The sequence below is a fragment of the Acipenser ruthenus genome, chromosome 3 (assembly GCF_902713425.1).
Source record: "Acipenser ruthenus chromosome 3, fAciRut3.2 maternal haplotype, whole genome shotgun sequence".
Lineage (NCBI taxonomy): Eukaryota > Metazoa > Chordata > Actinopteri > Acipenseriformes > Acipenseridae > Acipenser > Acipenser ruthenus.
In genome coordinates this window covers 43,068,498-43,140,014 of record NC_081191.1, presented here as the reverse complement: position 1 = coordinate 43,140,014, position 71,517 = coordinate 43,068,498, and the positions used below count along the sequence as shown (strand labels likewise).

Genomic DNA, 71,517 nt, shown 5'->3' with positions numbered 1-71,517 from the left:
AAAGATCTTCACCAGAATCGCAAGACCCCTCTGGTGGAGGAATTTTATTTTATGCAGCAGTTTACACACAAATGACCAGGGATCCTAGGAACCTGTTTGCTGCGGAATAATGTGGGAAAAACACGTATTTTCTATGCTGTCGGAGAATTTTTAGTTTTAGACTTGGGGCGAGGCAAAAAACACGCAAGGCTTTTTTTGTTTGCTTGACAACCAAATCAATACACTTATATATAATCATCAACACGGGCAATTTTGCTTTAAATTTACGTATACATACTTGTTCAATAAAACTGCTTCTGGTGTACAGAGGTCAAGGTTGAACGAGGCGTGCTGTTACATGCAACTGCAGTTTACTTCAGTATCCAGTGTGCTGTTACTGCTGAACAAGCTGTTTAAGATGTCGAAAACGATAAAAAAAAAAAAAAAAAAAAAAATTCACCCCTAAAGATCGGGTCACTGAGTTTGGCTACAGCGATCCAGATGACAAAGAGTAACTCGGAGATAAACTAATATGAATACTATATTTTTTGGTTTTTCTTATTACTACACAGAAGTATTTGTAATGTTTAAAGTAAAATGGTAATGTTTACATTGATTGATGGCACTGGTGAGCTTGTAACTTCCTTAGAATTTAAAAGTGTGCCAATAAATACTTCCGATAAGTGTTATTCAATAGCACTGTTTGTGTATTATATAATGTGACGGGGGGGACACTCAATTTTAGCCTTTTATTTTAATTGCGGAATAACGCTAATTTTCTTTTTTTTATCTGTGAATTTCTTTTTTTTTTTGCGGAAAACTAGGATCCCTGCTAATGACATACAACAGCTAACACCGACGCATATTCAGTTCGAGACATTTCAATATAGCAATAGTGGCGGGAGACATTAACTATTAAGATGCTTTGACTATATACTGTAAAAAAAAAATAACAGAAAGTCAATATTTGAATTTTAAAACAAAAAGTAATATTTGAGAGAAAGGTAGGCCAATATGATGACAATGCAGGACAGCTCAAGAATGTGAAGGTAGCTGTCCAAGAGTAAGCTATTTAACCACTCCTCTGCAGGGCTTTTTCAATAGATTTTTTTTTTTTTTCAAGCTACCTACGGGCCAGTGTATTCTTTCATGAGGTGTCAGTATGCATTATAAAATTACCAGTAGTCTCCACGTATAGGAACACCTCCTAAGAGAACACTTTGCCTAAGGAAACACCCTTGTGGTGAAACAGATTCTTCCTATTGTAAATGCTCTGACTAAAGGAACAGGAACTTTGCTTAAAAGATCACCTTCTTGGCACCGATAGCGACTGTAACCTGATAACTCATCATCAAACTTAAATTACAATGGTTTATTCAGTCTTTTCAAAGTCATTGCAAGAGTGTCTTGAGGCACACCGATTGGTTTATTAAATCTTTCCAGAACCGCCATCACATCATTCAATTGTTTTGTATTCTGATTTCCATGAGTGTGCCTGTGACAGAGATCGAATGGTGCTTGGTGTTAGATCTCCCTCTCGACCTGTGAGGGCACTGTGTAAAGGGAACAGAGTACCCTTAACTAAATGGCACAACAATTTATTCCATAGGGTAGGGGGAAGTTGGTCATTTAGGAAAGGGGCGCAGCTACGGTATCCAAACTCAATGACCCAGACAGTAAACGGTGTGGCATGTGAGGATTGGAGGAGCGGATGTGCTCGTTATCCTAGTGGTCATGAGTGAGGATATAAATAGGGGTCATAGCTGACGTGATCTGTTCCTTGGTAAATGGTTAGTGATGAAAACCTACAAAGAGTCTGTGTGCTGTATCGTGAACCGTGAGTTTTGTCTTGTGTTTGTTAGTGTTTTAACTGTCGTCTGTTTTTTAAATAGACTACCAGTAGCACGATCCGGAGCTGTAGAGAAAGCCAGCATAAACCCGGATATCACTTTCACCCCTGCATTTCACCTAGAACTGTATTACACCACTTGCACGTATTCACTATCACTAAGAACTGTGTTTGTGTTTAGTGTTGGTGTGTAAAACTGGACTTTTGGTTACGGGTCAAACCCGGGGATTTACAAATACCGAGTGATACACGCCGCTGTATCACTCCAACATTATTATTTACAAGTGTTTGCCATAAGGCTCTGGACATTGTTAATTAAATCAATAAACACCCTTGCACCTGGAAATCATTGTCTGTCTGTTTTTATATTCGTTCTGCACTGCACGCACCTGTATTCACTCACCACTTTGCCAGTGCCTCATTGCTACAAAATGGCATGTAAACAAATAGCAAAATGCACCGTTGTTTCTCTTGCTACAAAAAATGTTGGAAATTGTTCGTGCTCTTGAAAAGTCACCAAACAATTTGATGCTTCCCGTTCTGGTGAGTTGCTTCACTGTTCGTTAAATAATGTGCATGTCTTGTATATTGCTGCTGCATTTTTTAACGTGTGTAGGGGTGCTGTGTTAATTTAGTTTGACAGTTTATTAACGTTAGTTTGTCTGTTACTTTATTATTATAGTTTATTAACATATACTTGCCTATTGCTTTTGCCTTAAAGCTTATTCAGTTGCTTTCATAAGTTGATGCACGTGCATCATGACAAGCAATACATATTTATTTATTTATTTATTTATTTATTTATTTATTTATTGACGCAGTGTGTCTGGTGCTAACTCCGTCTTAAAGAACACTTCGGCTATAAGAACACTTTGCTTGCTTCCTGAGGGGTGTTCTCTTAGCCATAGACTTTTAAAATCAATTCACAGTTACATAGCACTGAGCTTGTTTTTAGTCCATATCCCTTATAAAACTCAGAAGCTTAATAATAATTCACAACTGAGCTTTCTATCACTACTACGCTGCCAGCACACTCGGTGGTGTACATTTTGTAACAGTACACATTTTAAATTACAACAAATGTAAGAAAGCATTGTGTTTGTTTGTTAAAGTAGTACAGTCAAACCTGTTTTCAGCGATTACTCAAGGGACAGTCTACTAGTGGCCTCTTAACAAAGGTGGTCTCTTAGAAAAGAGGGCCCATAACTTATGACATGATTTCCTGTAATTATGTATGTCTTACATACACTGTAAAAGCCAGAAAATGTAATATGAACACAAGGAAGTATGTAATTTAATAACATTCATTTAGATAATGCATTTCAAAACAAATTATTTTGTGAAAGTAATGAATGCTTGCCTGTCTCAGGTCACACAAAATGTTTTAAATCCTTTGCAAATTTCAATGCCTATGTCTGCCTTTCAGGTATTATTATTATTATTATTATTTATTTCTTAGCAGACGCCCTTATCCAGGGCGACTTACAATTGTTACAAGATATCACATTATACATTATTTCACATTATACAGATATCACATTATTTTACACTGCTGTCAGTCAGGACAGCAAGGTAAAAAGAAGCAACTTTGTTTAGTAATTAACAGTTTAATTAAGATATTGAATCGACGAAAAACACGGTCACGTGAACAAAAATAAAAACCTAAAACTTCAAGTCCTAGTTCTTTACGTTTCAAAATGCTGTATCTGCGTCTTTCTAATGCCGACTTTTTCAGCAGTTTTTCTGGCACTTACTGTCTTTACAAGTTTAATAACTTTAAATTCTGTCATCTAGGGAGGTCCTTTTGTTTCTCCACGTTTTCTCTCTTCCTTTACAAGAGTGCTGTTGTTTTATTGATTACGGATAAAAGACCGCTAAAATGGTTACCGTATTCCTTTGAATTTAGGACATACCATTTAAAACCATATATATTTCTTATAACAATAGCCCTATGTAAGGGTGCTTAATACAGGTTTGAGTCCGTTGCTGGGTAAGAGAATTGTTGTCGCTTATTACAGTTAAATAAAAGCACAAATATAATTGGGAGGAATTTAAAGTGGTCATTTAGGCCAGGTGGTCACTAAATAAAGGGCAGCAGTATGGAGTAGTGGTTAGGGCTCTGGACTCCTGACCGGAGGGGTCGTGGGTTCAATCCCAGGTGGGGGACACTGCTGCTGTACCTTTGAGCAAGGTACTTTATCTAGATTGCTCCGGTAAAAACCCAGCTGTATAAATGGGTAATTGTATGTAAAAATAATGTGTAAAAAACGATGTATATGTATGTAAAAATAATGTGATATCTTGTAACAATTGTAAGTCGCCCTGGATACGGGCGTCTGCTAAGAAATAAATAATAATAAAAAATAAAGGTGGTCGTATGAGCAGGTTTGACTGTAGTTTCAAACGTAATTGTATTTTGATCACCTTTACCTTGTCTTTTTATGATGTTTGCAATCATTAAGTGTTTCTGACACAAACCTTGATTTATCATGTTTTTATTTGGCTTTGAACTTGCTTCTCGCTTGTCAACAATTCTAATCGTCTAGCATTAAACAGATCCTGATTCCATTCAAACCATGTGACCTTTCTTGCTGACACAAAACTTAGAGAGGGCGAGTAGATGCATCAGCCACGTTGAAAAACCGTTCTCACATGATTTTAATGGAATTAGGAAGTCTGTTAGGTCTTGAACTGTTACAATTTCCCAGACAAACTCACAAACTGGTAAAGACAGATAAAGAAAAAAATGATAACTCAAGAACCCAGAACAGCTCAGAATAATTGCAATTTGCAATTGCCATAAAAAAGACATGGGAAAGGTGACCAAATAAATACAATTTAAGGCAAATCGGCAATGAGAAAATGGTGGGTACAATTTTTTAAACCCCAGGAGGCTTCACCAATGGCCTAATGTATGCCATAGTAATGTTTACAGGTATTCCAAAACATGTTTGTGCTGTAAGCCTTTGAACCTGCCAACCGAATCATCTAGATATGCAGTCTACACTACTTCTCAAACACAATTTCTCCTGATGAAGGGGCCTGTGTAGTGCTGAAAACTTGAGTTTTTAAACTTATGTTCATCCAATAAAAGATATCAACATTGTTTCTTCATTTTCATCTGTCAACCAATATGGCTGTCATCAACATCTGTTTGCCAAGACTTATGTGAAAATCTAGTACAAAGTTGTTGGGTTTTTTTTTTTGTTTCGTTTTGGGGTTTTTTCTGGGGGGGGTTAATGTATGTACCCTTGTGCGTCCACTACATTCCAGCTAAAGTGGCACCAGTTCTGTGGAGGAATTTCTAAGGTGTGATTGTGAAAAAGGTACCAGCAGGGCAGGTGCTGTGTCTGTGCATCCAAAAGAAAAGCTGCGATGTGTAACTTACGCTCTCCAAATGGCGAGACAGTGTCTGACGGTAGTAAAAATGCCAGTACTTCTTTCCATGCTGGGGATGACACCACAAATAACGCTATCGTTATGTTTCTAGGCTTTACAACATTTTTTTTTTTTTTTTTACGCAAGGGCTTAAGTAACCCTATATGATTACGTGAATGACCCCTATGCATCCTCGGCGGGAGAGTATTTACTTTTTTTTCTGACATTTAATTTTAGGCTACCATAAGAGAGGTCAGGAATGTTTCATAGTCTCTGTAAGTCGCTTTGGACAAAGGCGTCTGCTAAATAAACAAATAGTAGCCTACTACGACTAATAATAATAATAATAATAATAATAATAATAATAATAATAATAATAATAAAATAGTGTAGTTGCTAGTAATCATGTTTGAAAAACATTTCATACTATCAAAATCGTGTAAAGAACCTTCTTGATAACACTTTACCACTGCAGTCTCTCATTAACTACGATAAAGTGCTAAACTAGAACAGCACAAAAGCAGACTCGGCAATGTAACTCAAGGCAGACCTAGGTGTATCCCTAATGAGGGAAAAAAGAAGACAATCGCCCTCAGAGCTGCGTTTCTAAACCGATAGTTCAGACACCGTGCTTTGTGAGGTCGTTTGCCTTAGCAAAAGCATCGTGTCATTCCCTGGCTAATTATTTTGATGTCTTCTTTGTTTCGTTGTGCTTGTGGGAGTGTTTTTATCGTAACACAGAAAGAAGCCATTTCTCACCACTCACTTGACATTATAAGCACACTTACTACTGTGTCCCCATATTGTTTTATCTCTTAATAAAACATATTGTAAAAATAAGTTGGGTTTTTTTCACCCCTTTTTAAAATTCCGACAAGGTGTTTTTATTTTATGCCCGGTCTAGTAAATTATTACCTAGAACAATGCATTACCCTACAGATTAAAAACAAAGGTAAATGCTTGGAATGTAAACACTGTACACGTATTTGTAATACACGAGCAATATATAACTGCTCTTATATATTACAAATTGGTCTGTCTGTGTATAACCACATATATAACTACACGACCGAATAAAGCTCCCAAGCCCTCACTGGAGTCATTCACAGGTGGGCTGATAGTTCTACTTTAGTACGCGGATCCGGGCCTACTTACAAATGGAGCTAGGCCTGTTGTATCGAGTGTTGTTGTGCCGCTCTCCTGTTTCCTTACATTCCCCGCCAAAAGCACAGTTTGGGTGAAGAATAAATGCTTTACACCAATTATACTGTGGGAATACGGTGCTGGACAGGCGTTTAGTTTTACACGCTGTTGAAATGCAAAGTGTGCCTCTTGTGTTTATGCCAAAGGCATTCTTCAATACTCACCCGCACGACACCTCCACTATTCCATCAAAACAACACGGTTAGCGAACTCCCCTTTTAGAGAATGATTTTTAATGCGCGGTAAAATGAGCACAAAACAAAAATCACAGTCTGTCTCGGGATCGTTTTTTAAACTCGTGTTATTTTCATGCTGTGTGTTATGTTTTGTTGTTTGTTTTATGTTGTGGTGCTACGTATGCATGCACTGAATAAATACGGTATACAAATAAAAATATATCTATATACTCACTCCGTCGGATGCTCTGGGTCATAAAAGTCCCCCATCTTCACCGCCGATAAGAAACTGTCCTTTCTTTTCACTCAAAAACATCCAACAAATCCTATTTCCAAACCGGGAACTTCTCGAAACGAGATTCATCAAACAGGCAAAACAGATAGAATCTGTGCGACCGGGTCAATGCAACCGTGTAGTATCGATAAATATATATATATATACGGTTCGTTTAAAAAAAAAAAAAAGTGTCCTACTTGTATTCCGTTTTTAAAGTTCCAATTTAATATAATTTACCCAGTGCGGCTCCTCCTTCTTCGTCGTTCACCACCATGCAAGTTGTATTACAACCTCATGTAGTGACGACCTCACAACCGTAGTCTTTCCCAGGTCTTGTTACACAGAGGGGAAGTAAGGGGGTATGGGTAGTGATGTCGGTCTTGTGTTATTCCGTGTAATCAGTGTTTATTTGGATTTCATTTCCCTACACATTTTATTTTTTTGGTAGTGGAGGGTGGAAATGGAACTGCAATTCTATAAACGTTTTGGGCGAAATGAAACTCGTTGCATAGGTTCAGGTGTACACAGAGGCACAGTTTGGTTTATTTAACTCTCACTCTCTGTCTCGTTGTTCTCCCTTCGAAACGGAAACTGAAAACTTCCTACCAACCAATCCCGCACCGGCTGTAACCTGGATGGTCGCCGAAACTGCAGCGAAACAGATTTAGAAGAAGGAAAACTACTTAAAAAAAAAAGGTTTTGTCTAGGGGGAAAAGTTCAGCTTTCAAATGCACATCATGCTGTCACCACAGGATGGTATATCAGAACTTTTGCGATCTGTGAACTGAAGACATCGTTTAGTACTGTAATCTCAACTGTCACTTGTGTGTTGTTAGCTAAATTCGTATTGAGTACTAACGGATATTTGATTGTTGTGTTATTTATATTTGGTTTCAAACGTTGCTTTAATTTTTTGTCACAGTTGATACGTTTTGCCAAAACTTATTACGCAGTAAGTGATTTATTTATTTATTTAACGGTTGGTTGCAGTAACATTTTTATAGAAACATTAAATTAAAAGAAGAAAGAGGGGCTGGGGACTATACAAGGCAAATACAACTTATTCAATACACGAAAACATCAGAAACACCCCTAAGTGTGGCGCTCAAAGGAAGGGGGAGGGGATGATGTTAACTCCACTAATCAGTCTGTAAATTTGGTTCATTTTCTTGAGACTGTTGGTTAAATAGGATAAGTAGGTCTGCAGCACCACGCAAGGTGAATTGAATACAAAAGTAAAATATAATAGAGAGGGCTATTAATTCTAAAGCAAGTGAACGTTTTCATTGAAACGCGTGTGTTACAGTTAAAGTGATACGTGACTCCACAAAGGGTTAAACATTTTCAAATGGTTTCACAGACCTGGATTAGCATTAGTCTTGCACTACTTTGACTAAATTAACATTAGGTAGTCAAATATTATCATTAATCTGGATGTGTGAAGCTAGTCATCTATCTACTAAACTTAGATAAGCGGCTTTATTTGTTATTAAACGAAGCAATCAGTCAAGGTACATGGATGGTTAAGGCATACGCACTGTCTTTAAAATAGGACCCATGTTATTCTCAATACAATTTCAGTTCAGTCTAGAAATCACAAAAAGATCAACATAAAACACTAAGGCATTTTGAGAATATTGCTTTGAAAAGTGAGGGTTAGGCATTGAAATGAAAATAATTAGAACTGTTAGCTTTAGTTAGTTAGTTCACATTGTAGGGGAGCCTGTGTTCATGTGCATGTAACTGCATAATTACAGGAGTTGCACTTTCAATTTGTTAAACCATTGCTGAAGGGGATTTTTTTTTCAAAATAATCATAAAAAACAGCTGCCATTCATGCCAATGTGAAGAATAACAGACTTTTCCATTAGATATTAATATTTCAGTCAATTTGCTGGATGTCTGCCATGGTCATTGACTTTTGACAGTTGGGGAAAATTTATCATGGCTGTAGGGAAGTTATTGGGCCCTCTTTTGACAGAGAAAAGTGTCTTTTCCTTGGCCTGTTTGTTTGTATTGTTTTTTTAAGTGATAACTACATGGCGCATAGAGATAACAGCCTTCTAAGTGGAAAAAGTGTGGTACACTCAATACATTCGCAAATGTTTTGGCCTTTTCTTTTTTATGGTCCTGAATTTTAGTGCTTCTGCTCTGTATCTGATTTCAGTCAATGCAGCCGTTGGGTTGAGCGATAGGCTGCTGTCAAAATGCTGTCAATTGGGATCCTTTGTGGTGTTTGTTTACTGATACAGTGTCATGTTATCGCAGGATGACAATCACTTGGAATCCCAATGAAAGTGAATGGCAGAGAGATTCTACTTGTTATAACTTGATTTTTAGTGTTGGATTGCATTGACCTTTAACTTCCCTCAGTTGATGTTTATCTGTGGGGGGGGCGGTTGTCTGGTTTCATGCTAGTTATCTAGAGGGACCCCTACAGAGTTCACTTGTACAGCGCCATTATTTAAGAGCGCCTGTGAAAATAATTGCTATTGGTCAGACAGCTTATTCTTCAATAGCTGGCAGGACTGGACCTGTATATTTGCATGCATATCTTTGACAGTGGTTAAACGATTTGGAAAAAAAGTAAATATTTAACACTTGGCTTAAACTCGGAAATATTAACATCCTTGTTTGTTTGCCTCTGCAGATGTCTGCGGTCTGGCTGCATGTTGGTCAGTGTGGTAACCAGATCGGGCAGGAGTGGTGGAGAATTATTACTGAGGGAGCTGGCCACAGCTGTGAAGCAGACAGGTGATCTCTCTGCCATTACCTTCCTCTCTCACTCTCGTCCAGTATAGTACCAGTGTGTGTGTGTGGCTTTTAGTCCACAGACTGAGCTAATGCTTGATCTAACCAAAACCAAACTCAGCAACTTATTTTTAAACCTCTGTCTTTCAGAGTTTTTATGTATGTATGTATGTATATATGCATGCATGTATGCAGAGGATGGAAAAATATTTTGTCTTACGTTCACGGGACGCACAGAATGGAAAGGGACACAGACATGCATATTCGTGGTAATCTATTACACTGCAGCAGTGACCGTAAAATACTTGCTTGTTTTAAAAAAAAAAAAAAACTGTTCTGCAGTATAACAGCACTGATTAAGGTACACTCCAGTCCTGTAGGTGGCAGCAATAAGCATCATATTTGGCTTTGCCAGCAATATTAATTTTTAGGCCCTGTCCACACTACATAATCGATCTCGAGAACCGTACTCAAAAACGTTTTAATTAATCCAGCTCAAACTTTAGCGTCCACACTGAAGTACCATTTCATGTTTAGTCGGGGGTAATGCGTACACACACTAATGCTATTACAATAGTTTGGTTACAGTTCCTAGCAGCGCAATGAACACTGGAAATTAATATGATAGTATCCCACCATGCACTGTGTTTTATTTTAAAATAATGTGTTATGCCCCATATTAACAGAGGTCCATATTGCTAAGAAATAAAACAAGTATTTTGGAAAAAGTAAATGCGAACACACAAACACACACGAGTAGGGCTTGAAGTTTTCGGGTTTTATTTTTAATCAGGTGACACATTTAGCTGATTCTGTTTCATAATTAAACTCAGAAAAAGCTGTTAATTGCAAAATAATCTTTGCTTTTACCTTAATATCTTGCCTGAGCCTAATTCTGGTCCCTTTAATTTTATTTCAAACAGAGCTGACAAATTCCATGAATTGTTCATCCCCGGTCCTACTTTTCACTCTCATTTCATTTTTGCAGTCGTCTAATTTAATGTTGTGCTTTTGTTATTTTCTGCACTAGTTTAACAGGGATAAAAATGAATACCTAGTGCAGAATGTACACTGACAGCAAGTCAGTTGTCAATCTGAAGTTTTTTTTTGCTAAGCAGTCAGCATCTTCAAGGGATTCTCATGAAGAAGATCGCTCATCTGCATCTCAGCCATCTACTTCTGACTGCGAGTACTACAGTGCCCAAAGCAGTTGCAAGCAGTAGTAATGCACAAAAACGCAAACGAAAATATGTTCTTATAATTTTGAATGGGAGATGAAGTATCCGTGGCTTGTTTATCGAGACAGCAAGATGTACTGTGTGTGAAAGAGCTGCTGGGGGAAAAAAAAATAAAACCATAACGCACGGTTGTACAGTTTTTCAAGAATCTTCGCTTAAAAGACACGGCGATGCTGTTGCTGTTATTGGACTGCAGAAAAATATTAAAACACATGTAGATGAAGGCAACAAACAGTGCTTAGAATCCTGTCTCGTTGTCATGCGAACGGTCTACTGTTAGTATATATAACAAAGAAAAAGGTGTGTCTGTGTTTATATGTATATCTATACACAGACAGATATTTTTTTAAAATGTACATCCCTGGAGTTTCTTAGCCTTTGTGTTAAAATATATATTTGATGGATGGGACGCAAAATTTTGGGCATGTGCATTTCAGGAGTGCACGAACGGAAAAGCTAGCACGACCTCTGTGTGTGTTTTCATATAGGCCAAATTTTTTACTTGATGTTCAAGTAAATTCACATTGTTTTACTCATTGATTAATTGTACCAGAACTATATTTGACATAAGGACACATGTTCCTATGCTTTATTTAACATTTGTTGTAGAGTTTTGATTGTGTTTGTGTGTGCACATACATAATCATTTTGTTATTTGGTTATTTCTTTCTTTCTCTGAATTTTCAGGTACCCATTTCTCAGCAGAGACGGGAAGCTAGGTGCAGTCTGTGTTGACAGTGAGCCCAAGGTGCTGCGGAAGGCACAGAAACTAGTAAAACATGGGTGAGACCTTCTAGTCATGGGACAGTGTTGTCCACTAGTTAGAGCAGAGGGACTGGGAGGCAGTGTGGTCTACTGCTTAGAGCAGAGGAACTGGGAGGCAGTGTGGTCTTGTGATTAGAGCTGAGGGACTGGGAGAGAGTGTGGCCTAGTGGTTAGAGCTAAGGAACTGGGTGGCAGTGTGGTCTAGTGGTTAGAACTAAGCCTCATTCAGGGAGCCTCACCTGATACAAATTTAATCTCAATTCACACTGATCACATATGTTCTTTAATAACAAACAAACCCAATATATGAACATGAAAACCCCAGTTACAGTCACCTGCCAGCTCAAGGGACTGAAAACTGGTCATTACTACTGTTTCAGGTGCTTCAGGGAGTCCAATCTCATAGTGGGACAAGAAGGGCGGGGCAGTAACTGGGCCTACGGTAAGACCCGGAGGACCAGAACCACATCAGAACGGAGCAAGGGGAGGAGCAGTACAACTGGGGCCTGTCTGTGCTGCCGGCAAAGCTAGAAGGGCATTGTTTAAGAGATGGAGATAACTGCAGGGCACTTCGAGTGTACAAGGAGATAAGTCTTCCGATAAAATCAGAGACGAGAATGACTGTTGTCGCCAGGTTCATAGTAATAGCTGTTATCAGGACTCTTTATGGCTCTTTTCCATGACTGTACCATATGGTTTTATTGCAGGGTAACAGGACAGTGCATGGCAGGTAGATTCCACGTGTCATATAATAATTTGATGCCTATCCACGTATTTTATACTTGCCCTGCATTGATTGTAGCTGGGGGTAAAATATGCCTAAGGAAAGACAATTCCATTAAGGTTTTCAGTTGCGTAAAAGCATATCAAAGTATAGTAAAACATTGCAAAGCCCATAGAGGTATGGTAAGCATATTTAAAAAAAAAAAAAGGCAAACCATAGTAAACTGTGATAAATGCATCGTGTAACCTTGGGAAAACTGCAAAATTACCTTGCAAATTTACAGTGTAAACTGTTATAAAGGACCTGACTCCGTTATAAAGCGACTATGTTAAATCCCAGGGGGTGCTGCCCTGTGTTTATTGGACAGGGTACTACGGGCCCCCCAATGAGGGGGAGAGAGGATTGCTGCAGAGGACCATGGAGAGTTTTCGGAAGGAGACAGAGAGGAGGGACTGCTATTCAGGGACAGTGCTGTTCCACAGTTTGAGTGGGGGAACAGGAGCCGGTGAGTATTGCATTTTATTTATTTATTTATTTATTTATTTTAAGGGAAATGCATGAAAAACTGAGGTGAACCCAGTGGGAGACATCGTCTTCAGCAAATCTGAACCTACTTTACAGCAGGACAGGCCTGAGTCGCTCGCTTCAAATCAACTCTCAAGACCCATTTGGTCTCTCTTGCTTTGCCTGTATTTCAGTGCATTTTTTTATTTTAATGTATTATGCATTGTTCCTCGCTCTCTTGTAAAGCAGTTTGTGATGGTGGTCCACTATGAAAAGCGCTATATAAAATAAATACTGCCTGATTGATTGATTGATTGATTGTGGTCAGTGAAATGTTATTGTGTTACTCATTCAACCTGAAACAAAGAGCTTAAAGCAAACATTAATTAACTGGAATTAGAATTCGGCCTAATTGATAGCTGTAATGAACACAACATATTGAAAAGCAATGCTTTTTCTTGATAATTTTATGTTGATAGCTCTAAAAGGGTAAGAGAAAGTTGCTTTTGTTCATAGTGTTATTCTAACACATATTTTAACCGACTGATTTCCCCGGAAAGAGAAAAAATTCTACAGTCAACTCTGAATTATCTGTGGGGATTAGCCGGGTTGTTTGCTGGGTTGCTGGAATTGGTGAACAGATGGCTCTTGATTAAAAGAAGGAAGAGTTGATTTCATACACGAGTAGCTCTTATTCTTCCAGTGTTGTCTAAGAGGAAATAATGAAAAAATCAAGGATGGCTGTGGCAAGGTGCCCACCCCTTTTATTATTTATATATGATTATTATTTGTGTTGTATTATTATTATATATTTTTGTATATGTGTATGCGGACGGACGAAAGCCGTCCGACATTATTGTTTTTTGTTTGAGACCGGCAAAAAGCCGGTCTCGTAAAGTGTAGCTGGTAAAGCCCATGGGAATGTGGCTGGAGCCTTAATAATAATTGTTTAATAATTATTGTTTAATGGGTAATTAAGGCTCCAGCCACAGTATAAAAAGTAAGTACAGTATACTGTAGATGTCAGCGGGTGCTTCACCCTTGTGGATTGGAGTGGAACCTTCAGGACATGACCATTTTATTCCTCCAGCTGAAGTGGGGGTCAGCGTGTGACAGTGTGTTTTGCTTCTCTCTTTAGGGTTAGGTGCTCGTCTGTGTGAAGAGATCAGGGAGGCGTATCCTGTGGGTCACATCCTCTCTGTTTCTGTGGCCCCGCACCAGGCAGGGGAGAGCCCCCTACAGCACTACAACACTCTGCTCTGCCTCGCAGCTCTGCAAAGGTACCTGACTGCACTCTGCCTGTGCCTGTCTGTGTGTATCTACTGTATATTTGTGGTTCTTTGTGTTTGAAGCTGATGATCACCAGGAATAACCTGCCACCACAAAAGAGGGGTTGTCAGGGTTTTTAGTTAATTCGATATATATATATATTTTTTAACAAGGACATTTAGGTTCACAGGCTGTTTCTTATTATTATTATTATTATCATTATTATTATTATTATTATTATTATTATTATTTATTTATTTCTTAGCAGACGCCCTTATCCAGGGCGACTTACAATTGTTACAAGATATCACATTATACATTATTTCACATTACACAGATATCACATTATTTTTACATACAATTACCCATTTATACAGTTGGGTTTTTACTGGAGCAATCTAGGTAAAGTACCTTGCTCAAGGGTACAACAGCAGTGTCCCCCACTGGGGATTGAACCCACAACCCTCTGGGCAAGAGTCCAGAGCCCTAACCACTACTCCACCTGCTGCCCATATAAAGGTATTGTATCAAATTTGTTCAAAAAAATAGTATAGTGTAGTGGATATTTTAACTTAATATTGATTATCTACGGTAAATGAAGTAAACTACATTGGGTTAGTATATAAATTAATTATAGTTAAGACTACGTTCTTTGGCACAGTAATTTTTAGTACATTTCACGGGCGAGGTGCGGCAAAAAAGCAATAATTCACAGAAAGGTCACCAAATAATGTAGTTTTAGCTACATCAACATACACAAGAGCTTTTAAATAGTACACAAAAACCAATAATATAAAGAATATTGCTCTTGACTGCTGACAAGTTTAAATGTTACTTTAGAGGACAAAACTTACAGTACATACTTCAGACTCTGACATCATTTCAGGTCCGAGTCAAGGGTCTCCAACCCTGTGTGACAAGTCGTAATGATGTAATCTACAATCTTGGAAAGGTGTACAGCCTTAACAGATCGTCATACCTGTCATTCTAAAATACCTAAAATATCTCTCAATGTCATATACCCACATCTCTCAAATTAATGTTTGTAATTCTCCCTTTTTTAAACCTCTTGTCTAAGAGGTATAAACTCAGCACATCTTCTTAAATGTCATTGTATCCAATTTCAAGAATGCAGTCTGTATTTAAACTATGAACAACAGCTGCAACTGCTTTGCGCAGAGAAAAGGACTGCAACACGATGCATCCTTCGTATAGCAAATAGTGAAGCTGCACAGTTTTTATAGCTGTATGCGCCTAATGTATCTAATAATTAATCTGCGACAGAAGTGTGAACCAGGATTTAGAGTTTTCCACGATTCTGAAACAGCATGTTGTAAAGAAAGCCTCTTTTAATCAGTACATGTCTATTCTCCGGAGCATTTTGTTCTTCTGTCTTTACAGAAAACAGCTTTCGCAATTCTTCAGTATTTTAGCTGTCAGCCATTTACATGCTTGCTCGCTCAGCTATCTCATTCGCTGACCTACATAATTACACGTAAATGGTTCTCGCATACGCAACCAAACAATTTACAGATACTCGCAGATTTGTATTTTCAGTGCATGACATACTGCATTTTTTAAAGGAAATAAAGAAGCGCCCAATCAAATGTGTTTTTACATCCATTTCCAAGATTTCACTGACTTTAATAAAATTCACGATTTTCATGATTTCCGTGACCTCCATGACAAAATCGTAGCCTTTATCAGTCAATGTAAATAAATTCAATTAAAATGCCAAGATTAATATATCTTCTCTATATCCTTTTTTATGTTTGTTGTATATAGCTAATTTAATATTTTAAACAATATTATATTATTATAGCTTAACAGTGCTTTAATAACATTCAAAAATAAAAAGTAAAATTACTTTTATTTATTTCTATGTTACAAAATTAGGTAGGTTAGAAGTATCCGCTTAAGATTTTTAATAACTCATTTTGTAATTAGTTAAGTGTGTTCAGAAAAGTATTAAACTTTTTTTTTTGTTTATCAGAATTCTAAATACATTAAAAAACGCATTCATATATTTTATCAGATTAAGAATTCCAGATATGTTCAAACAATGGATTCATGTAATATTTCATTATGCACCATTTACAAATTAATCCTATACTTTTTATGCATTTAATAAATCGATATATAGTTACCAAACTTTAATTTAGAAAATGTTTAAAACATGCTCGGGATAAAGTTGTTCATTCCACAATTTGTTCCACAAATAAATGAATTTCTGGCTGTGGGATATTTAGAAGCTTTTTTTAAAAAACAAAACAAAAAAAACACAAGCAGCTGTTCATCCCAACAAACAGCAGTGTGTTTCATAGGGTTACCATGTGGCTCCAGATTAACCGAACGCTGTGAGACAGAACGGGATTTCAAACTTGCCCCTAAATTGAAATAAATGAAGGTGCAAATGAACCATCCTTAGCTACAATTAAGAATGGTGCTTAAATACCCGCATGCACGTCAAATAATTGTATTATACTAAGAATGAATTGCAGCCAGTCGCTATTTTTTTCTGTTTGTTAAAATTCAATCGCCCATATTATTCTGCAAATACAATCGCATCATCATCTCGTTGCTCTATCGATAAATTAGCTATTCATTCATTAAGATCTGATCAGAAGCAGCTGATCAGTGTGAATTGTTTGCTGCGCCCAAGCAATTCCACCACAGCAGGATTAATCTCAGCAAAGGTGGAGCTCATTTATACGTGAATTACTTTCAATTTAGGGGGAATTTTGAAATCCCGGTCTGTCTCAAAGCTTCCGGTTAATCTGGAGCCATGTGGTAACCCTAGTGTTTCAGATGGTAGGCTTTCAAAGATCTCCCCCCCCACCCCCTTGTAGCTTGTTGGTTTCAGAAATAGCAAGCAAAGGAGTATGTGCAAAGCTCATGTTGAATGAAGAGTTTTGTCTTGAATGAAAAGAGATTTTTTTGGATAGCAAGAGAGTTTGATGCTGTTTGTACAAGCATTTTTGAAACTGCTCAAACAGGCGTTCCTTGTCCAGATCTTCCAATCACATAGCTACAGTGATTCCCGAACATATATCAATGATTAGTTCAAATTGAATCTTGGGTGTTTATAAAAAGTCACGTGATACAAATTCTGGTCCATTATTGGGCAGCTTGAAAGCAAACAGAATTGGTCATGTGGTCTTTGAGAACAAACCACTCCCATATTCTCCAGACAAAGCCTTGTAAAGCAGATATCTTGGTCACTTTACACTGTACTGGGAACAAGTGGGCCAGTCTCTTTGAAGTACCTCCAAAGAGAGACTGTTTGTCTTAACCAGACCATTTTTGTTTATTCAAAACAATAAAATGAAGCTTGTGGTCACAGCTGGAAGTCTTTGAAGCTAGCATAAGTGGGGGTCTTTTCCTGGTTGAGAGAAAGAGACGGCAAGTCTGAGAAGAGGCTTGCAGACTTCCCCAGTACAGCAAAGATATTACATTTAGGTTTGTTTAAATCCTTATATCATCTACAATTTATTTAAACATTAATAAATTTGATCCACGGTAGATTTTAAGTTGAAAATATCAGCTTTTATATGAATTTGCCATAAATGTTACTGCAAAAGTACCATATACATTAATGTTTGTGAAAAAACAAAGATTAGCCAAAGGTTTAGGGGACAGGAGGCTGGATTTAAATTTGGATGATTAATCTGTGAGTGATTCCGCAGATCCGCTGACGGAGTTCTGCTGTTCCACAACGATGAAGCTCTGAGCCGAGTGCTGTCTCTGCAGAGCCGCAGCCCCTCCTCGCTCTCCAGCCCCCAGGCACAGGCCTCCCTGTCCAGCATGAACTCACACATAGCATCCTGTCTGGCTGGCCTGTTGTACCCAGTCCACAACCTCACAACTCCCAGGTAGGTAGCTGCTACACAGAGCTGCAGGGATCACATGTCACCCAACATGATCAACCTAATTTTCGTCTCTAATTCACGGTTTTTGCTGCAAAAAATCTATGAACTTTAATACAGTATTCCTTTGTGTGCCTTGTGTCTAATGTTCTGGGCTTTGTAATCTCCTTTTTCTCTGTGGTGTGCACTTTACGCAGTATACCTTTTAAAAAAATGATTTTTCTCTGGCCTGTGAGAGATTGCTAGGGCTAGGTTGTTGTGTGAACATGAGGTTGTGTCTGAAATTGCCTTACAGATAACCAGTGAGAAATGATGTAATAAAAAGTAGGCAAACTAGGTCAGAAGAATTGCATTGAGATAATCAAATATAAAACAGGGTAACGCGGCCCTCGTGAGTGTCCAGAAAGGTTGTCTCAGCTTGCTGTACCCTGATCTAGGCAATGGTTACTGACAGGACAGCCAAAGCAAAGGAGTCTGGGAGTTCACTAGAAGAATCCAATTACAAAAACGTAGCAGATATTTGTAGTTAAAGAATGACTGTTGATGACAAGTTCCCTGTCCTCAAATGTCGAATTCCAATGTATTTATTTAACTAGAATAGAACCCTTGAGATATACAGTACATTTACAAGAGGGTCCTGGCAAGAAAACGCGTCAAGAAATAACATATTATAAAATCAATAGCAAAAAAGAAACAAATCATACAAAACAGTTAACAGAAAATGAAAAACAGAAATGCAAAAATAAAAACAAAGGAAAGCAAACAATTCCCAATGTACATGATCCAAGAGATAGTTTGTGTTTTCAGGATTTGTGTGGTCAGATTTAAAATAAGTATGTATGAGTGATTTAAAAAGGTTTGTGAAGAGGCCTTTTTAATGCTTGTCCTGTGTATGCAGCAGGATCAGTCTGGGTCTGGAGCCCTGGGAGCTGCTGAGGTCAGTGAGTCCCGTCCCGGCCACGAAGTTCCTGCACACCACCCAGGCACACACCAGGTAGGACCCTGTGACCACACTCACGTTATTGACAGTGCTGCAGACATGCTGTGAGCATTCTTAAAAGTAGTGATGGGACAAATATTGCTCAATGTATTCTGTGGTTAAAAAACACCATGTTTATATCTCTTAATGTAACTAGAGTTTATAACTGACTGTATAAAAAAAAGCTATCATACTAGAGATGTGTTCTTGTGTAGTATGGGTGAGAGGACCGCAAAGTGAAGTTGCTCAAACTGTGTGAAATGATTTCTGTTGTAATAAGATACACCTTATACTCAACTATGATACATATTAACTTGCAGTTCAACTCCAAACAATATACATTTGTTGCCTCTAGGCAAGTAGATTTTATAGGAAGCTTGCTGTCTTTATTGGAAGTGTCCAAAAAGACAATAAAATATATACACATGCACAAATATTGCATGACAAAAACACACACACATACATACGCAGATGGACACACTGTTATTTCTGTCTTGAGAGGTAAAGGCTTCTGTTGCACATTTTATACACGTTTTTGGTTAATTTCCAGAAGCACCGTTCTGTGGGACAGCCTGGCAGCTTCCACCCTCCAGATGCTACCACGCCACTCTCCATCTGGCAATCCAGTATCCTTTCATCCAACATCAAACCCCTCTCCCACATCGCACAGCTTTGCCCTCACTTCCAGGCTGTGTCCTGGGGAGTTAAGTGAGGATTGGTCCCCAAGTTAGATTAAAAGAAATGTGGATTGCAAACTTGCAGTTTTGTATATGGGATATAGCACAGTGGATGTCAGTAGCACATTTTTTTTCTGAAAAGAGAAATATTTATGTTATGTAAATATACCAAGCATCAAAAGAAACGTATCACTATTATAACACATTTATTTTCGAAAAAAATAAGGTATATAAATAATGGATATTGACGAAATGTTTTTGGTTTCTTTTTAATCACTCGATCTTTCATCCTCGACCATGACACACTTGAGTGACTATGACTGAAGCATATGCACTTAATTACCTAATTACTGAGACAGTTGATTGGACACTGGATATGGAGTGATTTCAGCTGTTGAATTGCAAGCTTGAATAAAAGCAATAAAGAAAATCACAGAAAAAAAACAATATGCCACGTCTGTCGAGAGCAGCGCCTTCGTGCAATCGGCATTTGGAGACTGGACTAGGGCAGCGTACTGTGGCACGCCGTCTTGGGTGCTCACAGCCAGCAATTTTAAACCTGCCGAGACGGTATAACCAGACACACTCTGTCAATGACAGGCCACGAATTGGGAGACCAAGAGTCACAACACATGCCCAAGATCGACAGATCATTTTGCAGCATCTTCATGAGGAGGCTGTGTGGTCCAGTGGTTAAAGAAAAGGGCTTGTAACCAGGAGGTCTCCGGGTTCAAATCCCACCTCAGCCAGTGACTCATTGTGTGACCCTGAGCAAGTCACTTAACCTCCTTGTGCTCCGTCTTTCGGGTGAGATGTAATTGTAAGTGACTCTGCAGCTGATGCATAGTTCGCACACCCTAGTCTCTGTAAGTCGCCTTGGATAAAGGCGTCTGCTAAATAAACAAGTAATAATAATAATAATAATAATAATGTCAATTGTTAATCCGCACAATAAAAAGTCACTGCACCTGCTCTAAAACAGAGTTTGTCATTTTTCGATCACATCTAGTGAATTTTATCCAAATATAAGTGATATGTTTTTTTTGATGCTCAAATATAAGTGATAAGGTTCTTTTGATGCTCAGTATAGAAATAAACATACATTTAAGAATACCTAAGAAGCCTTAAATTCAGTTCTCCCCAAGGTCTCTAGTGACTTGGCATTCAAAACCAGTATTTCCCTAGCTCCACGCTGCTTCACAGACATGGCTGTTAAGAGGCATTTGGTCCTGATCTGAACTACCTGAAAGGGTGTTATCAATCTTTATTAGGGAAACTGAAGACTTTGCCTCCTTAACCTCACTGCTCTTGCAGCACTACAGCTCAGCAGTGCTTGCTGTTGCTCGGGGTGACCAGTGCAACTCCTTCCTGTCCTCTCTAGACCCTGTCCTGCGGAGACTGAGGCATGGTCACCGCTGTGCTGCCTGGAACCCCTTCCCCATCGACTATTGGACAGGTCAGTGCATGCTAGCAAGTGTCACCGTGTGTGTACTGCCCTCTCTGCTTGAGTACGAAGATGCTGTAAATCCCAAACTAGGGGTGGGACTGAAATAGTCTTTTAAAATGCCAGTCAATAGCCGATACTTGCAAAAAACAGAACAAGAGGACATAGTTGGGGATTAGGTGGAGACAGGCTTAGGAAAGAAACTAGGATATGCTTCTTTACACAGAGAATGGTGAGTGTATAGAATGCTTTAGCCATGTTGTTGATACTGAATTACTGAGATCCTTAAAGACGCAACATTACAAAGTTTTGAAATCAATCAGCTTCTAGAAACCGGACGAGCATTGATGAGATGAATGACCTCTTGTTTGTAAATGTACTTCTGTTCTTATGTATCTCCCTGCTGGACTATGAAAGTGCTGCCCATCTGTCTTTCATGAGATAATCTCTCTGTAATACACTGTAGTAAAAAAATAATATAAGGAAATAAGGCAAGAAGGCAAACGTTTCTGCTAGTGCCACCTTCAGTGTACAATTAATGAAGATGGCATTCGCGAAACTTGCGTCTAAGCATTTAGCGTCTGCTAAATCTACTCCTAACTGATTGCACTCATCACAACATGGTATAGAGGAGATTCAGTAATACACTTAATTGAGGGTACCTGGTACAGGATTAGTGACCCTGATTAGACAGTGTGTCAGACTCCAGTTGTAAGGTGTATAAATTAAGGTAAACATGGAATTAACAACTTTGTTACGCTAGAAGGATGAGACCAAACCATGGTTCATATTTTAACGTTTGCTATTTATTAGTTCCAAATACCCACATTACATTCTACTTTGAACATTATTGTTTAGATACAATACGTTCCACTAGTGTTAACATAGATGGGCAATTGATCAGATTACCTCAGTCCCAGAGAGAGCCTTCAGACTGATTCACTAATGATCCTGGAGGTATGTGGCAGGGCAAAATTGTCCTGCCCCTTTAATGGAAGGGGTCACGTGATGGGCGACCATTCTGGCTCTGGAGTGGAGCTACAGACCAGCGCTGGAATGACTGCCAATTAAACACATGACCCCAATCACCAAATTGGGGGATTATATAATTAATTATTTAATTGGCCCACCTGGCCAATATAAAGCTGGCCATGCTGCAGCACCTGAGAGAACAAAAGAGAAGCACTGGTGGCTGTGTGTTTGCTGCCTTCCTGACTCTGAGTTTTGTATGTTTTTAAGATATTTTTGTTTAAATCTTTGTTTTGGAATCTGTGCCCTTTATTTTGCTGTGTGGCGTTTTTTTTTTTTTATTTATGTTTTGGTTTATTAAAATAACCCCCCTGTTTGCTAAAATACCCTGTCTCTGAGTCTTGAGAACGCCAGTATCCTCTGCCATCCTGTTCCAAGGTATTAGAGGCTTACTTGTCTGTGTTTGTTATCTTGCTAATTATCAGTAGAATTTAGCCCGCAACCGACCATTAACCAATCTCTTTGGTTAATTGTTTACCATGTTTTATTCCATGCATTTTTGCACATGCTTTATCTCTTCAATCATTTTAACCAACACATTTTACTCTCATGTGATTTCCATCCTACACTGAGCAGTGTGCTTGTGGATGTTGCTGTGAGTGACGCCCCTGTTTGTTTGCAGACCCGCAGGATGTGGTGAGTCCCAGCCCTTCCTCTCGCTCACTCACCGTGTGCTCTAACCACAGCAGTGTGACGGACCTGCTGCAGAGAGTCGGCGAGCGCGCACATGACATGTTCCAGGCACGCGCCTACTTGCACTGGTACCACCGCTATGGCTGTGAGGACCAGGACTTCCTGCAGGCCTTTGACACGCTGCGGACTGTCACAGAAGAGTACCGTGCAGGGGAGGAGTGAGGAGGACAGCCACACAGACAGACATGGAGGAGTGACACAGTATTACATATTGTTGCCTACTTCATGTTCTTAATAATTTCAAAACATGATTTCAAAACATGAAAAAAAATCTGTAAAAATTAGTCACTGGATATGTCAATTAGCATGGTATCTTGAGTGTCATTCCATGCCAAATCTGCATATGGTTCAGAGGACATCATATGTGATTTGGGGTATTAGGTCTAATTGACAGGACCTGATCATTAGATATTTCCGAGCTGCATTACTTTCACTGAACCCATGCGAATGTATATGCTGAAAAGGGAAGCTAGTAATAACTAGTGAATGGTCATAAGCAGGGGGACCAACTGTCTAAGGCATCTCAATCTCCAGCAGTACAAGGGACACATGTAATCTAGGAGACTGAATGATGAAATGTGTGGAACTTGCATGATCAAGCCCTGTGCAACACCGTGTGATTTGTCATGCCTGTTTGCCAAACGAGTGTCATTGATAAAGATATTAAATTATTGTTTAAAGGTGTTGTGTAATTTTTAAATAAATGATGTATATATTGTGTAAGGCTGCGTGTTGTGTGAGACAGCAGGGAGGGGGTTAAAACCTCCCTGAAGAAGAAAAAAGAAAAAAAATGCACCTTTTGTATTTAATTGTTATGTGTTTTGTTTATTGTTTAATTGTTTTGTGCTTCTGTTAGTTAGTTGTTAATTGTTTTATTGTTTAATTCAACTGTTTTATGATTTAATTATCCCCTGCACCTGGGCAGTAATTAGGAATTGGGACCAGGGCAGGGTATAAAAGAGGATCAGTTAAGCTGATCAGGGCTGCTGAGTAGAAGGAAGCAGAAGAGAGGTGTTCTGCTTCTGAGCAGTCATATAAAAATAAGTGCTGGAGACCTGCGTGGTTTGTTTTGTTTGTGGTGTCAGGTAAACGGCTTAGCCGTCCTGAAAGTTAGTTAGGGATTAACCTGTGTAGTAAGTGCTCCAAAACGGAGTTAGGTGTTTGTTTATTTTGTGTTTGTTTTTGTGTGTAATTAAAAATAGTGCAACCGCGCTTAAAAACTAAATTTCTCTGTGCTGGGTTGTAATTTTAAAGGGGCACGAACCCGTGTGAGCAACGATCTTTCACAATTGTTTATTAACATTGTGAGTATTTGTCTTACATCCACTATAAACATTATAAGTTTCCCTGCGTAGCTGTGATCTGCACTACAATTTTTAAACTTGTAGTCTAAAGTCTGGTTCAAACTTACACTCAACCCTTGTGACTATCGGGAGACAGGGATAAGACAAGTCTAGCTATACTCTTTAAAAGGATGGCAGGCAGTCATGCGATAAGAGAAACTAGAATAGTGGATTCAATAAATTATTGATTTTAAATAAATATTTTAGCCTTTCAGGTACTGTGTGGTTATTACCTGATTATTACCTCTGTAGGTGTGTGCACTGGTTTACATTGTTTGTCAGTCAGTGCTTTATTGTCAGGGGTGCTTGTTTGTGAACATGAATTGATATCTCATGCACAATCCTTTGTCTTGTTGTAGTACCGTTTCATTTATTCCATTGATATCATCCCTTTGTCAGGAGAGGCTTTAGTGAAGAAAAAAATGAAATAAAGTAAAATAAACAGTCAAATTACTGCACACAGAGTCTGAAACCATGAAACTGCAGAGCAATCGTTCACATAGACTTATGATGCTTTCATTCAGTTCCTTCCTGTTTGGCTAAGTAGTGGACACCGGCACGGTTATAATGTTATTGCTCCTTCACTGTTGTATTGGCTATTTAAAGTTTTAAAGTGCTGCAGCCGCTTGCCTCCTGTTCCTTTTGTGAGACTAAGGAGCAGGTAAGGAAGAGGTTTGATTATCCATTGGGAAGATGGTGTTGGAATTGGTTTGCTAAGTGAGACATAACCAATGTATTTTTTATTTAGCCTTCCAAGGAGTTAATTGTCTCTTCATAAAGTATTTAATGTTGTCAGTAATGTTCTTTGACCTTTGAAGATACAGTAAATTATTCTTATTGTTGCTATTAAGACACTTGGGGAATACAGTAAATGTGGGGTTTCAAAATCGGATAGATAGGAGTTAAAGACTGTAGTACATGCTTTGAGTATCCTAATCTAACCAGTCATACTAATTCCAATGTGAACAGTTTTACATTGCCTAAATTGAGTATTGTACTGAGAAATCCCACACTACCAGGTTGTACATCTTCGTGTTTTATAACTGGAAAATAAATAATACGAGGATCATAGTCTGAGTAGTCCTGGTGTTGTTCTAGTAGTGTGCTTCAAGGCCACAAGGCAGAGGCAGCTGTCTGCACAGATCCTGCAGCCTTCAAGTAGCTGTGTGACCCGAGCTGCGGCTGCAAACCACAGAGGTGATACAGGGATCTCAGGGATCTTTAGCAGTTGATCTCAATAAAAGTAACCCAAATACCGACACATTGTTGGAGGAGAATGAAACTTGGGTTAACTATTTCCTTCACTGCTAACTTTATCACATTAGTAATAAACAAGCTGAATATTTATTGTTTGGTCTAAATACTATTTCCTTTATGCAATCAGTTTTGTTAATATAGCTAACAAAACAAATATGATTGTCATTAGAAAATGTTATTCTAGGTAAGTAGGTATTGTACAAAAATTACAAGATTTAATGGTACAGAGTACAAAAATATAAATAAGGGTATGGATTACATTGATGCAACTACACCATTGATGTTTAATGTTCAAGGTAACTTGAACACCAACTTAGTTTGATAGAAAGCTGTCACTCAAGTGAGAATTAGTAGGTGGGCCTACTTCTCCTTGACCGAAAAAGAATAATGATGTTATATTTTGGGTGGTAGCCCTGCATGTAAACACGACCACCAAACTTCAGATGAGAGGTAGAGAAGAGATGGAACATCTAGTTTACCATCTCATGTCTGGACAGCACAATACCCTGCAGAGACGCGTGTGTTTCCAACCGCTGGCAAAAACAACATTGAAATAGGTAAGTGAATTACAGTTAATTTGAATAGTTTAAATCTTTGCTTGTTAAGGTAACCAGACTGCACTTAAACATAGTAATTTAGAATTCCTTTGTATGCTGAGCTGTGTTGAATTGGGAGGCTGATTAGAAACGTGTGTTAAGTATAGGGCTCTAGGCCTACAGGATAGTATAAACTGGCAAGCAGTGTCTTAGAACGCCAGCCGTCTAAGGGCCACACGTCCAAGGGCAGTCTGAGCTGTGGCAGTCACAGCGAGGGCAGGTGGAGCGAGGATCTTTCTCAACTCCCTCCCAATGGCTCCTATAGGCCTCATTCCTACTTTGACACCTAACGTCTGGATCCCCTGGACAAAGCGAGCTCACTCGTTCTCCACTCCCAAAATGAACACTGGTAAGTACCTGCTGCACATACTGTTACTAACTTCTTCTCCCCCTATGTTGCCTGCTTAAACTTGAAAATCTCCTTTTTCAATTGTTGCTCTCTAAATAACAAATCTGCTTCTCAGAGACCTTCTAACCGATACCAATCTTGGTCTTCTCTGTCTTACTGAAACCTGGCAGTGTAAACGACATGCACTCGCTGCATCTAGCCACCCCAAAGGGCTATTCCCTCTTTGACAAATTCTGTGCTTGCTTCCTCAGTTCTTTCTTTGCCTGCCTTCATTTGAGCATCTCGCCATCAAGCTCCCCTCTCCCTTGTCCCTCAATCTTGCTGTTATCTACTGTCCACCAAAGAGCAACTCTGCTTTTGTTTTCAGAATTCCTCTCCCTCGTCTGCACTTCTACTGACAATCCTACTCTAGGTGACTTCAACATTCATGTTGACTTGCCTTCCTCCACCCTAATGACCGACTTCAACACACCCTAAATCTGCTGATCACCAGGGGCCTTGATATCTACAATTTCTCAGTCTCAGATATATCTCTCTCTGACCATTTCTTAATCACTTCTAATATTAATCTCCCTGCTTCCTCCTCCGCTATTGATACTGTTATCTTCTTACATCCCAAGAATCTGCTGAATCCTCTGAAACTCTCGGAATGTGTCTCTGCATTCCCTCTAACTGGTACTCTCCCGTCCTCAGTTGATGATGCTGTGACCCTCTACAATGCCACCCCTTACTCATATCATCAACACTGTTGCCCCGCTTACAACCAGAACCGTCATGAAAGATTGAAACTGTCCATGGTACACCCTCGATCTTCGAGTGCTTAAGTCTGCCTGCCGCAAGCTTGAGCACAAGTGGAGGTCGTCTCGGCGCGGCCAGGGTGAAGTACCTCTCTGAAATCATAACTATGGAACACAGTAAACCCAATGCTGTCTTTAAGACCACTGACCAAATCCTACATCCAGCCACTGACAGATCAATCTCCTGTTCATCCTCCTCTCTTACCTGACATGATTTCTCCTCTTTCTTTCGGAAACAAAATTGACAACATCTATTCTACGCTTTCTCACCACAAACCCAGTCTACTACTTGAACACCTTGACACTCCTCCGGTTGTCCCTCCTGCCCTCTCCTCCTTCTCTCCTCTCTCCATTGCTGATGTCTCCGGCTTACTGTTGAAATCAACTACTGCCACGTGTCCCCTGGACCCCGGGCCGATTAAACTCGTCCGTCTCTGTGCTTCTGATCTTGCTCCCTCTATTATGCACACTCTCAACCTGTCCCTGGACTCTGGACTCTGGCTCGGTTCCTGCTGCCCTTAAGCTTGACCGAGTTACACAGGATCTGTTCTTGGGCCCCTTCTCTTCAATATCTACATGCTTCCCTTTGGATCACCTCATCCACCAACACAGCCTCATGTTTCACTCCTATGCTGACGACACCCAGCTCTACTTAAAGCACGACCCTGGTAGCCCCTCTGCCATGGTCCGGCTCTCGACTTGCATTCAAGACATCGAGGCCTGCGTGTCCGCCAGTTTTCTTCAGCTCAACACTAGCAAATCTGAACTCCTTCCAGTAGGATCTAAAACTTAAAAATCTATTCGGCTGCCTTGAACCTCGGAAACTGTCTGCTGCTGCCTTGCCCCGCAGTACGAAGCCTTGGTGTACTTCTTGACAGCAACCTCTCCTTTGATGCCCACATCTCCTCTGTGGCCAAATCTTCCTTCTACCATCTTCAAAACATCTCCAAAGTCTGTCCCTACCTTTCCCTCCAGGATGCAGAGATACTTTGTCATGCATTTGTCTCCTCTCGACTCGACTACTGCAACTCTCTATATGGTGGTCTCCTGGCACGCATCATAAACCGACTGCAGCTAGTTCAGAATGCCGCTGCCAGGATCCTTACCAGATGTAAAAAACGTGATCACATCACCCCCTGTCTTGCCCAGCTGCACTGGCTACTTGTAAAGTTCAGGATTACTTTCAAAACTCTCCTGCTCACCTACAATGACCTTCATCACACAGGTCCCGAGTACCTCCTCAACTTGCTGATCCACCATGTCCCTGCCCGCAAGCTGAGGTCCTCTGACTCTGGCCTGCTTGTTATGCCCAAGCAAAAGTGCACCACACTTGGAGAACACTCGTTTAGCTTCATGGCACCGACTCTTTGGAACTCTCTCCCAGCTTTGATGTGTGATGCTCCCACCGTCGCTCGCTTTAAATCAACTCTCAAGACCCACCTGTTCTCTCTTGCTTTCCATGCTCTTTAAGCCTGATATCTGCTATTAGCTGCTGTGTTGTGGCTACTATTTCATGTATTATGCTACTATCATGTATTATGCAGTTTTTTTTTTAAACTGTATAGCATGTATTATGCATTTATCTGTATTTAAAGTATTATGGCTTTTCTTATTGTTACTGCATCTTGTAAAGCGCTTTGTGATGGTGGTCCACTATGAAAGGCACTATATAAAATAAAAATTGATACAAAGTTACCATGGTAAACTTTTATAAGGGTAGGACTCTATACAGGACAAAGTGCATTGAGGCCAACATATTACCAGGCCTTGCTTTGCTTCTGTATGCAGAGAAGGTAGTAGGTCCCCAGGTAATGATTCTAATAATACCTGATTCTTGAGGATTGTTTAATGCAGTTGTGTTAATCAGATCTGAGTTCTTTGTATCTAATGAAGTCCAGGCTCTCTGAAGTGTTTTCCCCAGGAATACATTTTCACTGCTTTGCAATCTGGTTCTTATTACTGGTCTCAATGATGTGGAGAGCTGCACCCACTTCCCAAAGGGTAACTATGAAGAGTTTACGATTCTGTAGCCCCACAGACTTTAATACAGGCAATACTGTACAGGCGTTTTTAAAATACTAAAGGAGCTTAATAAATTATGAGAAATCTTTTTTTAGTGCTTTTCAGTTCTTAAGGATGATCTATAAGAGTCACTGAACCTCCTAACTACTGGGGGGTGGGGGTGGGGGTGGGGGTGGGGGTGGGGCTGGGGCTCAAATGTTGGTTTTGTAAGCGCATCCAGCACCACATTAAGTCGTCAGCAAGGAACAAGGTCACCAGGAAATGTGCTCCTGGGGGAAACTGAGTCAGTTTTAACATGGATAGCTGAGAAAGCGTGGAGGGAGATTTCCCTTTATCAAAAAGGTCCTGCAAAAATTGCAGTATATCCGCCAGTTCACGTGACTGACACCACGTCAGGAATACACACCATTTATAGCCATACTGGGAGCGTGTAGACGCTGCTCTGGCATTCTGAAGCATCTAAATGACTTTGTCAGATAACCCGAGATGGCTCAATGTCTCCACTCAGGGGCCAGACCCAAAGCTGCAGAGGTGTTAGATCTCGGTGCCAGAGTCCCCCGCGCCTGGTTCAGCAAGTCGCGACGGGCCGGCAGTTCCCATGGTTTGACCGTACAGGAGCTGGGCCACTTTAGGGCTACTAAGAATACCCGGGCCCTATCTTGCTTCATCTTCTCCACGCACAGTGGAAGCAGTGGCAATGGTGGGAAAGCATTAGAGCAGAGTCCTGGGCCATCTGTGGGCCAGCGCGTCTATGCCGAGCGGGGTGACCGCTCTCCACTAGGGAATACCAGTGGGAACAATGGGTGGACCCCTGGGTCGCAAAGAGATATATCTGTGCACACCCGATCCTCTCCCAGATGAGGTTCCTAACCTCTGGGTGAAGTCACCATTCCGAACTGTGGGGGCCCTGCCGTCCAGTACCTCACCCCTGGCAGGTGAACTGCTTTTACTGAAAGCAAGTGGTCGTGAGCCCATAGCAAACGCTCCCGGGCAACACGATTGAGACCGAGAGACCGGAGAACCCCCTGGTGGTTGATATAAGCCACCACTGTGGTGTTGTCTGTACGTATCAGCACATGTCTCCCTTGTATCTCTGGAAAAAATTGCTGCAGGGCCAGATGAACTGCCCGCAGCTTCAAAACATTTATGTGAAGACCCTCCCCTGGGGGTTCCCACACTCCCTGCACTCCAAACCCGTTCCGGACAGCGCTCAGAGCCGTGCCCAAGCACAGATGAGCTGTTTCTTTCCACCACGAGAGCCTCCATACAGCGACGAGACTCTAATTAAACAGTGGCATTCTAAGACAGGGTGCGGGACCCTCTGGTTGAACCAGGCTTGGAGAGGACGCATGCATAAGAGGGGAGGATCTGGGGTGCTGCTGTCATCAGGCCCAGAAGTCTCTGAAAGATCAGTACCCTCACCGCTGCGTTGAGTTCAAACAGCACCAAGCAGACAGTTAGCCTCTGGATTCTGTTGTCTGACAAATTGGCGATCATGTTTCTGCAATTGAGGCTTACGCCAAGATAGACAGCGCTTTGAGAGGGCTTTAAGCGGTTTTTCAACTGATTCACTGTGCTACCTAACCGTTGGTTGGTGACCAGTCTCATGTGCAACACTGCCTATGCTGGTGACTCGGCACATATCTGCCAGTCATCCAGGTAACTGATCACTCTGAAGCCTTTTAGTCACAGAGGGGCCAATAAGCAGCCATGCGCTTTGAAAAAGTGAGAGGAGCTAGAGAGAAGCCAAACGTCAGTACACGGAATTCATACGCAGTGCCCTGAAAGGCGAACCGCAAGTACTTCCTGTGGCCGGGTCTTATAGGGATGTGAAAATATGCATCCTTTAGGTCCACTGTAGTGAACCAGTTGCCTGACCTTACTGACTGCAACAGCTGCCGCGTTGTCAGCATCTTGAACCTTCGTACTCAAGTACAGATTATGGTCTGAGGCAGCCATCCTGTTTCAGCACCAGAAAGTACCTGGAGTAACACCCTTCTCTCTCGCTGAGAGGGTGAACAATTGAAATTGACAGTGTCTTGAGGGTTCATGACCATAGTTGCAATCATGCCCTGAAAGGGAGGGGGGCCGAATCGAAACTGCAGATAGTAACCGGCCCTGACGGTGGTAATCACCCAGGTGTCCGTGGTGCATGATCGGCAATAATCCAGGTGGCCCTGACAGAACAGGCTCTGGACCTGTGGCAGCAAATCCCTAGGGTTGCTGGCTCGTAGAAGCTCATGCCTGCAGCTGCTGCTTGTGAGCAGGGCAACGATAATTGCTCTGGCTTCCGCTTTGCATACCATGAAAACCATTCTGCGCATTAGCTCTAGCAGGGACTACAGGAGCCTGAATCTGCTTTTGTGGCTGAGGACACCTGTTTTGCCAATGCTTTGCTGGCTTATGGGCTGGGGGCTTATGCTTGGGGAGGAGTCGTGCCAACTCCTTGGAAGACTCACGTGTTTGGTGAGAGCATTTTAGCATCTTATTCACTGCCAGTCCAAATCTATGCCCTGGTGTTACAGGTGCAGCCAGTAATGAGACTTTGTCCTTGTCAGGTACTCAAGCCAGAGTTGCCTTCTTGCCGCCACCAAAGCAGCCATGCTCCTGCCCAATGTACTTAGGCTGGAGCAGGTGGTTGTTGACCAGGCTCAGCTCGTTCAACTGGAGGGGTGAGGGCCTATGGTCCGAGGACAGTGATTGTAGCAGCATGGACTGGTAATCCACCACTATGCTACTGTAGCTACCAAGACGTGTGCAAAATGCTGAGGCCACATAGGCCCTTTTCAGCATCATCTCATTGACGCTGCATTGTTTATTAGGACGTAAAACATCCTTTTGCAGCAATGCTAGATTAGGTATCTGCACCAGAGCAGCGATGGACGCCTCAACAGGCGGAAAACTGGGCAAGGCCCAGCTTATCTGCATCATGCACCATATACAAACTGTCCAGTGACCTGGAGACAGCCGGGGCAGTTGCTGGGTGCTCCCAGGGTGATTGCATCTCATGGAAAAAACAGTTCAGCCGTGCACAAGAACAGACAGTAAGCTGACTGGTGCTGAAAACTGTTGTGTACAGTGTACACAAAAATGGAGCACTGGTAATGGTCTTGGTGTTAAACCGGACGGAACCGGGTCTGGTACCGATTCTGGTATGAGCCAGCCAAAAATACTGGAGTTACCATTTCAGGGGGACTTACTATTCAGCACAGGTCTTAAGGATTCCCTGGCACACATGAAAGAGGCAAGACAGGCCATCAGATCCTGCATGACAGCCAGGAGAGGTACATCTGCCACTAGGGGATATTTTTACAGGCAAATGTCTTTCAGCCAACCCAATCATCCTTTGGAGGACAGGCCTGTTTTCAATGTGGCCAAGGTTCCAGGCCATATGGATCCTCTTGTGGCTATAATAAAGAAGAGGTAGGCACTCTACTTCCTGACATTGTCCTGTTATCAACCTGTGTCTTTCCACCCCCACACCTCTGCCAGTAGGGGGAAGTTTCTCATTTTCTAAAAAGCTGGCAGAAAATAACATAAAATCCCTGGGTCCTTGGGCATAAAGCACGGCTACAAAATACCATTCCGGTTTCAACCACTATCAACCCCCTGTGGACTTGCCACGCCCACAGGGGGTCTTTCTACAGGAGGAGATCAAATCAATGCTCCTCGCCATAGAATGGGTCCCCTCATCTTCTCAAGGGCAGGGCCACTACTCCAGGTATTTCTTAATTCACAAAAAGAACAGGAAGTTCAGACCCATTCTAGATAGGAGTCTGAACAAATACATTCTGTCAGAAAAGTTCAAGATGGTCTCACTGGCCACCATCATCAAAGCAATTCAACCAGGGGACTTGCTGATTTCTATAGACCTGAAGGATGCCCACTTCCATCTCCCCATACACAAAGATTCCAGGAAATATCTCAGTTTTGCCACCAGGGACTGTCAGTACCAGTTCAGGGAGCTTCCTTTTGGGATCTCTTACAGCCCCCAGGGTGTTCACCAAGGTGATGGCTGAAGTGGTAGCACATCTCTGGGGTAGGGGCATCCATGCTTATCCTTACATAGACGATTTGGTTAGTACGGGCCCCATCCAGGGAAAAAGCTTTGGAACATGGAGACAGGAATATTCACCTTTTTCAGGACCTGGGCCTATTGGTAAACAAAGAAAAATCATCTCTCTTCCCGGCACAGTCTTTAGTCTTCCTGGGGGCCTGTGGCAAAGTGGTTAACAGTGTGCAGGTGAAGGTAATGCAGCAGTGATTAATAAACAGACAGTCAACGATAATCCAGGTGCAATGTTGTTTAATGGTTTTTATAGGAGGCTGTGTGGTCCAGTGGTTAAAGAAAAGGGCTTGTAACCAGGAGGTCCCTGGTTCAAATCCCACCTCAGCCACTGACTCATTGTGTGACCGTGAGCAATTCACTTAACCTCCTTGTGCTCCGTCTTTCGGGTGAGACGTAATTGTAAGTGACTCTGCAGCTGATGCATAGTTCACACACCCTAGTCTCTGTAAGTCGCCTTGGATAAAGGCGTCTGCTAAATAAACAAATAATAATAATAATAAATCCAATGGCCTGATGGCAAAACAGTAAATAATAACAATGGTAATGAAGCAATACAGAGGCAGAGACTCACCGGGTACGGTTCAGTACCAAAGGTCCCTGGAGATACGCCCCAGGGTGGTCGCGGAACGGTTGTGTGACCAAATGGTACACTGGCTGACCCCTGAGAAGAAAAACAACTTGCAAATGGGGGAGGCGGTGGTTGTGGAGCAATTCTGCCATGTGGTTGGCGCCGATACCCAAGCTTGGATACGGCGCCACAACCCTGACGCCATGGAGGACGCCATGGTCTCCACCCCGACAGGGATACTGTCGGTCCCTGCCCTTCGGAGCAGCCAGGCCCCTCCTCTCTCTCTTCCACCACCACCACCAACATCAGCCCCGGGATCCAGACCTCTGAGACCACCGACCCCAATGGGCCCCCTTGTCTCCCCTTCATGGAGACCAAGGTTGGCCCCCAGAGGTGCTACCCCTGCCCCATTGCCATACCAGCAATGGGACAGATACGTAATCAACGTTCCCTCTGTCCCCCCAACATGTTTTAGGTGTAACCAACCGCGACATCTGGCCAGGTCATGCCCCGCTGCAATCGAGTCTGACGTGGCTGTATGTAATTGGGCACCAGAAATAGGTAAGTGAGGGGAAAATGGTCAGGAGGGGCCTTGTATAATTGATGTGGTTTTAGGGAACGTGAAAACCCACGCATTAGTGGACACAGGGTGTGAGCAGACCTTAATTAGAACAGCTTTCTTGTGCAGTGTGTCGTGGTGGCCACAAGGTCAGGTGGCCATCTGCTGTATCCATGGAGACACGGCGACACACCCCCACACTAAAAGTGTACTTATCGGTGGGACCGATAAAACGTCACCTGGTAGGTTGCCATACCCAGTTATTCTGGGCCAAGACTGGCCAAAATGTAAAGAATTAATGCAAATAATGGCAGTCTCAGCCGCACACGTAAACGTGACAGAAAAGAGGAAAAGGGAACGAAATGGTGATGTGTTTCCTTTTCAAATTGAAATGTTTTCTCCTATTTTCCGTCCTAGAAAAAATGAATAAAGAGAGAAGGACCGCAGAATGGGAGGGAGCATCACTGAGACATGGCTGGGGTTCGGTGGAGACCGCTCCTATGGTAACAAACGCCAGTCAAAGGGAGTCGGAACGCACCACTATCTAACCTACCACCCTTTGTATACTTCCTATGGTAGAGTTCACTTGGTTTGTGGAGTTCATCATACGAGGTAAGAGGACAAAGATTACCTGTAATATGGTTTCTTCGTAGAATGATGCACTCCACACACCTATATCCCACCATCTTTCCCCCTTTTTCCCTTCACTTTGGATAACGATACTAAATGACTGGGTTTCTTATGGAGGTGGGACACTGACTTGAGCCAAAAAGGATTATATCAATGATCTCTGGGAAAGAGATTTTTTTTTTTTCTCCTGATCCGAGCAACATGGAGACTGGGAGTTCACTCGGTGTGTGTGGAGTTCATCATTCTACAAAGAAACCATATTACAAGTAATCTTCGTCTTTTCTCCTTTTCATAAAAAACAAAGTCTCAGTATCTCAAGGCCATTAGTCTGTCATGTATACCATCAGGGATTTAAAACAATGAAAAAAGAGAATCTTAGTATACAGCTATGGCCAAAAGTGTTCAATCGAATTTTAGGATTGAGACATAATTAAAAAAAAAAACAAAAAAAAAACTATATGAACATACAAAATGATATTATAAAAGCCTACTGGAAGCCATAATAGTAATACCGTATTTCATGTTGGATTTCGAAATCACATTTTTTGCCTGTTTTTCATTAAGTATATGGTAAACTACAAAGCGGTACGTAATTCAATATGTTAACATAACATTATTGAGCAAGTTTCATTCAACTATGAAGCAAAATTTGGTAATTCTATAGGGTGATGCAAAACCTTTGGCCATAGCTGTATGTGTACTGTGTATCAATTGCGATATATAGCGTGTGGTCTATTATTGATATGGCCAGGGGTTAAAACAAAGTGGCAGTTGAACCCTTTTTAATGAATATATCTGTAATGGAACTTGACTGAGAGAATTAAAGAATACTGCGGTTTACTGACACATGTAAGCAACCATATAGGGGTGTTTTAATCAATGGCAAATTCTCATTACGTGTTTTTTACAATAAAAAAATCTGCACATTCTGATGAATTACAGTCTAATGTTAGTTTCTGTATAAATTACATGCATGTATCTATTCTGTAGATTCTGTAGTAAAATCAAAACATCATTGTACAGTAGTAGGCAGATAATACAGCAGAAACGTAGTGCAGGTGATGAAGTCGTGGTCCTTTCTCCACTACCTTGGCTGCGGAATGGTTACCTCGATGGGGCAGAGAGCAGTCAACAGTGATTCAGGAGGGTTGCGGAGCTTTGTCACAAAGAGAAGCTTGAATTTCTCTGACCTTGAAGACCTGAACTCTGTCTTAGAATACTGAGGGTCATCCGAGGGTTGCACCAGCGACAGATACCTGAATAGAGACCATTAGACTACACATTATACAATGTTATTCATCTGCCTCAGAGTAAAAGGTGTCTACGTATTGTAGCTTCTCTGTTGGTGTGGTCATTGATGACTTTCCAGTCACTCTTTCAACCAAGAGGCTCTTAAAGGGTTTCGTATATTACTTACAGTGACTCAAACAAGTATTCAACTAGTAGCCTAACATGCATTCTTCTTCATCTACTGTACACTATTACCTTTTTACTTTAATTTCATAAATGACATTAATTATATTGTAATTTAATCTAAACATTGTTTGAATACCTTTCTTGCTGCTTTATTCACATGTTTACTGAAAAAAAAAAGATTAGTGCATTATAAATTAATTAAAGAATAAATTAACACAAATCCAGATGGTGTGAGTGTAAGTATATATGTGGATACATAAAATCCCTGCGTAACAAACAAAGTTGCAAACCTACAGACAATTGCAATTTCTGACTGCTGGTTTAATACTTTTTTTTTTAGTGTGTATGTATATTACATGTGTGGGGGTTCCAAAGTGAATTCATTTCATATTTCAGTGGAAGCTTGTAGCAGTGTGAAGTCACGACGTCAGCAGGCTTTGAATTCAGAGCTCCCCATAGCAATGGAAACGTTTAATCCTTAAAAGAAAAATAAATGACTTAACTGTTAATTATGTGTGGTGTAGACAGAAAAGAATGGTTCTTTGTGGTTAACTCAAGTCTTCCCTCACTCGTTGATTATTTGTGCATTACTCACGTAGAACCTATGTGTATCCCCTCTATTACATGAATACGTACTGTGTTAGTAACATACTGGCTGTAAATACAAAATACCCATAACTGATAAGTATAGTCCTGCAGTACCTTTCATTCTGGAGCAGCTGCTTGGTTAGAAGCTGTTCCATCAGCCCAGCCTGTATTTGGTCAAACTGATTCTCCACAGATTCAAACAAGTTCACTTCCATCATATTGATGACCAGAGGCTTACCAAACCTGAATAGGAGACAGCACTTTTAATGTACCAAAAAGCAATGTCTAACCAAAAAATTTCTTTTAGAACAAATTCACTTTTTAAAGTTTACATCTTTTCCCTAACATGGAAATTCTACATAAATAGCCAGCAGTCTTCCAAAACCTTTGAACTTAATCAGTTAACTATTTAATTATAAAACCCGGAGGACTCTGGACCTTGAGGTTCGAAACAAATATGCCTATTGTGTGTAGAGCCCTTCCTCCACTACAGTGCAGTGCTGTGCCCCATCTCCCTGTGCTCTCCCTGGTAGTGCTTCACCTGATGGCTCCTAGCAGGGCCAGGCGCAGGACCTCGGGCTTCATGTGTTCAGGATTCAGGGCGTCTGTGTAGTTGGTGTCTCGATATCTCAGGAACGTGGAGGCTTGGCCTGACGGGTCAATGAGCAGAGGCCACCTGAGGACAAATCAAACACATTACAGACTGAAAGCCACCAAACTGCTGCTTTGTTCAAACTTTAGAAGTACTAAATTAATAAATTCAGCATTTAAGTATTTTATAGCTATGGAGAAAATTACATCACAAGATTCTTTCAAACTTTGCAAGCATTAACACGGTATTCAAATACACTAAAACCTCGGGGGACGTTTCCTAAAATCTATTTGTTCAGATAATTGAATTATTAAATTTGTTAATTTGCAGTATTCCCAATAAAGAAACCTCCGGCAATGATTACAGTACAAGCTCTTTACCCTTTACGCCAGGTAATGAAGGTTTTACTGTACGCACTGTACTGTGTGACAATACTGCTGCATTACTGCAGCCACAAGGGGTGCACAGTCTTCACCATGTTGTTCCTCACCTGCCATCTCGCTGGATTTTGTTTCCCACATCTTTGAACAGCACGTCGTCCAGCTCTCGTACCGAGCACTTCATACCTATGAGCTCCGATACAGACCCTAATAACGGTAATAATAATGGTAAAAAACTAATAACTCAGACAATGTTTTAACACTGCAGGACCTACTTCAAATTAAGGTCAACAGACTACACAGAAGTTCCCGGGAACTTTTCAGTATTTATTTTTCTACATAAAATCCATTAGAAATAAGTGTAGGTAGGGGAAACATGCTAAAACAAACCAACAAACCACATCTGGTCCTTGACATTTTCTACACAAGTCCAGTCTGCTGCACAGATCACGCAGTGCAGAAATTACTTGAAGTACTCTCTGAATGTTATATGCCAGGGGTGGCCAAAACTTCCTGACCCTATGACCGCATATCAAAATGTTCATCTGGCTGAGAGCCACATATTGTAAAACATGAAATGTTTGCGAGCAACACATTTTAAATACATTGTTTTAAACTTTTTTTTAATTCTCAGACATTATTATGGAATCTTGCACTTACTCAGTGCAGTATAGTCATTGTTATCTCCTGATGGCAGCAAAATATGCAAGAACAAGGGATAGAACATTGCAGAGCCTACACAGTTTCTGTGTCATTTGTATTGTACTGTAGATCTACAGTGACTTTAAAAGTAACACTTTTTTCTCCATTATTTCTGTTTATACTGTATGTAACAGGCACTTTATATAAAATATATTCATTTATGAAGCAAAATTTCACTAAAAACACCACATAAAAAGACACACTTTTGTAAGGATTCTTTTTGACAAGCTCTTCCCTTGAAGATCTGAATGATCAGTTTAAAAAAAAAAAAAAAAGCTTTTTTTTTTGTATGGCTGCTGCATGTATTAAATACTTTTGAGAGCTTTGTGGATGACAAATGCACTGTATTCATTTTGAAATGGATTACAGTACCTACTCATGACGAGACATAAGATATGTAAATATAATGCAAAATAACATTTAAACATGCACTCTCTAGTCTAGCGCCAATAAGGACGTTTGGCATGAGCAATATTCCATGGCATACAAAACTCACTTGAGTCGTTACATCAGTTTCTTTACTGAGCACCGAAAGGAGCATCTGCTGACTGCTGAGTCGTGATTTTAAAGAGGCCAGCTTGTTTCTCCTCCAGTTTGATCCATGAAAATTTGTTGTGATTTGTTTCATAATGACGTTTGAGGTTGCTCTCTTTGTATAGACTACAGTGTGTAAGCAATTTGTTGCAGATGAGACACAGAGGTTTGCCACTGTTTTGAGTGAAAGCAAACTCTTCCTCCCATTCTGGCTTAAAGCCTCATACTTTTATTTATTATTCGTGGAGGGTTTGCTCAATGCCATTGTCTCTACAAAACAAGAGCATTTAATTCAAAATGATGAAACTGACTTTTGACGCCACATCCGGCTTTCACGCAAGGTGATCGAAATACACATGAGCCAGCGCGGTGTCGAAGGTCATCAAGTGACGAAATGTCCTTGCAGTGAACATGAAGGCTCATAAAAACTTAAGGGAGAGAAGAAAGAATAATAAACTTCATTGTGTTTATTTGTACTTTTTCTCTCTTCATTTTTGTTTATTCTTTTTTCAGTTCATTCGAGCTGCAAAGTGTGCGTCACCCAGCATTTCACCTGGAGCCACGGTTTTGGTTATATGCAGTGGGATGTAAATTCGGCAGTGTTTTCCTGACTCAGTCCTATAATAGACCCTTGTAGCTGGTCCCTCAGAAGGCTGGTTATTACAGATGGTGTTCAGATACCCACCTCCCCCAGACTGCTCCCTCAGCTCCAGTCTGGACAGTGAGAGCTGCTCTTCTGCATGCTGCGCAGCTACCTTGGCTTTCTCCACCACATCCTCTGCGTCATGTATTGCCTGTGGGCACAGTCACTGCTGTTAGACAAGTTGAGGGGACCAGGGGTGAGAGTGTTAGGTTGAAGGCATTGGATTAGAGTTGCTCAGGAGTTAAGAGTGCTGGGCTGAAGCATGGAGGGTAGTCAGTTAAATACTTTAGTGCTGAACAAAATAATATTTTGATTTATCAATGTAGTAGTACATCACTTTTCATTTGATTTTATAAGCTTTGTATAAACCTCCAGCTCACCGTCAGTGTCAGCTCTGTTTTGCCCATGTTCTTCCTCTCACACTTGTCATGTTCAGAGATCCTCTTATTCAGCTCACAGTACGCCTTCTGCAGCTACAAACAGCAGTAGGACAAAACATTGTATTAAAAACTTTTACCTCGTATACTAATGCAGTTAGGAATGCAGTAATACTTATTTTTGTATTCATTTAAAGATATATATGCTTACACCTGAATCTTTGTGAATAGGGATCACAAAACCCAGTAATCTCTATCACTGATATGCCCAGATATCAAAAAATGTATTCTAGTGCAGGGGTGCACAATTTCTGCCCTTGAGGTGTGGAGGCTTCCTGGTCTTTATTCTACCTTGTGACAGAGATAGAATGAATCTTGGTTATAAATCTCCCTCCCAACCTGTGAGGGTGCTGTGTAAAGAGACTAGAGTGCCCCGGACTGACAATTCATTCCAGGGAAAGGTGGAAGTCGGCCATCTATAAAGGGGGCGGAGCTTGGAGGAGAAACGGCTGCACTCGCTAACCAAGGGGACGTGGGAACAATTTGTTCCTTTTGTTTTGGTTAAGAGCAAACCGCTAAAGGAGAACCAAAATTGTACCATGAGTGTTTAGTGTTTGTTTGTTTTTGTTTTTTTATTGTGTCTAATTATATACTTGTTTGTTTATTAGACTGTAACCTGTTGTTTGAAACAGTGCAATACACATTGCTGTGTATTGCCTGGGATTATTCTTTGCGGTCACCAGACCGGGATTACAAAAATAAACCACTGTTTGGATGATGATCTGTCTTCTTTTTCGTAATCGCATCACCTCTACACCTGTGCACTGCAAATCACTTTGTCACACACCTGTACCCTAAATTAGTTAACTCAACCAATTAAACTTTTTTTTTTTTTTTAATCATTTAATCTATAAAACCTGGGCCTTAAGGACTGAATTTGTGCACCCCTTTCTAGTGTATATGTGTTTCATTCATGTACGAAACTCACACACTACACCTCTAAGATGCATTGGGAGGGAGTGAATACTGTATTATATGTATCAAGCCTGCTGATTGCATCAGTTACATGTTACAAGAGTTCCGTACCTCTTTCTGGCACTGCTCATGTTCTTTAATCAGCTGTTGGACTTCATCTCTCAGCCTGGGAAAAAAGCAAAAGCTGTTTCATTTATCATTGATAATCTTTTTGGACATGGTATTGGTGATATGAGCAGGACAAGACTATTGTACACAGACCAATTTGCTGTTCCTGACCAGCATCTCTCAGTTCCATAGCTCTCCGAAAAGAGAAACGTGAGTGGGTTTGTGTAAAGTATATATGTTAGCACTAGCGCAAACTACTTTATTCTCTACATGGAATGGAAACCTGTTAATGAAAACTGAAATATCTAGACTGACTGTGTACCTGGGTTGTTTCCTACTTCTTGTTTTGTTAAGTTAACAGTTGGTTCAACCTTTGAAAGAAGCAAATGCTGAGGTAAGTGTGCTTTTCAATGCCATTAAAACAAATTAAATACACATTTACCATAATGTGCACATTGTAAGGAATTTTGTAATAAGAGGCTGTGTGGTCCATGGTTAAAGAAAAGGGCTTGCAACCAGGAGGTCCCCGGTTCAAATCCCACCTCAGCCACTGACTCATTGTGTGATCCTGAGCAAGTCACTTAACCTCCTTGTGCTCCGTCTTTCGGGTGAGACGTAGTTGTCTCTGTAAGTCGCCTTGGATAAAGGCGTCTGCTAAATAAAAGAATAATAATAGTTTTTGTATTAGAACTAATTATTATTTTATAATATGTTATTTTCTGTAACAAATTGAACTGAGACTCTGGGTGTGGTATTTGAGATCAGGAATGTAAGGAGAGAAGGGGCTGCTTGCATGGGGGATGGGCGAAATCAGAGATAACAGATTCAAAAGGAACGTTTGTAAGGTTTGGAAATCTGCCACGAGTACATAGGTATAGGAAAGAGAGGTCATAAATGACATCATTACATGCGTGTGTTTTGGAATCTACAAAACTAAAGTGAAAGTGTCCGGGACTCAGTTTCTCCCAATCTCACTGTAGCCCAGAGTGACGCGACTCTGTTCATTCAAATTATTCTTTTTTGAGCTATACCAATAAACATATATTTGACACAACATCTTTTGGAAAATGTGAGATCTATGAAGTGATGGTCATACATATTAGTTGAGTTTCACAGAAATGATCAGACCTACTGTATTTACTTTAAGGATTAAGAGGTTAGAGGCATATATGTGGTTCGGTTGATTGCAGGTTAGCTTACCTTTTTATGATGCCTGTATGCCCGCTTCCTGCCCTTAACTCCTTTGCTCTCTTTTAATCTCCTCAATATGCATTCACAAAAAATATTAGATATTATAAATGTTTACACTTAATTTTGGGGTGTAAATATACATTCTGGTTTGTTTAAATACAGTATATTCATATTATTCATATTTTATTTGTTTGTTGCATTATGGGGCTTCTAAAAATACAATAGGCAAATAAGGTGGCATTGGGAGGAGATTATTGTTACCCCTCCCCTCTATTGTTTGTTTTTAATAACTTTGCTATAATTGCAAAAATAAAACTATTTGTCCCCAGCCTAGTGAGTCGTGCGTTTCTAGAGAGAATTCACCCAGTTTAATGGGAAAAGCTTAGTAAATGTGTCCGGTTGTGTTGTGTCTCACCGATTGGCCTCCACTGCTTTCTGTTTCTGTTCCTCTGCTGCCCTCCTCTGCCTCTCAGCCTCCATTTTCTGCAGCATGGACTCTGTGGTCTTCAGGTCCCAGTCCTGCAGAGTCCTCACCACACTGTCCAACGAGGCCACCTGCACAGAGAAAACAGGGCAAGCCCAGTCTGGCAAACCAAGAGGCACTGTACAGCAAACACTACTGATTCAAAACGAGATAACACTTATTTAGATTTACTTTATTTACTTTTTTGTTTTTTCTCACCAATTTAGAATATCCAATAATGTTCCATCAGTGCAGCAACTCCCTACAACAGCGCAGGAGAAATGAAGAACAGTGGATGTCCTCCTATCCCACTTCAAAGCTAAATAGCATCTTCACATCCAGTAGCTCTATAACGGATGTCAGCGAGCTACAGGCCCCTGGGGGTCAAAGGCCAATCCTACAGGTGTCCACTTGAGTTCACCAGGTACCTTGACAGTAGGGGCTGCTTAATGCAATGAGGAAAGTCTGACCATTTTGACTAATTAACCAGGAGGACAGACAGAGCCAATGCAAAATTCCCTGTAGACTCCCCAGGGAAGATTCCCAACTTCTCCTGACTGCATGATTAGCCCTGCACACCACAAGGTTTTTACCAGGGGAGCCACTAATTATTATTATTATTTTTTTAAAGGTGGGTTCTGAACAGTGAATTCTGTGAAACAAACCATTATTTTTAAATACCTGATTGTGTTCTCAGCTACGTATTATAGCAAATTCTCATACACAAGCCTCTAACAGTATTGCAACAGTATTGTCACAGAGTTCCCTGGTCTACCTCCTCGCCTGCTACCCTTCGCTTTGCTTTGCTGCTGACCTGCCTCACACACAAACCAGGAGGCAGTGCTGCCTCACATGCTGTCTGGTTATTTTCTAATGTCACACAGGCAACCATTCTACTGCAGGTTAGAAACTAACGCTCGCCCGTTCGCCTGAGGGGAATTAAAACTGATGAGGACTAGTTGATGTCTGTGTCTCAGTAGTCCTATGAGTGCCTAAAAAAAAAGTGTACAGATATACTCTCACGTTCACAGGCTTAAATGCAGGAAAAGCCAGTTTTCTAACGGGATGTAGCAGTGGTGAAAAACATTCATAATGCTTACAAAACAGTCACTCAGAACTGAAACCTCCCTTCATCTCCCCATGTCATTCCGAATTTTGCAATATGCGAATGCATCAGCGTTTCATTGAATTTTGTCCGTGTGATTACTTACTCTATTCATTTATTCATCACCGTGTGCCATTTTCTCACATTACTTTCATTTTTCAATTATGGTTTATTTTTTGAAAAAGCCCAATTGCTTGAACACAACACACTTATTTTAAACTATATAGATGTAGGGGATGATTGTTTAACTATGACCTATTACTAACGTATTCGTATTACAAGATTTAGTGTAAAATAGTAGAACAACAATTTCATACGGTCCGTTTAAAAAAAAAAATAAGGAAATGGCTATTCACTTGAGCTATTTTGTGTTCTGACTTTTTTTATACTGTTTTGATGTCTAAAAAGTAGATTTAGTTTATAATACCGGAACATTTGCATCTTTGAAGTGAGTGTAAAGTAATTTTGCAAAAATGTGGAGTTTTATACCGGGTTGCGACCCCCCACCACAAAAGAAAAAAAAAGACGATGATATGTGAGAGAAAAGAGACAGCACACTTTTCAAGTAACCTGGCTTTCACAATTTGACTGGCTGCAAAAGCCAGAGTGGCACATTTGTGACTTGGTAATCATTATAACTGTGTGAAACTGATGAAGGCAAAGACTGCCAACAAGGCACATTAAAAAGTGTAACAATTACTACACACCATAAACAGCTCTGTGATTTTAAAACTAAAAGTGCTTTTTAGATCAGCTCACGTCCTTGCAAAGCATGCATGACCGTATTCTAATTTTGAATGGATGTGTGACCTGGATGAGGATTAAATGTGGGGAAAACCTATAGAAATTCTAAACAGGCACAGAAGTCTATACACGCTATTGCAAGGACCCAGGGTCCAGTCCAGTTAACCAGAATGGCAACTGCTAAATGTCGGTTATCTCAGATGGTTCTACAGATCCATTACTGAGGCAGTGATATGCTACGTGAAGTATGTTATCAACGGTGTTGTCCACACAGACTTTATTGGGGTTCGGAATGTGGGGAAGGCAGATGCAGAAACCCAATCAATGTTTCTGGGAATGAGCATTAGTGTTTATTGTATCTGTTTGTTTTTTTAATACCAAAATGCGAACCAAGGTTCTTTGTTTCCCCCTAGCTGGATTATAGAAGTGCACATCCTCGTTAGCCCTGCCCTGAGGGCCAAGCACCAGCCTGGACGCTGATTGACGGGTCCCCATAGGGCTCTATGGGGAGTGACGGAGCGGAGACACAAGACTGCTGCTAATGGTTGGCCAGAGAGACTCGAGCAAGGGGGGGGCTTGACTAGCAAGGGTTATAAGACTGGGGGAGCGGCAGTGTTCGCTCTCTCTTAATGAATGGACAAGAACTCTGTCTAGATTAGAGTATCAAAAATATAGTTACGCCGTGGCTGTGGCCAACAGCAACCTCGCAATTCCTGTGGCAGCACATAACTGTTTATTTGATGTATTTGTTACATTTCATGCACTTGTCAGTGCCAATAAACGTGGTGTGTAGCCCTGTTTCAGCCTCCGAGTCACTGTGATTTCCGAGTACGTTACACTGGTGATCAGAAGCGAGACACAAATATGGATCGAAAGCTACTCAGAATCAAGGAGAGGACTTGGGAGGAGATGGAAGAGACGCCATTTCTGACGTGGAGCCGACCGTCTGGAGAAAGCGACAGGAAAATTAAAATAGAGAGCCTGGAGTGCACATTTGAGTGGGGGAGGAATTGTTTGCTCAACATGAGGGATGGGACAGTGTGGATAAAGCAATTCTACTTACTGCCAGCCTAAAGAGGAAAGCTTTAGAGACATTTCTGAAGTTAGACCTGAGTTTAAGCCATGACTGTGAAGCGATAGTGTGTTGGATGGGGCATTCGGGTTCACACATTGTAGAGCGGGATGGTGATGCGCCCCACCGCAGCAGCAGTTGTCTGGAGGGTCCAAAGAGGGACAATAGACTGGCAGCTAAGAGCCCCTATAACACAGTCAAGACCCCAGGCTTTGATGGGACTGGCAGTTGGCAGGCCTTTGGCCTGCAGACCTGGTTGCCCTCCTGCACGCCGTGACTGTAAAGGATGGTAGGCCCCGTCAGTCTATCCCCCGACTCTGCCGGGCCTGCGGACAGCCGGGACACCTGCAAGCTTAGTGCCCCAGTCCCCACAGGCTCCGCCTTCCTGACCCACCTACCTCAACTCCAGGAAACGACACAGGGCCGTGTAGACGGAACACCACGTGCCCTGCCTCGCTTCCTCAGTTCCACACCTGATCTTCATGATGACCTCAACCGTGTCTGTCCTGCCCCGCCTACAACCTCCAGCCTGTCCTGCCCTGCATGTCCTGAAGTCATCTGCCCTTTCTACCCTTCCCTACAAACCAGCTATCCGGTCTCGGTGACACCCATGGGCGTTGTTGGACGGACATCGGTGAGTGACTTCTGCCATGTCTCCGTGCATGTCGAGGGGGTTCCCTGTATGGCTCCTTGTGGACACTGGGTCTACAGTTCCCATAGTGCGCCCCGAAGTGGACCCGCGACGCTCTGCCTGGAGCCAATGGTGGCAGCTGTGCAGGACCGATGCAAGCAATGAGGGCATCGGAGCTGTGCTGTCCCAGGAGGGACCATCTAGAGAGAAGGTGGTGGCCTACTTCAGCCGCTTCTTTAACAAGGCACAGCGCTGCTATTGCGTGACCAGGTGGGAACTGTTGGCCGTGGTCACATCGGTCCGTCACTTCCGCCATTACCTGTGCGGGCTGCCATTTAGGATACGGACGGACCATGCAGCACTACAGTGGCTGCTTACTTTTAGAGAGCTGGAGGGAAAGACATTGAGCGGCTCCAGTCCTTCGACTTCACCATCCAGCACAGGGCTGGAGCTCGCCATTCCAACACGTATGGCCTGTCCCGCTGGCCTTGTGCTGAAGAAGACTGCACTCATTGTCCAAAGAGAGAGGCCAGAGAGAGAGAGATGATCCATTCGAACCAGGTGGAAGATGGGTCAGAGGCTCAGCCAGGAGGTAGTGGCAGTGGGGCTGGAGGACTGGTGACAGCAGGAACAAGACCTAACTCTACAGCCAATGTTACGATGGCTCCGGGAGCAACAGAGACCAGGGTGGAATGAGGTGCTAGTACACCCACCGGCCACCAAGGGGCTGTGGTCACAGTGGCAGGGGCTGAGGGTACAGGCGGGCGTTCTGCAGAGGCATTGGAAAGAGCCGGCTACCGAAGAAGAGCGGTGGCAAGTAGTGGTGCAGAAGAACCTACAGGAGACGACATTGAGGGAAACCTTAATAAGATATATCAAAGCTGTTCACAGAGTCTGTGACGCAGTCATGTCCCGCCCCCGAGGGCGTAAAAGTACCTCACAGACTCACAGACCTCCGCGTAATTTTTCCTTCAAACCTGCTGCAATCATGGATGCAGTGACCTTGAAGGTTAATGGTTAAAATTCTATTTCAGGGAACCAGGGTTATGATACTAACCTAACATTCCATTTGAAGTAAGAAATGAAGCCATTACCGTATGGGTGAGAGTACCAAAGCCGTTGCAAAGGCAAGATTGCACAATGACTGGAATGCTACAAGGCTAAGCCGAGAGGCCCTACGGGACCCCAGTAACAAGTAGCTAGGGCTAAAACATTGAGAACTCACCTATATTCCTGTGTTGTAAGGGTCGACTGAGAAGCCGCCCTTAACATTCTAGTTCCATAACCAGGGTTTTGAGGATCCACAACATTAAGTCTGTAGAACCTAGTAAAAATATGGGGATGAGCCCACACCGCTGCATTGTATATGTCCTTGACAGATGCACCCTGGAATAAAGCCCACGAAGTTGCCATGCCCCTGGTGGAATGGGCAGGGAGCGTTTCGGGAGGGGGCAAATTGGCTAGCTCACAGGCAGTCCTGACCATGTCTGCTATCCATTTGGACAGCCACTGTTTAGACAGGGCTTGACCATGGGACTTAGTCCCATAGCAGACAAAAAATCTTTCATCTTGTCAATGTAGTACAACCAGGGCCCGCACTGGGCAGTTCATATAGAGCTGTCGCTCCCTGTCAGACTGGAAAGAAGGTGGTTGGAAAGCCTCTAATTCCACAGACTGGTTGACATGAAATGCCAAGATCGTCTTATGCAAAACGGCAGGATTGCTAGGAGCATAATCTTTGTTCTGGCTTCTGTAAAAATTAAGCAGGCTTTTGAAACCGAGAATGCCTGCATCTCACTCTCCTGCTTAGTGGAAGTGATAGTAAGCAAGAAAGCCGCTTTAAGCAATAAATATTTCAGCTCAGCTGAATGCATGGGCTCAAATTGAGGCTTCATGAGTGCATTAAGCACCACGTTTAACCTCCAGCTAGGAACAATGTTCTTCATAAGTGGCTGAAACCACCGAACACCTTTAACGTGGAGGGGGATTTCCCTTCGTCAAAAAGGTCCTGCAAAAACTGCAGTATAACTGCAGTATAACTGCCATGGGACAGATAGTCGGGTCAAACCCATGAGGAAGGTACCACATCTGAAAGACGCCCTACTTGTACCCATACAGGGAACGCGTGGACGCTGCTCTGGCATTTTGTAGGGTGTCAATAACCCTATTGGACAAACCCAGGCAGCTCAAATGCAGCCGTTCAGGGGGCAGACTCAGAGCTGCAGGCTCAATGGGTTGAGATGCTTGGGCAGTCTCCACGGCTGGTCGTTCAGGAGCTGCATCAGGGTTGAAAAGCAGTCTCCTGGGCCAATGAGGGTTTACTAGGAGCACCTTGGCCCCATCCTGCCTGATTTTCTCCAGACACAGCGGGAGCAGGGTGAGCAGTGCGAAGGCATATATCAGTTGCCTCGGCCACTGCTGTGCTAAGGCATCTACTGCCAGCGGGTCCCATCTCCTATTATGGAGAAGCAGGGGGGACAGTGGGTTGATTCCTGGGAGGCAAAGAGATTTCTCTGCTCTCTTGAACCTCACCAAATGAGGCTAACCACCTCGGGGGGAGGCCTCCACTCTGAGGCGCTGGAAACTCTCCTTGAGAGGTGTTCCGCCGCCCAGTTTGTCACCCCAGTTCAGTACTACCCGCAGTGAGAGAAGGTTCTTGTGTGCCCAGAGCAACAGCTTGCGGGCCACACAATGGAGACTGGGCGACCTGAGGCTGCCCTGGTGGTTGATGTAAACCACTACTGTTGTCTGTACAGACAAGCACGTCTCCTTCGAACCTCATGCAACAAATTCTCCAAGGCCAGGTAAACTGCCTGCAGCTCCAAAACATTGATGTGGAGACCGTGCCAAGAGGGGTTCCACACACCTTGTGCCCCCCTGCCATTCCACAGAATGCCCAAGCCCTGGCTGGACGCGTCCGTGGTGACAACCTCCCTTCTGGTGACACTGACCAGCACTACACCGAGGCGTAGATGGGCAGGCTGTTTCCACCAAGAGAGCGCCTTTAGACAGTGATGAGACACTGTCAATAGGTGGTAGCTGTTCAATGTGGGCTGAAAAATCCTGCTTTTGAACCAGGCCTGACAAGGGCGCATGTGCAGGAGACCCAATGGGAGGGTCTGGGTAGCTGCCATCAAGCCCAGAAGTCTCTGGAACATCATTTCCGTGAGCGCTCTATTGAGCTGAAAGAGCTCTAAATGGCAGGCTATTCTATGCACTCTGTTGTCCGACAGAGTGAACAGCATGGACCTGGAGTCCAAGCACACTCCTAGATAGGAGGCTGTCTGAGAAGGTGTAAGCTGGCTCTTCGCATGATTCATCGTAAGGCCCAACTGTTGAAGATGGCTGGCGACAAGTTGGGTGTGGGCCTCTGCCTGTGCCGGAGATGGCACAAATGAGCCAGTCGTCCAGATAACTGAGCACTCTGATGTCTTTGAGTCTCAAAGGAGCCAGGATAACTTCCATGCACTTCGAGAAGGCACAGGGAGCTAGGGAGAGGCCAAATGTCAAGACATAGAACTTGTACGCTGTTCCCTGAAAAGCAAACCGCAAGTACTTCCTGTGCTCTGGTTTTATTGACATGTGGAATCGATGTGGAGGCGTATTTGTGGTCCACCGTGGTGAACCAGTCGCCTGGCCTGATTGACTGCAACAGCTGTTGCATCGTCAACATTTTTGAACCTCCTCCGACTCAGATACAGGTTGACCTGTCTTAGGTCGAGGATCTGTCTGAGGCCACCATCCTGCTTGGGCACTAGGAAGTACCTGGAGTAGACCTTGTCCTCCAACTGGAGGGGGTCTATCATGTGAATAGCCCATTTTTGCAGCAGAGCTGCTACCTCCTGAGACACCACCGCAGCATCCTGTGGGTCCGTGATTGATGTTACATTCATGCCCCGAAAGGGAGGGGGGTGTGCTTGAACTGCAGTGAGTAGCTGGTGTGAACAGTAGTAAGCACCCAGATGACCGTGGTGCACCGACGCCAATACTCCAGATGGCTCCCTGAAAAGGGGCCCTGGGCCTGTGGCAGCAAACTCCTAGGGCTGCTACTCGGCTTGTGGCTTGATGGGCGGCAGAACCTATTAAAGGCTCGGTACAGTTCTGAACACCACCTCTGGCACCTAGGGCGTCAGTTTGCCGCTGGTTTGCACACTGGAGGTGGTTGCTTGGAAAGCAAGTGAACGTGGATTCCCACACATGGTGAGAGCACTGCAGCATCTCATACACCGCGGGACCAAATGTATGCCCTGGTGTAATAGGGGCATCCAACAGTGGTGCTTTGTCCTTGTCAGGCACGCGTGACTGGGAATGCCAGAGCTGCCTACGTGCAGCTACCAGCGCAGCCAGGTTCCTGCCTAGAACCTGCTCTGACACACAAAGCAGGTTATTATTAATCAGGTGCAGCTCATCCAGCTGTTGTGGTGAGGGCCTGTGACTGTCAGAAAGGAAGCTAAGCAAATAGGACTGGTAGGCTACCAGAATACTATTATAATTGCCTAGCCATGAGGGAAACGCACTGGCTGAATAGGCAAGCTTGAGGATCACCTCTGAGACCCGGCACTGCTTGTTGGGGCAGGTAGCGTCCATGGACAGGAGCCCTAAATTAGGCGCCTGCACCAAGGTGGCAATTGAAGCCTCTACTGGTGGAAAATGGGCCAGGCCCAGCTTCTCCCCATCGTGCACCCTGTATGGGCGTCCATTGACCAGGAAATAGCAGGAGCTGTAGCCAGATGATCCCAGGATGACTGCAAAAAGAAAACACGGGACCCTGGAGAGATGGTAGGCTTATCAAAGATGGACTGCCTTGTTTCCCCTTCTGTAGGCCAGGGCACTTGCAAAATTCCAGTGGCCCTCTTGATCAGCGGTAGAAGCTCTGCCGACAGGGAGAGTTTAACCACAGGGGACGTGCCGTCGATCTCCACATCCTCAGATGGAAACGCCAGCTCCTGTTCGCCCACCTCATTAGTATGTCCTTGTGGCAATGTGCCCCGCCCCTGTGTGCATGTGTGTGTTATATGTTGTATGTTATGTGTTGTGTGTAAATGTTGGTGCATAGTCATTGGTACACGGGATATAAACGGGTCTGTGTTTCACGTGTATTTAAAAATGTAGATTTGTATTTAGGCACGAGGATGGCACAAATCACTTCACGTGCTGGTTAAAATGTAATGTGTGGTCACGGGAGTGCACTTTAATTAATTCACGTGCATACAACTGCATAAAAGCAGCACGTTTTCACTCACTGGGGTTGTTGGGTGTTCGGTGAGTGGAGAACGGGATTGGAGACGGAGGTAATTGTAACAATAATAAGAAAAATAGAAGCTCACCGTGTTTGTCTGTGTAGTCCGTTTTGTTTTTCTTTTTGTTTTGGCGACGTGTGCGTGTCCTTTGTTCGTGTTTTGTTTGTACAACCTTTTTATTTTCTGTTCTGTTTATTAAATGCTGAGCGAAACCATTCGCTCAGCTCCACCAAACCACACCTCTCTGTCGTTTTATTTCCTGCTTCTGGTCTGACGCCACCCACTCCGGCCGTCTTTGTCACAGTCTTCCTGTGGCCAATCTGCTTCCATAGTCCCCTGGGGCCCCAAGGGGACAGACGGGGTAGGCGGCACCGAACGTTCACTCAGTAATTCTGCTAGAACAGTTCTTTGGTGGGTGTGGCAAAGCACCCCGCCCCTGTGTGCATTTGTGTTATGTGTTGTATGTTGCGTGTGTAAATGTTGGTGTATAGATTGGTACACGGGATATAAACGGGTCTGTGTTTCACGTGTATTTAAAGTGTAGATTTGTATTTAGGCACGAGGAGAGCACAAATCACTTCACGTGCTGGTTAAATGTAATATGTGAGCACGGGGTTGCACAGAATTAATTCACGTGCTGGGATTCAAGTGAATAATTAATTAGTAATTGAATCCCAGCACAACAGTATATATAGATGCACATTTTCACTCAGTGAGGGTTAGGTGTTCAGAGAGTGGAGAACGGGTGAGAGAGAAGGAGTAAAATAAGAGCGTAAATATAATAAGTGTTTTGTTTGTACTCACCGTGTTTGTTCGTCTCCGTTTCACCTGTGTGTTAGTGTTTAGTCGTTTTGTATGTCTGTTTATTTTGGCGCAAGTGCCGTGTCCAGTGTTTTGTTGTGTTCCAACCTTTTATTTTCTGTGCTGTTTTATTAAATGCTGAGCGAAACCATTCGCTCAGCTCCACCAAAACCCCAAGTCTCTGTCTGTTTACTCCCTGCTTCTGGTCTGACGCCACCCACTCTGGCCGTCTTTGTGACACGTGGTGTCCGAAGAGGGATCGACAGCGCCTCCAGGACTCAGGCCAGAGCAGGAACCGCATTTTTTTGAAAAAAAAAAAAAAAAAGTGTTGGATTACAAAAAAAAATATATATAAATAAATAAAATGGGATGGAAGGAGGATAAAGAGGTGAAGGACAGGGAGGAGGAGTGCCGCCTAAGGGCCAGACATCCACGGCGATCTAACAAGCCAACGCCGGGGTGCCTCCTCTGCGACCAGGATCATCTGTTCGCCAACTGTCCCTTCTGCAGTTATGAGGAGGAGCCTGAGAGTCCACAGCCCAAGTGGGAGGAGCCTGAGCGTCCACAGCCCAAGTGGGAGGAGCCTGAGCGTCCTACGCCCGAGTGGGAGGAGCCCGAGCGTCCTACGCCCGAGTGGGAGGAGCCCGAGCGTCCTACGCCTGAGTGGGAGGAGCCCGAGCGTCCTACGCCTGAGTGGGAGGAGCCCGAACGTCCTACGCCTGAGTGGGAGGAGCCCGAACGTCCTACGCCTGAGTGGGAGGAGCCCGAACGTCCTACGCCTGAGTGGGGGGAGCCCGAACGTCCACAGCCCAAGAGGGGGGAGTCGGTGCGTCCACAGCCCAAAAGGGAGGAGTCGGTGCGTCCACAGCCCAAAAGGGAGGAGTCGGTGCGTCCACAGCCCAAAAGGGAGGAGTCGGTGCGTCCACAGCCCAAAGAGAGGAAAGTCGGGGCTTCCATAACCCTAGGAACCAAGCTGCCAGCAGAGGGAGAATGCCTGCTGGTCCCACCTCCACCAGCAGAGGAAGAATGCCTGCTGGTTTCCCCTTCCGAGGCAGAGCCGCACCAGTCCCCTGCAAGAGAGGCAGAGCAGCACCAGTCCCCTGAAAAAGGGGGAGACGACATGCTGCTCCCACCTCCGTCGCCAGGAGACTACACGCTGCTCCCACCTTCACCGGCAGGAGCAGAGCAGCCGGAGCTGTCTCTGCCTCCGCCACCTCCACCGGCAGGAGCAGAGCAGCAGGAGCTGCCTCTGCCTCCGCCACCTCCACCGGCAGGAGCAGAGCAGCAGGAGCTGCCTCTGCCTCCGCCATGTCCACCAGCAGAGGGTGAATGCCTGCTGGGTCCCTGTCGACCAGCAGAGGGTGAATGCCTGCTGGTATCACTTCCCCCACCAGCAGAGGATGAATGCCTGCTGGTATCACTTCCCCCACCAGCAGAGGATGAATGCCTGCTGGTATCACTTTCCTCACCATCAGGGGGAGAGAAGCAGGAGCTGCCTCTCCCTTCACCAGAAAGACCAGGGCGTGAAGCTGGCGGCCCTCCGCAGCCCTTGCATAGGCTGCTGAGGGAAGCATGGGTAAGAATCGCCTGGTCGCAGAGGCCGAGAAGAGGGCCAACACCCGCATCCCGGCTGGTCCTGACTCCCTGCCACGCTTCACCCTCGCCTGGGGCTGCCAGCCGTGCCGCATCGCCTGGGGCTGCTAGTTGCTCCGCATCGCAGCAGGAAGTACTGTGGCCGGAACCCCACCAAGGGGAGCTGTCGGCCACGGAGATCGTGGGGGAGGTCCGGAGACCTGCTCCCACTGCAGCAGTTTCGCTGCCGGAGATCGTGGGGGAGGTCCGGAGACCTGCTCCCACTGCAGCAGTTTCGCTGCCGGAGATCGTGGGGGAGGTCCGGAGACCTGCTTCCACTGCAGCAGTTTCGCTGCCGGAGATCGTGGGGGAGGTCCGGAGACCTGCTCCCACTGCAGCTTCTTCGCTGCCGGCAGTACTGTGGTCGGAGCCCCACCAAAGGGAGCTACCGGCTACAAAGAAGGGGGACGAGGTCTGGAGACCACTTTCCCCAGCAGCAGTTTCGCTGCAGGAGTTCTTGTGGCCGGAGCCCCACAGGAGGGAGCTGCCGGCTACGAAGAAGGGGGAGGTCGGGGGACCACCTGCCCCCGCAGCTTTTTCGCTGCAGGACGGGACCAACAGGCTGTCAGCCGTGCCACTACCGGTAGGGGTGCTGACAGCATGGCCAGCCATGGGCCCACTGAAGCCTCCCTTCCCAGCCCGAGACTTTGTCCTGGACTGCTGGATTTTTAAGGGGGGAGGTGGCCGTTGAGGCCATGTGTGCTGCGCACAAGGGGGGGTATATGTGGCAAAGCACCCCGCCCCTGTGTGCATTTGTGTTATGTGTTGTATGTTGCGTGTGTAAATGTTGGTGTATAGATTGGTACACGGGATATAAACGGGTCTGTGTTTCACGTGTATTTAAAGTGTAGATTTGTATTTAGGCACGAGGAGAGCACAAATCACTTCACGTGCTGGTTAAATGTAATATGTGAGCACGGGGTTGCACAGAATTAATTCACGTGCTGGGATTCAAGTGAATAATTAATTAGTAATTGAATCCCAGCACAACAGTATATATAGATGCACATTTTCACTCAGTGAGGGTTAGGTGTTCAGAGAGTGGAGAACGGGTGAGAGAGAAGGAGTAAAATAAGAGCGTAAATATAATAAGTGTTTTGTTTGTACTCACCGTGTTTGTTCGTCTCCGTTTCACCTGTGTGTTAGTGTTTAGTCGTTTTGTATGTCTGTTTATTTTGGCGCAAGTGCCGTGTCCAGTGTTTTGTTGTGTTCCAACCTTTTATTTTCTGTGCTGTTTTATTAAATGCTGAGCGAAACCATTCGCTCAGCTCCACCAAAACCCCAAGTCTCTGTCTGTTTACTCCCTGCTTCTGGTCTGACGCCACCCACTCTGGCCGTCTTTGTGACAGTGGGAAACAGCTGCCCAGAGCTTTTCCATCTGCTCTGAGTCCGCCGATCGTTTGGAACGCCGACTCTTCTTCTTCTTCCTCGGGGGAGGAGAAGGAGAAGCAGAGGAAGATGAGGAAGACCGTGAATACAGTCTCCTTTGGCACACAGCCATGGGGTGAGGATGCAGCCACCTCTCTAACAGAGGGTGATGGGGAAGAGCGCTGTGCAGAAGTAAGGGATGCAGAGTGCTCTGTAGAGTTGCGAGAGAGAAATGTGCACAAAACTCGAAGAAACTGCAGTTCACCAGTGATTCCTTGGCGTACTCTGGTCTCAGACAGGAAGAGCATCTGCCGTGCTTGTCCTCAACAGGCAGGCTGGCCTTGCATGTCTCACAGGGATAAAACCCAGGCCTGATGGAAGAAGCAAGCAATGCAGTGTACAGTATATAGATGTACAGGTGCTGCCTCAATCTGCTTATAGACCGCAACCGGGCGGGTGAAGACCCAAATAGAACCGGTTTGGTACCAGACCGGGGGCGTGAGCACCGGTCGGTAGCGGGCCGTGTAGGACCAGGTAGAAACCGGGTCGGTTCGGTGACTTTAGCACCGGGTCGGTACAGTACACTACCGGGTCGGAACCGGAACCGTCCTGGGGCGGTAACAAGTTGGTCCGGTACCAGTTTGGTGACTTTAGCACCAGGTCGGTCACGGTTTGGTACCGGTACGGGAAAGCAGCGGGTCGGTGACTATGGTACCATACGGTACGGGTCCACCGGTTTACAGTCACCATGGACAGCAATGCACAAGCCACTGGCAAAACCACTCAGTCTTAAACACATGAAACTGCGGGAAGCCTGCTTGTTAGATGGTACTAACAGCCTTCGTAATGGTGATGCTAAAGCACCAAAGCGGCATCAAGATACAGTGGATGAGATTGCAAGCAATCAACACCTGAAGTGCATATCTTGATCCTACACAGTGCTGCTGAGCCCAGCAGCTTCTCTCACTGTACGTGTGCAAACCACCACGTTGCTTATCGGCCTGCGTGTAGTCTGTGTAAAAGAAACAGAAAAGAGAAACTTCTCTACAAACAGTAATAAAATATTACAGTAAATATTGTCTCATAATAAAACGAGAAATAATAACTCCAGCCGGAGCTAAGCAGCCTGGAGGGAGAGCATAAGTCAGCCGACTTACATTGCTGGATCCCTGGGAAGGAGCGACTAAGCAACTAGCTTCATGCGAGGCACAAGGCCGCAGTGGAATGTAACAAGCAACAGGTTGTAGTGCACAAATGATGCGTAATTAGTGAAAACTATTACAGCGGTTATTTTAATATCACATGCATTTTGTGTAAAAACACAATAAATGCAAAATATATAGCAGATAGAGGTAAGTACTTATCTGAACAAGGCTTGTCCATCAGGTCAGTCTCGAAAGGACAAATGGTGCGGTCTGTGAGCCCAGTACTTTTATGCCCTTGGGGGCGGGCTCTGACTGCGTCACAGGCTCTGCGAGCAGCTTTGATATATCTTATTCAGGTTTCGGGGGTCTACAAGAAGTAAATACCCATACGGTAGAGGTCTGCTAGGGCCTAAATTTAAAACCAGATCCGAACCCGAGGCATTTGAAATATTTGCATACCCGACCCAACCATCTCCACAAATATATTCCAAACATACACTATTGAAACTAACTACTTTCAGTGTAGAGTATTACTTCCTTTCCTAGTAATCCAACACTGCATAATTTGAAAGTAGACAACAACAGGCTTCTTCAAAACTTTGTTACTCCATCAGCCTATATACAGATGAACCCACTTTATATCATGATTGTCATGCAGGAATAATTCTTGATATAAAGTGGGACATGATATAAACCGAGTTTCACATTTGCCTATGACAGCACATTACGAGTGTGAGAGAAAAAAGAAAGAAAACTAACTGTGAATTAAAGAGCAGTGTTTTAATACTGTACATTTAATCGTTCTTTACATTTAAACAAATGCATATAGTTTACTACAGCACAACACTTTGGAATGAAACACTTTGTGTCATTATCTAAAAAAGGTATGAATTGTCGACTGATGAGAGCTATCAATTAGGCGTTGCACTTGGTGTTTTTGTGTGCATTTGTGTAAGACTATGTTAAAATTTGCTGATGTTGGTGTTTTGTAACTAAACTCTACCCTGTTATGACCGCCCACGCAGCCTTTGACTGGCTGCACAAAATGTCAGTTTATCAGCCGAAATGATTATTGGTTGTTAGTTGTGTTGGAAATTAATTCTATCCTGTGGTTACTTTGTCTGCTGTCTGCTGACAGGCTGCACAAAACGATTAAGCGGGTTTGGGAGATGATATTAAGAGAGGTAATTTCTCAAAGAACCTATGGTGCATGGTGAGTGGTTTTTCGAAAATCGTGAAGCAGGAAGTGAGTCTTAGGAAGCACAGAGTCTTAGGAAGCACAGAGGAAGAAAAAAATACTCACTTAAAATTAAAAACGCCATCGAGTGGCGCATCCAGTAAAAGCGCTCGCTAGAGTGCAGGATGTGCTCTATAGCCTGGACGTCGCGAGTTCGAGTCCAGGCTATTCCACAGCCGACCGTGGACGGGAACTTCCAGGGGGCGGCGCTCAATTGTCCGAGCATCGTCCTGGGGGAGGGAGGGTTAGGTCGGCCAGGGTGTCCTCGGCTCACCGCACACCAGCGACCCCTGTAGTCTGGCCGGGCGCCTGCGGGCTTGCCTGTAAGCTGCCCAGAGCTGCGTTGTCCTCCGACGCTGTAGCTCTGAGGCGGCTGCACGGTGAGTTCGCAGAGTGTAAAGAAGCGGGCGGCTGACGGCACACGCTTCAGAGGACAGCGTGTGTTCATCTTCGCCCCTCCCGAGTCAGCGCAGGGGTGGTAGCGGTGAGCTGAGCATAATAAAATAATTGGGCATTTCAAATTGGGGAGAAAATAATAAAAACTAATTGGCAACGACTAAATTTTACAAAAAAAAAAAATTAAAAACGCCATAATCCACTCACTGATAACACACTACCCCCGACCCGACCCGAACCCAACCCGGGTCCCGTCGGGCTCGGGTCGGGTAACAAGGTTCTTGAAAGGGAACTATCCCTATACTGTATTCATCTGACAATCTCTCTGTTTTGTTTCTTCTCAGAGTAACTAGTAACTATTCAAAGAATGGTGGCATAATCACATATATACAATCTGGGACCCCAAACACCAACAAATGCAAGCTCCAGCCTACAGACTTCAAAACACAAAAAATGTATTCCTGATATTTATTTTATAAAAAGTTACCTGTTCAGGTGTGTTGCCATCATCTGCGTACACCCTTGGGTCTGCCCCAAGCTGCAGGAGGGTTTGAACTGCTCTCAGGTGACCCCCGAAAGCTGCTCGGTACAGGGGTGTCCTCCCAAAGGCACCCTAAAAAAAGAAAAACTAAAAATGTAGCAGGTGGAATAGTTAAATATGCCAAATTCTGGGTAATTATGCTTTTTAGAGTGTAAAATTTGCACCCTATAATTTCTGAAAGAACAAGCATTGATGGGCCCAATGACTTTCTTATGTGCTTATGATCTCAGCTGGGACTACTTCCAGGATACGTGTCATGTTTTTTAGAACATATTTTTAAACCTGTCTATGTTTGAATATGCATTATTGCCCACTCCTTTTCAATGTAGAGTAAATGTATTATTCTGTGTGTGGGCTTGCCTTGGTGTTGATGTCGGCCCCGTTCTCTACCAGCAGTGTGATAGCCTCCGGATGCCCACCCCCTGCTGCCTCTGAGAGTGGGGTGTTCCCATGAGGGTCGCTACACTCAATCATCTTTAATCGGCTGTGCAGTCGCTGCTTCTTCCCCAACTTGTCCAACCCCACACCCATATCCACGTCTAAGTCCAACATCTGACAGTAGATAAAAACAAACACGCTTAGAGTTAAAGAAGCAAAGGCTAAAATTAAAAAAACACAAAAAAACAGTGGGTTTAGCTTTAGCAATATCGAAGTAGACATTTCTTACAATTTCTTATAGTCGCACTTTGTAATTCTGATTGAGTGTTTTGAAATTGTGTTTTTGAAATACAGTAAAAATAGAAATATAAGTTTTTTTAAAAAAAATGTTATGGAAATCTCAATCAATTAATTAATTAATTAATCTCAATTGATAAATTACTCTGCAATTAAATGCCCCAAATTCCAAACAGTTTCAGAATACAGCCTGTTTTCTTTTTTGCAAGCCTCATGGTAAGGGGCTGATTTGATCAATTTACAACACTGATGATTTTATTGGAACCTTTTTCAGCACTGGGGGATCATCAATAACCTGTTTTAGGGATAATCATGGATAAATCTAAAATTATCCCATGGTACCTGAGTCAGACAGATTCATTTCTGTGTAAAAGGCATGCTACATTCCACACTGACTGGACCCCATGCTCCTGTGAAATATCTGCATGGTATCCAGCGTGTTGTTACTGGAGGGCACTTGCCTCCTTCAGCACAGCCAGGATTTCTGCCACATCCCCCTCAAAGGCTGCTTCCAGGATCCGCTTCCTTTGCTTCTCTTCCTCCCGCCTCTTCTTCCTCTCATCCTCCTCCTTCTGTCTCTCCCGCTCCGCCTCCTCCTGTTCCCTCCGCACCATTGCAACGAACGCCTGGAACAAGCAACAGCCTCATCATTCTCATGAACCACAGAGCAGGCCAGGAGCTCAGGACAGTGAGTGCTTGGAGAGGGAGGCACTGGTGCCACTCTGCTTGAAGTGTTAGCTAATTCATGTATGTATTTATTTATTTTCCACATTACCTAAAAGAACACTACCACTTTGACCTCTGCTTTTATCATGTTTTACTGCATTTTGCTATGTTTTTTCCATGTATTTCAGGATACTTCTAGTTAAACATGTTTACTAAGGTATTACTGGGTGGCCACCGGTTTATTACTTAATTAATGGTAATGAATAGTTTACTAATTGATTTCATGTTGTTTAGACTACCTCAAACTTGAGGTAGGAAATGCAGTAGAAGACATACCAAATACTTAGAGTAAGTAGCTTCAAATGTGTGTGTTTAACTATAAGACTAGGGTGTTTTGAGATGGTGCTGGCACTGATGCTTCGGCTAATTGCAGTAAGCATCAATCAGAATGAATGATTATAAAACGTATATGTACATGTGTGTGAAGGGGGGGAGTCAAGCACAACAGGCAATAGGAAGGGGGGGGAACGGTCCAAACAGTTTGAGAACCACTGTACTAAACAGTTTAATTTAATACATATAATAAATACAATGCCACTCTCTTCACCTCCTTTTCTAGACGGTCCATTAACTCTTCATATTCCACCTTCTCTTTCCTCCTCTTGGCCAACTCCTTCCTGGCGAGGTGTTTACGGAATGCGCACTGGATTGAGAGGGCAGCCTTTTCTTCACGGCTTACCTCTGGAACCAAAAAATAATAATCAAACTAATTGGTCAATTAACAGGTTCAAAAACTGCATCGCTGGACTCCATTTCCCAGCACTAGCAACGTGAGCAAAGAAGATAAAAAGCAGTACCGGCCTATTATTCTTCCAGTCAGATTCAATGTAAAGAGCAAACACCTGAGGACTCCTTGCTCAGAGTTCCTAGTGGGGTAATGTCCACTAGAGGGCAGTGTAATATCAGGTAGAGACAAGATACCAAATGCAGTCTCCAGCTAGGAGATAGTTGTGTAGGGAGAGAATACAGATTAGGCACTAGATTGTAGATGCCCAAAAGACTGTCCTGTTTGAAATCCATTTTATGTATAGATAAAAGTTCAAATAGCATTTTCATTGCTTTCTTAGGCACCTAAAAGAAAAACAAATCATTAAATAAAATAGTAAAAGCCCCAAAATCCTCTGCAGTGACCTTGCCTTTCGTCAAGTGCCCTTACCTGTCACTGTCAGCAGTTATCAAGCAGGAATGCCTGCAGCTTCAGTCACTAAGTATAACACTGGCAGCACAATTCACTCAAGGCAGATAAAGATCTCCTGACACTGGCAGCTGTTACCTAACTGGATCTCCCACACGGGACAATGCTTCATTTGTGGTCTTACAAGTTTTCAAATCTCTGAGCAGTACACAGGGTGACCATGGCCTATGTATACTTCTACATAAAACTAACAGGGAAACAGAAAAATCACAAAGCTGTATTTTTAATATCTAAGAAATGTAATCAACCATTCTACACACCAACAAATCAATAAATAAAATAGTAATAGCCCCAAAATCCTCTGCAGTGGATATTAATATGTAATCAACTATTCTACACACTGGTGGGTTAATTTGGCCTTTTGCTATGACTATGGTGACTTTAATTGGAAGAAGGGAATGAAAGAGAATGGTAGTCATGACTAAGAATATGTCCCTTTAGTCACCTCACAGCACACTGTGTTTGGCTTTGTTATGTTAATTATATGAAACCAAAAGGCAAGCTGAAGCCCGGAATGAAGTGGGTCTTATACAAGGACGTAGAGGAAGCCCTGCTACAAAAATAAATTGGGAGCTACTAAACTGAAGGACACCAAAGGGCACATTATTAAAGTTGAAAAAACCCTGTCCTTCACACTTTTCTGTTAAAAAAACTATGTCCTTTACACTTTAAAAACAAGAAAACACTGTCATTCACACTTGAATATGTGTCCTTTAGTGTCTTTTGGTGTCCTTGAGTTTAGCAGCACCCTATAAATGTGTGTGTATGTATATATACATTTTTACGTATTGATAGTCAAAAGTAGGTAATTATAAACCTCTGTAAACCATGCACTATTTGATCCTAATTTTGGAGACCATAAGAGAAAAGACGGCAAACAGCTTTAGAATATGTGTTTAAAGTTCTGTTTTGTGAAAGATTCTGTTTTCAAATTTGGCATGGTTTCATGGTGTGAAGCATCCGGAACTGGATAGAATGTTTATAAAAGTGAAAGAATTTCACACATGAATTCATTCTTACTGATCAGGGAGTTTTCTTATTAAAGACTTTGCGTGTTAATGAAAATACCCTTCTAGTTAAGAGACTGTCTCATAATCTGTATGTGAAATGGCATAATAGGATAATGGGAGGACCAACAATTTAACATGGTTACATTATTACACGGTATTAATTTGTCTAGGGCTTTCTAAAATGTTACATTGGTTTTAAGTAGCAGAAAGGGGACATAAGCTAAGCATAAAAAAGTCAGCTATCTATACCATACTAAAAATAGTCTACAATTTACACCATATGAGCATATACTGTAATTATCTGATACTACGGTACATCATGATTAACCATTAACCCTTTTTTTTTGCTTGTTATCAGCTAATAATGTTTTACTTAAAAAGATCTACTGTCATCTACTAAATTATAAGGATTGGGGCGCAAACAAGTGTGAATTTTGACATTCCCAGAGAAAGTCAGCATTTGCACACCAGGGCTCCACTCCGCTGGACTGCTTTACACCCATTTTGAAGGAGGCTGAAGACGTAAAAAGCTTTAGGAGACTTCTATATGCAAAAGTCTTGTACTGATAAAGTGTAATTGTGATCTGAGTATTTGCGGAACACATTGTGGCGAATCTAGGTTCCCACAAGCAGGGACTTCGCCCAGGTGGAGGTCGGATGCGAACATGGTACCTCCTGCTCTAAAGCATAGTGCCCATACCACTGTACAAAACAGCCAGGCTCCCTTGCAGGAGTGGATATCAGGCTTATATGTTCATGTTTAGATTGCGTCACCTACCAGCCCTGATCCCTACCCCTGTGTACGCTACACTCTCCCCTACCAGCCTCAAGTCCACCCTCAGACTTGCTCACCAGGCTACAGGCTTCCAAGTGCATGCAGGGGTACCTACGTCCACTTCTGACACCAATGTGGCAGACCTCAGTTCATGCAAACAGGGGCTTCTCACAGGCGGAAGTCGAACGTGAACCCAGGACCTCCCGCTTTGAAGAGTAGTGCTGATACCACTGAACAAAAGAGCTGGGCTCCCTTGCAGGAGCAGATATCAGGCTTATGTGTTCATGTTTAGATTGCGTCACCTACCAGCCCTGACCCCTACCCCTGTGCACACTACACTATCATATGTTTCTGGCTGTCCCCCTCAAGTTTTAAATACTAACAATAAATTGAACACACTCTATACACAGTAAACCAACTATACACTGGCTATACTCTGGGAGCTGAATATAAATACCACAGACTGGTGAGGATGATTTTGCTGATATTTGTTTTGCCTCTCTTAGCCTTTCTTTCTGAGAGTCAGCATGTTCAAGATGAGTAAAGTCTGCACACAGGCTCTACATGTTCTTACTGGCCTTGCACTTCTGTGTTCACATTTTCTGTGTTCATTTTAAAACGTGCTGTGTTCTTTTCTTTAGTTATTATTTTTATTTTATTATAACCTGACATCACATTCAAACTTGTACTCTGTTGATCTGTGTAAGTATTATTTTACTTTCAATTTGGAGCCCTACCCTTTACCCCTCCCCTTCATTTTTATGTTTGCAATCATTCCGAATGGTTATAAGTTCAGTTACTCAAATGTTGACATAATCATTTATATATAATCTAACTAGCTGTCACTTGCATGCCTGTGTTGTTAAGATGCATTTTTTTCTTTCCTGGTCTTGAGAAATGATGTAATATTGTGACCTTTCAACTGCTTCATGTTATAGAATTGAAACAGGTGTAGCTGAAAGCTTGCCTCTTTAAGATCCTTTTTCTCAATTCCATAATTTGACCTCTGGCGATTCCCAAACATTCCCTTACCAAATGATCTTTAATGGCATTACATCAGCAATGCACTATAGTACAAAGGGGCAAGGGTATTGACACTCATAACACTTTTCATGTGTTGAGCCAGTATTCCAAATACAACATTCTTAATGAGCATATATATATTGGATGAAAAACTGAATTATAGTTCCTCTGGGAATAAGTTTCAAGATGTTAAAGTGGCTGTGCTTGATTTTTTTGTCCCCAAATTGTGCTTTATCTAAACAATATCTGTCCAGACTACACACACAGTAGGGAGTCACTTTCTTATCTCAAGAAATGGCATGTTTCGTGGAAATGTACCTTTTTTGATCCCAGCTGTGCTTGCTGCTTTGACACCCTTTTCAGCACCCTTCTTTTCTGTTGTGATTTTTGATGCACTTTTGGAAACTGCCTTTTGGCCTGAATTGTTTTTCGTGTTTGCCCGCTGTCCTGGGACTGAGGGAGAAAAAGAGCAAACATGTCACACACACACACATACGTACAAAATAATGTTATTTTTTTAATATTTCAATGACCAGCTTGTAGCAGTTACATAACAATAGCGGCTTCACCAAGATTTTAATTCAGAGCTCATTGCAGCAACTACAATGTTTTTCCGTGAAACAAAAATAAGTGACGTCATCTGTCACCAAAGTCACTCATTCATTATTTTTACGTTACCCATTTAGAACTATTGTGTTTTCTCTCTGCAAGTACAGTCAGGGGCAAATGATTATCTGGTTAGTACCTGGTTTCTTTGCCTGGGTTGACTGCTTCATAGGGGTCTTTCCGACCCCTTTCCCTGGGAGTGCTTTAGCCTTTCCGGAGATCATATCTTTAACAAAAACAAAATATTTATTAGTAATCCCGTTTATGTTAAATTAGAGTGTTTTCCCTTAATACAAGTTTACCAAATAAAAGCATAGTGAAAGCATGGTTAAGCACAGGTAAGGATTGTAAAGCCCAGAGAGGTATGGTAAAGCATATTAGAAAACATCAAACCAGGTATAGTATAGCCAGAGATAAAAGGATGGTAAAACAGCTGCTGTTTTTAAACACTGAAAAATAATAATGACTATCTAACAATCAGGTACAGTGCACACACCACCAGGGCCCCCTTTCAGTGCTGCAGTCCTGGGCACCACCCAGTCAGATATAGGCATCTATTCAACTGATTTAAACAGCAGCAGATCTAAATACAGTCACTAGTAATAGAATTCAAATAGAGCCCTTTCTATAAGGTTATCAAACCCAAACATCTAACAGTGTGAGTCTTTTTGGTCTCTTTCTGTCTGTAAAAAAAGTCTAAAATGACAGTAAGGGTTGTCAGAAGGCAACACTTTGACTCCAAATCAACTTCAGGAAGAATTCTGTTTATTACAGGTACATGGGCAGCAAAGTTTTTAATTGCTGTTATAAATCTGGAAATCAAAATATGCTCTGTAGCTTAGGTCACATCAATGAGCTACCCCTGTTAAAAAAAATCCAACCAGAGATGCAAACAGATCGATGTATGGATAGATAAGATATTCTTCCCTTTTTAAAGTGGACTGATGCTTTTTGCGATTATTTAACTATTTAAATTGAAATCATCCCGTGAACTGCAGTAAACGATACCATTGTGTAAGTACTGTAGCGTGCACGGGGGTAGGGGGTAGGGGGTAGGGGTAGGGGTAGGGGGTAGGGGTCAGGGTTGGTAGGTGACGCAATCAAATATGAAGCCCGATATATGCTCCTGCAAGGGAGCTGGCTCTTTTGTACAGCGCTATCGGCGATATGCTTCAGTGCGGGAAGCCCCGGTTTGGTGTCCCACCTCCGCCTGTGAGAAACCCATGCCTGCGGGAACCGAAAACGTTACAGTACACGTACATTGAATGATTAGGGAAAGAACAGTAAAACAGTGACAAACAATCACAAGGACTGTAAATGAAAAAAACCGTTAAATTGTTTACACAAATTGCTACGCAATAGGCATACAGTAGTTCTGTAGCATGTTAAACTGTATACAAAATAAATAAATAGTATTCGGGACCAGTTTACCTACAAAACATAATTCATTTTTCTTTTGTTTTTGTTAATATACTATTCAACCACAATACTACGTTGTGGTACTTACAATTCCTATATACGTCTAAACAAACAATAAATATTCAAACATGAAAATAAGAAACACGTTTACCTGCATATCAGTTCTCAGAAACTTTTGTTTTGGTTTTTACTAAAACAGAGTTTTCTATAAACTGTTACGAGACAACAACTCGTCTCCATAGCAACTGTTGATGCAGGAAGCAAAGCAGTGCAATCAGGTGCCGCAGCCAGGCACAACCAAAGAAACTGCTGCCAAAATAGGACTACGGGGTCGGGAGACCACTTTGCACTTACGTATTTATACATACATTGGCATACAAAAGTATTGGCACCCTACACTTAATTTAAGATAATTGAAAAAAAACATGTTAAATACAATCATTTAGTGAACATTAGCCACTATTAATATGACAAAGACCAAAACCCAAAAGTTTAACAATCTATATAAAAATAAAAAATAAAAACACTTAAGCAATTTAAAATATTTGTTCATTACAAAGGTATTGGCAACCTTACATTAAAAGTATGTAAAACTGTAACAGAACTAATTAAAAATGATTTCTCTCTGCTTTGAGGACTCCGCCTTTACGTCCGTCACGGTGCGCGCAAGGGATTGTGGGATATGTTTTTCTGTTGAGAGTCAATGCAGCAGTGTCAAATTTCGCTGATTTTTTTGGAAGAGAATGGCAACATTTTCAAATTATGACAGTATGTAATTATTGTAGCGTTTCCCTGGACACACTTGTTTAAGATCCAATCTTTTATTAATTTGGATGCTCTTTCCAGCACCCACTCAGAGACCACTGCTTTGTCTGCTTCAACTCTTTCCTGCAGCAACCACATCTAAACGGCACTGCAGCGCCTTCTAGGCTTAGCCTGCCCCTTCATGCAAATAGTGTACCAGGTTTTGGACACATCCCGTTGGCCCTCAGCCACACGCCAGGACCAATGGGCACAGACAAACAACCACCAATGAGGACGCACAGATAACAACCAATGGGAACAGACCAGGGCAGAGAAACAAACAGCAGGATACATGGTACGGGAATTCACACACAAAAGGTAAACAAGCAATGGCGGAATACAGTGGAGAGGGAATAACACACACAGCATGCTGTGTGGTCCAGTAGGAGGCTGTGTGGAACAGTGGTTAAAGAAAAGGGCTTGTAACCAGGAGGTCCCCGGTTCAAATCCTACCCGGTAGGATTTACCCGGTCATGCCCGGTAGATCACCTCACCCACTCGCTGCAGCACGGTACACAGTCCCACCCAAGGTGTGTCCAGTTTGGGAGACCGTCCCTTCCTTCTCCCCAGGCTGAAAGTGGCATCCTCTCTCCCATAGGTCGTAGTTCCGTCACTACTGGATCATGGCAGCTTGTGAGCACTATTCAGGTGCTGGGCGTATTCCATCCCTGGCGGCTCCTTTACCCCTGACAGTTGCCCTTACGGGACTGCAGCTGGCGTCCACAGCTCCTTAACAGGGCAGGAGTGCAGCGGGTGGACTCCTGCACTGCAGTGCGAAAAGCCAGCAGTATCAGCGGCAAGTGCAGATCCCAATCCTGTTGGTGCTCACTGGTGGTGAAGGCCAGTTGGGTGCAGAGCATTGAGGGTTGAGGGGCGTGGTGCAGGTTTTTCTGATCCCCAGCCACTTGCAGACATTGCCAAAGACCTTGCTTTCAAAGTTCCGCCCTTGGTCTGAGTGAAGCTCCTGGGGAACCCTGAACTGGAAAAAGAACCCACTGATGAGCGCGTCCGCCACCGTCTGCACCTCCTGGTTGGGCAACGCGTAGGCTTCTGGCCACTACATGAAGTATTCTACCGCTGCCAAAACAAACCGGTTCCCGCTGTCGGAGGAGGGGAAAGGGCCTATGACATCGATGGCCACCCTCTCTATTGGTTCACCAATCTGGTGCTGCTGTAGGGAGGCGTGCGACTTTTCTCCAGGGCCTTTCTTGGTGGTGCAGTCATCGCACCGCCGGCAGTGGGTCTCTACATCACTGCGGCAGCGTCCTCAGTAGTACCGGTCATGGAGGAGAGCCAGTGTTTTGTTGATGACGAAGTGCCCTACCCCTGGCAAGCTGTGGTTGGCTTGGAGTGCAACGTGCTGGAGCGAGACAGGCACCACTAGTTGCAGGCAGCATTCGTCCGTGGACGGGACTTACCATCAGCGGTACAGGACGCCCTCCTGCAGAATGCGGTAACCCCTTCACAGGCTGAGAGAGAGGGACTACTTCAGACCAAATGGGCTGCCGGTCCTCTTCCTTCCACTTCATCAGCAGGCCAAGCTCGGGGTCCTGCCTCTGCTGCTCCTGCCACTCAGCAGAGGAAAGGGGTTATATCTCTTTCACTGTCACCGTGTCCCCTTCCTCTTCCAGTGCCTCTCTCTTCCTGGCTTCCTGGCGATCGCAGTATCTGCACCCCACCTCGCTGCATGGTCGTCTGGACAGGGCGTTAGCGTTGCCGTGCTTCACTCCTGGCCGGTGCTGTCCAGCTCATAGGATTGGAGCATTTTGAGCCAGCGGGCTACCTGTCCTTCAGGTTCTCGGAACCGTAGCAACCACTGCAGCACGGCGTGATCGGTGCAGAGCACAAACGGACGAACACAGAGGTAGGGGCCGTAGTGTTTGATGGCTTTTAATACCGCCAATAGCTCCCACCAGGTCACACAGTAATGGCGCTCTGCTTTGCTGAGGCCACGGCTGAAGTACGCCACGACTCTCTCGCCGTCTTCAGGGGTGCCCTGGGACAGCACCACACAGATACTGGTGTTGGTGTCCAGGATGAAGGGGGCTGTTGTGGACAGAGCTGCGAGCACAGGAGCGCTGGTTAGGGCATGGCGCAGATTGGAGAAGGCGACCTCGTGTTCAGAAGCCCACTGGAACTGCCGTTTTTTGTCCAGGAGGCGGTGCAGGAGGCTGGCGATGGTAGCGAGCCCCTGTACAAACTTCCGATAATAGGATGCAAGGCCAAGGAAGCTGCAGACTGGCCCCGTGCGCTCTGCTGCTGATGACCACGTCTCTCAGAGTGACTCCTGACTTGTTCATCCATCCGGACGAGCTCCGTCTCGAGTTCCTGGATGTGCTGGGACAGTCGTTCCACCTCGCTGTTTGTCTCTCCATCTCCTAGCCACTCCTGCTTGATGCGCAGGTGTGTCATACTTGATCCCCCTCTAACACCAGTGTAGCGTTTTGCCAAAGGCAGAAAATGGAGAAGACACGCTTGTCTAAGTTCCGATCTTTAATTAATTTGGACGCTATTTCCAGCACCCACTCAGAGGCCACTGCTCTGTCCGCTATGGCTGCAGTGAGGTCTTATAGATTTAGCCCACCCCTTCATGCAAATAGGGTACCAGGCTTTGGACACATCCCATTGGCCCTCAGCCGCACAGAAGGACCGATGGGCATAGACAAACAACAACCAATGAGGACGCACAGATAACAACCAATGGGAACAGACCAGGGCATACATACAAACAGTAGGTTGCACTCACACACAAAAGGTAAACAAGCAATGGCAGAATACAGCTGGGAGGGAATATCACACACAGCAGGCAAACACAAACAGACACCAGGGAATACAGTACATAAACACAAATGCATGGATCACTCCATTATTATGAAAATTACTATTTTCTGAGCATGGTCTGAAAATTGTGCATGTGCAGAAATACAGTGTATCAGCACAGTCAGCCAAAACAAGTTTTCTACTTTTGACATATCATTCGGATAGATAATGCTGAAGAGACTTTTGAAGCTATGTCAAAGCTATTATATTAATATCTATTAATATCTTTGGTTATATTCTTTATTAATTTGTAAAATAAACAACATTTTTTAACAGGTTTCCAAGAATAAATACGGAGTAGCTATTATTATTATTATCAACCCAGTAGATATTATTATGCATATTGTTAATAATGTAGCTATCCGTATATACTGTCATTTCAGCTGTCAGTGTTACATTCATTGTGTGTTTGTGGTTCTTGTGCTGTAATTGTGTCGTCCGTCTCCCCCTGTATTTTCCACCACTGCTTTGTTTACCTTTGTCTGTGCCTGTGTAATTCTAGCCAGCGTGTGTGCGTTCTGTGTCTCCCCTGTGATTGGTTGTTATCTGTCTGTCCTCATTGGTCCTAGTGTGTGGCTGAGCACCAATGGTATGTGCCTGAACTCTGACACCCTGATTTGCATAAGGGGTGGAGTTACGGTTATAAGATGGCACTGCGCCACCAGGTATGCATATGTCGGTGAATAAAGTGCATGGATGTGGAGATGCTAATAGAGCAGTGTACCTTAGTCATCACAGCCATGGTATTCAAGACCAATTTGCAAAAGGTATCATTTTTGTTTTTAAATTCTAGTTATTAATTAGGACTACATTTTCATGCACTGCTCTGAATTGAACGACTGACTAAATTTGTATTTTTTTACTGCCATAATTAAAAAGAAAATAGAAACAGTAAAATACATTATAAAATAGGCTTGTTTTGTGTACTTACATTTCTTTAGGTCTTATTTACTGGATCATTTGCTTCGTTGATCTGAAGCGGATGCAGTCTTGATAGTCAGAATGTCTGTAGACAATTGATTTCTTACGTCTGGTTCATCTGAGAAAAAAAAAAACCTTGTTCTAATTCTGCAGTACTGTGTGACAAAGTCAACATATTAGTGTCAACCTTGGCAAGTGTAGGAAAACGTGGCTGTCCGCTAGGTGTAGACAAGACAGTAATTTTGTGCCAGTTTTCATCATCTGCCAGATCCCGTCAAGTCAGTCACTTGTTACTGCATAAATTCTACGCTATCCCGCATATTTAACAAAATAACAAAAAACTATTGCAAGCTGGATGATGTCTCCCAAGCTCGCTGTGCTTCAGCTACTTGGTTGAAGACCGCGTACACTAATTTTAACACTGTATTGTTAATTTGTATTTTTCTTTCGATACTTTTCACTGCCATCACATAAGGTGCAGGTATATGTCATTCGAGCTGATTGGGAAAGCCGCAAGCAATTCAAAATATACTGTATTTATTTTGATCCAAAATCACAATTTATTTATTTATTTATTTATTTACGTTTCAATGTTCAAATGTGACTTTTTTTACTGACTGGCCTTAATTGTCAGTTGGCAACCTTAAGTGAAATGTATTTTAACATAGCTT

The 71,517-nt window shown here is 43.0% G+C and overlaps 3 protein-coding genes across 13 annotated transcripts in view; 1 reads left to right on the top strand and 2 right to left on the bottom strand.

The window, feature by feature from the left end:
- LOC117394754 (histone-lysine N-methyltransferase SETD2-like) overlaps positions 1-7,180 on the bottom strand; it is a 131,938-nt gene extending 124,758 nt beyond the window's left edge. For 5 of the 6 annotated variants that reach the window (XM_033993275.3, XM_033993274.3, XM_033993273.3 and 2 more), the window contains exon 1: positions 6,821-7,180. Coding sequence is in view for 3 of the 6 variants with exons in the window: in XM_033993273.3 (XP_033849164.2) it covers positions 6,821-6,855 (35 nt within the window). In the remaining 3 variants the exon portion in view is untranslated. The remainder of the gene's footprint in view (positions 1-6,820) is intronic. The other variant, XM_059012960.1, reaches the window with a different exon arrangement.
- Positions 7,181-7,418: 238 nt separating this feature from the next.
- Positions 7,419-24,026, top strand: LOC117394755 (uncharacterized). 5 transcript variants are annotated; one of them, XM_033993280.3, is made up of 11 exons: positions 7,419-7,558; positions 9,513-9,616; positions 11,539-11,634; positions 11,997-12,058; positions 12,708-12,845; positions 13,983-14,124; positions 17,800-17,985; positions 18,878-18,973; positions 19,509-19,584; positions 20,950-21,091; positions 22,731-24,026. In XM_033993280.3, the coding sequence occupies exons 2-11, from the start codon at positions 9,513-9,515 to the stop codon at positions 22,961-22,963; spliced, it is 1,275 nt and encodes a 424-aa protein (XP_033849171.3). In that variant the 5' UTR covers positions 7,419-7,558; the 3' UTR covers positions 22,964-24,026. The 5 variants fall into 5 exon arrangements, with proteins under 5 accessions (XP_033849171.3, XP_034776655.2, XP_058868944.1 ...); XM_034920764.2 differs by having other exon boundaries at positions 7,510-7,618; positions 18,881-18,973; XM_059012961.1 differs by having other exon boundaries at positions 7,510-7,618.
- Positions 24,027-35,841: 11,815 nt separating this feature from the next.
- LOC117395037 (IQ motif and ankyrin repeat domain-containing protein 1-like) lies at positions 35,842-70,966 on the bottom strand. Of its 2 annotated transcripts, none has more exons than XM_033993879.3 (15): positions 70,857-70,966; positions 65,022-65,108; positions 64,595-64,729; positions 60,821-60,954; positions 60,009-60,173; positions 59,233-59,424; positions 58,819-58,944; positions 42,913-43,052; positions 41,310-41,364; positions 40,227-40,319; positions 39,889-39,997; positions 38,078-38,174; positions 37,537-37,671; positions 37,110-37,238; positions 35,842-36,247 (listed from the first exon to the last, which is right to left on the bottom strand). In XM_033993879.3, exons 2-15 carry the CDS (start codon positions 65,104-65,106, stop codon positions 36,076-36,078), a joined length of 1,767 nt encoding a protein of 588 aa, XP_033849770.3. In that variant the 5' UTR covers positions 65,107-65,108; positions 70,857-70,966; the 3' UTR covers positions 35,842-36,075. The 2 variants fall into 2 exon arrangements, with proteins under 2 accessions (XP_033849770.3, XP_033849769.3); XM_033993878.3 differs by lacking the exon at positions 70,857-70,966 and adding an exon at positions 66,453-67,068.
- Positions 70,967-71,517: the final 551 nt, after the last annotated feature.

Excerpts from the sequence above, each read along its gene's own strand:
- LOC117394755 (XM_059012961.1), top strand. Across the intron at positions 12,059-12,707 it reads GGGCAGTAACTGGGCCTACG|GGTACTACGGGCCCCCCAAT; the intron begins GTAAGACCCGGA and ends TTTATTGGACAG. Across the intron at positions 14,125-17,799 it reads TGCCTCGCAGCTCTGCAAAG|ATCCGCTGACGGAGTTCTGC; the intron begins GTACCTGACTGC and ends GTGATTCCGCAG.
- LOC117395037 (XM_033993879.3), bottom strand. The coding sequence starts at position 65,106 with ATGATCTCCGGAAAGGCTAAAGCACTCCCAGGGAAAGGGGTCGGAAAG. Across the intron at positions 58,945-59,232 it reads GGGCCGACATCAACACCAAG|GGTGCCTTTGGGAGGACACC; the intron begins GCAAGCCCACAC and ends TTCTTTTTTTAG. Across the intron at positions 36,248-37,109 it reads CAGCTGCTCCAGAATGAAAG|GTATCTGTCGCTGGTGCAAC; the intron begins GTACTGCAGGAC and ends GTCTCTATTCAG.